Source organism: Triticum urartu, chromosome 5 (genome assembly GCF_003073215.2).
Source record: "Triticum urartu cultivar G1812 chromosome 5, Tu2.1, whole genome shotgun sequence".
Classification (NCBI taxonomy): Eukaryota; Viridiplantae; Streptophyta; class Magnoliopsida; order Poales; family Poaceae; genus Triticum; species Triticum urartu.
In genome coordinates, this window is record NC_053026.1 from 602187240 (window position 1) to 602259328 (window position 72089).

The 72089-nt window shown below is 42.2% G+C and overlaps 3 protein-coding genes across 4 annotated transcripts; all 3 read right to left on the reverse strand.

Moving 5' to 3' along the window:
- Window positions 1-39417: 39417 nt before the first annotated feature.
- On the reverse strand, window positions 39418-43501 carry LOC125511126 (transcription elongation factor TFIIS). The gene is made up of 2 exons (XM_048676413.1): window positions 43192-43501; window positions 39418-40654 (listed from the first exon to the last, which is right to left on the reverse strand). Exons 1-2 carry the CDS (start codon window positions 43357-43359, stop codon window positions 39674-39676), a joined length of 1149 nt encoding a protein of 382 aa, XP_048532370.1. The 5' UTR covers window positions 43360-43501; the 3' UTR covers window positions 39418-39673.
- A 1912-nt stretch (window positions 43502-45413) lies between these two features.
- Window positions 45414-48831, reverse strand: LOC125511128 (U-box domain-containing protein 62-like). Of its 2 annotated transcripts, XM_048676416.1 has the most exons (9): window positions 48466-48831; window positions 47974-48226; window positions 47464-47545; window positions 46541-46598; window positions 46291-46373; window positions 46096-46191; window positions 45924-45994; window positions 45711-45854; window positions 45414-45638 (listed from the first exon to the last, which is right to left on the reverse strand). In XM_048676416.1, exons 1-8 carry the CDS (start codon window positions 48725-48727, stop codon window positions 45719-45721), a joined length of 1041 nt encoding a protein of 346 aa, XP_048532373.1. In that variant the 5' UTR covers window positions 48728-48831; the 3' UTR covers window positions 45414-45638; window positions 45711-45718. The 2 variants fall into 2 exon arrangements, with proteins under 2 accessions (XP_048532373.1, XP_048532372.1); XM_048676415.1 differs by having other exon boundaries at window positions 45414-45854; window positions 48466-48830.
- Window positions 48832-49329: 498 nt separating this feature from the next.
- LOC125511127 (serine/threonine/tyrosine-protein kinase HT1) lies at window positions 49330-53494 on the reverse strand. The gene is made up of 6 exons (XM_048676414.1): window positions 52708-53494; window positions 51842-51974; window positions 51522-51717; window positions 50887-51011; window positions 50486-50644; window positions 49330-49918 (listed from the first exon to the last, which is right to left on the reverse strand). Exons 1-6 carry the CDS (start codon window positions 53034-53036, stop codon window positions 49604-49606), a joined length of 1257 nt encoding a protein of 418 aa, XP_048532371.1. The 5' UTR covers window positions 53037-53494; the 3' UTR covers window positions 49330-49603.
- Window positions 53495-72089: the final 18595 nt, after the last annotated feature.

The window sequence follows — 72089 nt, forward strand, 5'->3', positions numbered from 1 at the left end:
TCATGTCTAGATAGTTCTCGAACCCGTAGGGTCCGCACGCTTAAAGTTTCAATGACGGTTGTATTATGAGTTTTTGTGTTTTGATGTACCGAAGGTAGTTCGGAGTCCCGGATATGATCACGGACATGACGAGGAGTCTCGAAATGGTCGAGATGTAAAGATCGATATATTGGACGACTATATTCCGACACCGGAAATGTTCCGGGTGGTTTCGGAGAAAACCGGAGTGCCGAAGGGTTACTGGAACCCCCCCCCCCCGGGGGGGAAATAGTGGGCCTTATGGGCTTTAGTGGAGAGAGAGAGGGTTGACCTAGGGCAGGCCGCTTGCCCCTCCCCCTCTAGTCTGAATTGGAATAGGAGAGGGGGCGGCACCCCCCTTTCCTTCTCCCTCTCCCCCTTCCTTTCCCCCTCTTAGTAGGAGTAGGAAAGAGGGGAGTCCTGCTCCTACTAGGAGGAGGAGGACTCCTCCTGGCGCGCCTACAGGGGCCGGCCGGCCTCCTCCCCTTGCTCCTTTATATACGGGGGCAGGGGGCACCTCTAGACACACAAGTTGATCATTGATCCCTTAGCCGTGTGCGGTGCCCCCCTCCACCATAATCCACCTCGATCATATCGTAGCGGTGCTTAGGTGAAGCCCTCCGTCGGTAGCAACATCATCACTGTTATCACGCCGTCGTGCTGACGGAACTCTCCCGTGAAGCTATGCTGGATCAGAGTTCGTGGGATGTCATCGAGCTGAACGTGTGCTGAACTCGGAGGTGCCGTACGTTTGGTACTTGGATCAGTTGGATCGTGAAGACGTTCGACTACATCAACTGCGTTCTCATAACACTTCTGCTTACGGTCTACGAGGGTAGTGGACGATACTCTTCCCTCTCATTGTTATGCATCACCATGATCTTGCGTGTGCGTAGGATTTTTTTTGAAATTACTATGTTCCCCAACAATGGCATCTGAGCCAGGTTTATGCGTAAATGTTATATGCATGAGTATAACACAAAGGAGTTGTGGGCGTGGGTATATACATATTGCTTGCCGTCACTAGTTGATTCTTGATTCAGCGGCATTGTTGGATCAAGCGGCTCAGACTGACATTACGCGTACGCTTATGCGATACTGGTTCTACCGACGTGCTTCACACACAGGTGGCTGGTGGGTGTCAGTTTCTCCAACTTTAGTTGAATCGTATTCAATGAACAGGGTTCTTTCTGAAGATCAAAAAGCAATCACTATACCGCGTTCTTGCTCAGCCCGTAGCAGCCATGTAAAATTTGCAACAACAAAGTAGAGGACGTCTACTTTTTTTTGCAGGGCATGTTGTGATGTGATATGTTCAAGACATGATGCTAAGTTTTATTGTATGAGATGATCATGTTTTCTAACTAAGTTATCGGCAACTGGCAGAAGCCTTATGGTTTTCTCTTTATTGCATAAGATGCAAGCGCCATACAATTGCTTTACTTTATGCTATGCGATAACAATAGTTGCAAAAGCAATAGTTTGCGAGATGACCATGTGACGACATGTTGATAGAGATCAAGATGATGGAGATCATGGTGTCATGCCGGTGACGATGGAGATCATGACGGTACTTTGGAGATGGAGATCAAAGGCACAAGATGATGATGGCCATATCATGTCACATATTTTGATTGCATGTGATGTTTATCCTTTATGCATCTTATTTTGCTTAGATCGACGGTAGCATTATAAAATGATCTCTCACTAAATTTCAAGGTATAAGTGTTCTCCCTGAGTATGCACCGTTGCTATAGTTCATCATGCCGAGACACCACGTGATGATCGGGTGTGATAAGCTCTACATTCACATACAACATGTGCAAGCCAGTTTTGCACACGCGGAATACTCGGGTTAAACTTGACAAGCCTAGCATATGCAGATATGGCATCGGAACACTGAGACTGAAAGGTCGAGCGTGAATCATATAGTAGATATGATCAACATAGTGATGTTCACCATTGAAAACTACTCCATCTCACGTGATGATCAGACATGGTTTAGTTGATGTGGATCACGTGATCACTTAGATGATTAGAGGGATGTCTGTCTAAGAGGGAGTTCTTAAGTAATATGATTAATTGAACTTAAATTTATCATGAACTTAGTCTTGATAGTATTTGCATATCTATGTTGTAGATTGATGACCCACAAGTATAGGGGATCTATCGTAGTCCTTTCGATAAGTAAGAGTGTCGAACCCAACGAGGAGCAAAAGGAAATGATAAGCGGTTTCCAGCAAGGTATTCTCTGCTAGTACTGAAATAAGTGGTAACAGATAGTTTTGTAATAGGATAATTTCTAACGAGCAACAAGTAACAAAAGTAAATAAAGTGCATCAAGGTGGCCCAATCCTTTTTGTAGCAAACGACAAGCCTGGGCAAACTCTTATATAGAGAAAAGCGCTCCTGAGGACACATGGGAATATCGTCAAGCTAGTTTGCATCACGTTCATATGATTCGCGTTCGGTACTTTGATAATTTGGTATGTGGGTGGACCGGTGCTTGGGTACTGTCCTTACTTGGACAAGCATCCCACTTATGATTAACCTCTATTGCAAGCATCCGCAACTACAACAAAAGTATTAAGGTAAACCTAACCATAGCATGAAACATATGGATCCAAATCAGCCCCTTACGAAGCAACGCATAAACTAGGGTTTAAACTTCTGCCACTCTAGCAACCCATCATCTACTTATTACTTCCCAATACCTTCCTCTATGCTCAAATAATGGTGAAGTGTTATGTAGTCGAAGTTCACATAACACCACTAGAGGAGAGACAACATACATCTCATCAAAATATCGAACGAATACCAAATTCACATGACTACTAATAGCAAGACTTCTCCCATGTCCTCAGGAACAAACGTAACTACTCACAAAGAAAATTCATGTTCATAACCATAGAGGTATTAATATGCATATAGGATCTGAACATATGATCTTCCACCAAATAAACCAACTAGCATCAACTACAAGGAGTAATTAACACTACTAGCAACCTACTAGTACCAATCCCAGACTTGGATACAAGAATTGGATACAAGAGATGAACTAGGGTTTTGACAGGAGATGGTGCTGGTGAATATGTTGATGGAGATTGCCCTCTCCCGATGAGAGGAGCGTTGGTGATGACGATGGCGATGATTTCCCCCTCCCGGAGGGAAGTTTCCCCGGCAGAACAGCTCTGCCGAGCCCTAGATTGGATCCACCAAGGTTCCGCCTCGTGGCGGCGGAGTTTCGTCCGAGGAGATGGCTTATGATTTTTTTTCCTCATCGAAAGACTCCATATAGCAGAAGATGGACATCGGAGGGCCACCAGGGGGCCCACGAGGTAGGGGGCGCGCCCCCCACCCTCGTGGGTAGGGTGTGGCCCCCCTGGTGAACTTCTTGCACTTAGTATTTTTTATATATTCTGAAAACGTCTTCCGTGAAGTTTCAGGACTTTTGGAGCTGTGCAGAATAGGTCTCTAATATTTGCTCCTTTTCCAGCCCAGAATCCCAGCTGCCGGCATTCTCCCTCTTTATGTAAACCTTGTAAAATAAGAGAGCATAGGCATAAGTATTGTGACATAATGTGTAATAAAAGCCCATAATGCAATAAATATCGATATAAAAGCATGATGCAAAATGGATGTTTCATAGATCAATAGCTCGCACATAGCTTCCCCGTTTATTTTCAATAGGTTCCTAGAGAAAAATAAATTGAAAGATGTTAGTAGCAATGATGCAGATTGGATCCGTGATCTAAGGATTATCCTCATTACTGCACAAAAGAATTATGTCTTTGATGCACAGATATGTGACGAACCTATTGCAGGAGCATATGCAGACGTTATGAACGTTTGGCAAAGCTCGGTATGATGACTACTGATACGTCTCCAACGTATCTATAATTTTTGATTGCTCCATGCTATATTATCTACTATTTTGGACTATATTGGGCTTTATTTTCCACTTTTATATTATTTGTGGGACTAACCTATTAACCGGGGGCCCAGCCCAGAATTGCTGTTTTTTTGCCTATTTCAGTGTTTCAGATAAACGGAATATCAAACGGAGTCCAAACGGAATAAAATCTTCGGGAACGTGATTTTCTCACCGAACATGATCCAGGAGACTTGGACCCTACTGCAAGGAAGCAAAGAGGTCTTCACGAGGGTGGGGGCGCGCCCCCTGCCTCGTGGGCCCCTCGGTGCTCCGCCGACGTACTCCTTCCTCCTATATATACACACGTACCCCCAAACGATCAGAACAGGAGCCAAAACCTAATTCCACCGCCGCAACTTTCTGTATCCACGAGATCCCATCTTGGGGCCTGTTCCGGAGCTCCGCCGGAAGAGGGCCGTCATCACGGAGGGCTTCTACATCATCATAGCCTCTCCGATGAAGTGTGAGTAGTTTACCTCAGACCTTCAGGTCCATAGTTAGTAGCTAGATGGCTTCTTCTCTCTCTTTGAATCTAAATACAAAGTTCTCCCCCTCTCTCGTGGAGATCTATTCGATGTAATCTTCTTTTTGCGGTGTGTTTGTTGAGACCGATGAATTGTGGGTTTATGATCAAGTCTATCTATGAATAATATTTGAATCTTCTCTGAATTCTTTTATGCATGATTGGTTATCTTTGCAAGTCTCTTCGAATTATCCGTTTGGTTTGGCCAACTAGATTGGTAGTTATTGCCATGGGAGAAGTGCTTAGCTTTGGGTTCGATCTTGCGGTGTCCTTACCCAGTGACAGAAGGGGCAGCAAGGCACGTATTGTATCGTTGCCATCGAGGATAACAAGATGGGGTTTATTTCATATTGCATGAATTTATCTCTCTACATCATGTCATCTTGCTTAAGGTGTTACTCTATTTTTAACTTAATACTCTAGATGCATGCTGGATAGCAGTCGATGAGTGGAGTAATAGTAGTAGATGCAGAATCGTTTCGATCTACTTGTCACGGACGTGATGCCTATATACATGATCATGCCTAGATATTCTCATAATTATGCTCAATTCTATCAATTGCTCAACAGTAATGTGTTCACCCACCGTAGAATACTTATGCTCTTGAGAGAAGCCACTAATGAAACCTATGGCCCCCGAGTCTATTCTCATCATATCAATCTCCATCACTTTTATATTGTTTTGCTATTTACTTTGCTTTTACTTTTTACTTTGCATATTTATATCAAAAATACCAAAAATATTCTATCTATCAGATCTCACTCTCGTAAGTGACTGTGAAGGGCTTGACAACCCCTAATCGCGTTGGTTACGAGTAGCTATCGCTTTGTGCAGGTACGAGGGACTTGAGCGTGGGCTCCTACTAGATTGATACCTTGGTTCTCAAAAACTGAGGGAAATACTTACGCTACTCTGCTACATCACCCCTTCCTCTTCGGGGAAAACCAACGCAAGCTCAAGACATAGCAAGAAGGATTTCTGGCGCCGTTGCCGGGGAGTCTACGCAAAAAGTCAATATACCAAGTACCCATCACAATCTCTATCTCTCGCATTACATTATTTTCCATTTTCCTCTCATCTTCCTCTCCCCCCAATTCACCTTTGCCGTTTTATTCGCCCTCTCTCTCCCTATCCTCCCTCTCTATTTGCCTCTCTTCGCCCGTTTGATTTTTGTTTGCTCGTGTGTTAGATTGCTTGCTTGTTGCGATGGCTCAAGATACTACTAAATTGTGTGACTTCACCAATACCAATAATAATGATTTCCTTAGCACTCCGATTGCTCCTCTTACCGATGCTGAATCTTGTGAAATTAATACTGCTTTGTTGAATCTTGTTATGAAAGATCAATTCGCCGGCCTTCCTAGTGAAGATGCCGCTACTCATCTGAATAGCTTCGTTGATTTATGTGATATGCAAAAGAAAAAAGATGTCAATAATGATGTCTTTAAATTGAAGCTATTTCCTTTTTCGCTTAGAGATCGTGCTAAAGCTTGGTTTTCGTCTTTGCCTAAGAATAGTATTGATTCATGGAACAAATGCAAAGATGCTTTTATCTCTAAATATTTTCCTCCCGCTAAGATCATCTCTCTTAGAAACGATATAATGAACTTTAAACAACTTGATCATGAACATGTTGCACAAGCTTGGGAGAGAATGAAATTAATGATAAGTAATTGCCCTACTCATGGTTTGAATTTGTGGATGATTATACAGAAATTTTATGCCGGATTGAATTTTGCTTCTAGAAATCTTTTAGATTCGGCCGTGGGAGGCACTTTTATGGAAATCACTTTAGGAGATGCTACTAAACTCCTAGATAATATTATGGTTAATTATTCTCAATGGCACACTGAAAGAACTTCTAATAAAAAAAGTGCATGCGATAGAAGAAATTAATGTGTTGAGTGGGAAGATGGATGAACTTATGAAATTATTTGCTACTAAGAGTGATTTTTCTGATCCTAATGATATGCCTTTGTCTACTTTGATTGAGAATAGTAATGAATCTATGGATGTGGATTTTGTTGGTAGGAATAATTTTGGTAACAACGCTTATAGAGGAATTTTAATCCTAGGCCATATCCTAGTAATCCTTCTAATAATTATGGGAATTCCTACAACAACTCTTATAGAAATTATAATAAGATGCCCTCTGATTTTGAATCTAATATTAAAGAATTTATTTCTTCGCAAAAGAATTTTAATGCTATGATTGAAGAAAAATTGCTTAAGATTGATGATTTGGCTAGGAACGTTGATAGAATTGCTCTTGATGTTGATGCTTCGAAACTTAGATCTATTCCACCTAAGCATGATATTAATGAGTCTCTAAAATCCATGAGAATTTCAATTGATGAGTGTAAGGAAAGAATCGCTAGGATGCGTGCTTCCAAAGATGCCTTTATTAAAGCGTGTTCTTCCAATTCCTATGAAAATCAAGATGAAGATCTAAAATTTATTGATGTGTCTCCAATTAAATCTTTATTTTGCAATATGAATCTTGATGAAACTGAATATGATATTCCTTTACCTAGAAGGCGTTTTACAAATTCGGAGTGTTTAGATCTTAATGATGAAATTGATGAAAGTGGGATAGAAAGAAATAAAAATCTAAATGTTGCTAAACCCACTATATTGGATTTCAAGGAATTTAATTATGAAAGTTTCTATTTGATTGATTGTATTTCCTTGTTGCAATCCGTGCTAAATTCTCCACATGCTTATAGTCGAAATAAAGCCTTCACCGAACATATTGTTGATGCCTTGATGCAATCTTATGAAGAAAAACTTGAGTTGAAAGTTTCTATCCCTAGAAAACTCTATGATGATTGGGAACCAACTATTAAAATTAAAATTAAAGATCATGAGTTTTATGCTTTGTGATATTTGGGTGCTAGTGTCTCTACTATTCCCAAGACTTTGTGCGATTTACTAGATTTCCGTAATTTTGATGATTGCTCTCTAAACTTGCATCTTGCGGATTCCACTATTAAGAAACCTATGGGAAGAATTAATGATGTTATTATTGTTGCAAATAGGAATTATGTGCCCGTAGATTTCATTGTTCTTGATATAGATTGCAATCCTTCTTGCCCTATTATTCTTGGTAGACCTTTCCTTACAACGGTTGGTGCGATTATTGATATGAAGGAATGGAATATTAGATTTCAATTTCCATTAAAAAGGGCATGGAACACTTTCCAAGAAAGAAAATAAAATTACCATATGAAACTATCGTGAGAGCCACTTATGGATTGCCTACCAAAGATGGCAATACCTAGATCTATTCTTGCTTGTTATGCCTAGCTAGGGGCGTTAAACGATAACGCTTGTTGGGAGGCAACCCAATTTTATTTTTATTCCTTGCTTTTTGATCCTGTTTAGTAATAAATAAATTATTTAGACTCTGTTTTGGTTGTGTTTTTTTGTGTTTAATTAGTGTTTGTGCCAAGTAGAACCGTTGGGAAGACTTGGGGAAAGTCTTGTTGAACTTGGTGTAAAAAACAGAAACTTTAGCGATCACGATAACTGCTGTCATTTTTATTTGAAGAGTGCTGTTTAGTTAATTATTTTTGCAGATGATTAATAGATAAATTCCTCACGTCCAGAAATTTATTTTAGAATTTTTGGGGTTCCAGATCTTGCGCTAGCTACAGATTACTACAGACTGTTCTGTTTTTGACAGATTCTGTTTTTCGTGTGTTGTTTGCTTATTTTTATGAATCTATGGCTAGTAAAATAGTTTATAATCCATATAGAAGTTGTAATACAGTAGGTTTAACACCAATATAAATAAATAATGAGTTCATTACAGTACCTTGAAGTGGTCTTTTGTTTTCTTTCGCTAACGGAGCTCACGAGTTTTCTATTTTGAGTTCTGTGTTGTGAAGTTTTCAAGTTTTGGGTGAATTCTTTTGATGGATCATGGAACAAGGAGTGGCAAGAGCCTAATCTTGGTGATTCCCATGGAACCCCCAATATAATCCAAGGACACTAAAAATTCAAAGCTTGGGGATGCCCCGGAAGGCATCCCCTCTTTCGTCCACTTCCATCGGTAATTTACTTGGAGCTATATTTTTATTCACCAACATGATATGTGTTTTGCTTGGAGCGTCTTGTATTATTTGTGTCTTTTTTGTTAGTGTGCCACAATCATCCTTGCTGTACACACCTTTTGAGAGAGCCATACATGAATTAAAATTTGATAGAATACTCTATGTGCTTCACTTATATCTTTTGAGCTAGATAATTTTGCTCTATGTGCTTCACTTGTATCTTTTGAGCTAAGTAGTTTTGCTCTGTGTGCTTCACTTATATCTTTCGAGCTAGATAATTTTGCTCTATGTGCTTCACTTATATCTTTTTAGCTAGATAATTTTGCTCTATGTGCTTCACTTAGATCTTTTAGAGCACGGTGGTGGATATGTTTTAAAGAAACTATTGATCTCTCATGCTTCACTTAAATTAATTTGAGAGTCTCTTAATAGCATGGTAATTTTCCTAATAATAATATGCTTGGTATTCAAGATTTGTGAAACTTTCTTTTGAGTGTGTTGAATACTAAGAAAAGATTGAAGCGTGATAATTGTTTTGAGATACGGAGGTGATAATATTAAAGTCATGCTAGTTGAGTAGTTGTGAATTTAAAGAATACTTGTGTTAAAGTTTGTGATTCCCGTAGCATGCACGTATGGTGAACCGTTATGTGATGAAGTCGGAGCATGATTTATTTCTTGATTGTCTTCCTTATGAGTGGCGGTCGGGGACGAGCGATGGTCTTTTCCTACCAATCTATCCCCCTAGGAGCATGCGCGTAATACTTTGCTTTGATAACTTCTAAATTTTTGCAATAAGTATATGAGTTCTTTATGACTAATGTTGAGTCCATGGATTATACGCACTCTCACCCTTCCACCCTTGCTAGCCTCTCTAATACCGCGCAACTTTCGCCGGTATCATACACCTACTATATACCTTCCACAAAACAGCCACCATACCTACCTATTATGGCATTTCCATAGCCATTCCGAGATATATTGCCATGCAACTTTCCACCGTTCTGTTCATGACACATTCATCATTGTCATATTGCATATCCCGGTACACCGCCGGATGCATTCACATAGAGTCATATTTTGTTCTAAGTATCGAGTTGTAATTGTTGAGTTATAAGAAAAATAAAAGTGTGATGATCATCATTATTAGAGCATTGTCCTAGTGAGGAAAGAATGATGGATACTATGATTCCCCTATAAGTCGGGATGAGACTCCGGACAAAAAAAGAAAAAAAAAAGAGGCCAAAGAAGCCCAAATAAAAAAAGGGGAGGCCATAAAAAAATAAGAAAAGGCCCAAATAAAAAATGAGAGAAAAAGAGAGAAGGTACAATGCTACTATCCTTTTACCACACTTGTGCTTCAAAGTAGCACCATGATCTTCATAGTATAGAGTCTCTCATGTTATCACTTTCATATACTAGTGGGAATTTTACATTATAGAACTTGGCTTGTATATTCCAATGATGGGCTTCCTCAAATTGCCCTAGGTCTTCATGAGCAAGCAAGTTGGATGCACACCCACTTAGTTTCTTTTTGAGCTTTCATATACTTATAGCTCTAGTGCATCTGTTGCATGGCAATCCCTACTCACTCACATTGATATCTATTGACAGGCATCTCCATAGCCCGTTGATATGCCTAGTCGATGCGATACTATCTTCTCCTTTTTGTCTTCTCCACAACCACCATTCTATTCCACCTATAGTGCTATATCCATGGCTCACGCTCATGTATTGCGTGAAGATTGAAAAAGTTTTGAAAAAGTTACAGTATGAAACAATTGATTGGCTTGTCATCGGGGTTGTGCATGATTTAAATACTTTGTGTGGGGAAGATGGAGCATAGCCAGACTATATGATTTTGTAGGGATAACTTTCTTTGGCCATGTTATTTTGAGAAGATATAATTGCTTTGTTAGTATGCTTGAAGTATTATTATTTTCTATGTCAATATAAGCTTTTATCTTGAATCTTTCTAATCTGAATATTCATACCATAATTAAGAAGATTTGCATTGAAATTATGCCAAGTAGCACTCCGCATCAAAAATTCTCTTTTTATCATTTACCTACTCGAGGACGAGCAGGAATTAAGCTTCGGGATGCCTGATACGTCTCCAATGTATCTATAATTTTGTATTGCTCCATGCTATATTATCTACTGTTTTGGACTATATTGGGCTTTATTTTACACTTTTATATTATTTTTGGGACTAGCCTATTAACCGGAGGCCCAGCCCAGAATTGCTGTTTTTTTGCCTATTTCAGTGTTTCAGATAAACGGAATATCAAACGGAGTCCAGACGGAATAAAATCTTCGGGAACGTGATTTTCTCACCGAACGTGATCCAGGAGACTTGGACCCTACTGCAAGGAAGCAAAGAGGTGTTCGCGAGAGTGGGGGGCGCCCCCCCCTAGGGCACGCCCCCCTGCCTCGTGGGCCCCTCGGTGCTCCACCGACGTACTCCTTCCTCCTATATATACACACGTACCCCCGAACGATCAGAACAGGAGCCAAAAACCTAATTCCACCGCCGCAACTTTCTGTATCCACGAGATCCCATCTTGGGGCCTGTTCCGGAGCTCCGCCAGAAGAGGGCCGTCATCACGGAGGGCTTCTACATCATCATAGCCTCTCCGATGAAGTGTGAGTAGTTTACCTCAGACCTTCGGGTCCATAGTTAGTAGCTAGATGGCTTCTTCTCTCTCTTTGAATCTCAATACAAAGTTCTCCCCCTCTCTCGTGGAGATCTATTCGATGTAATCTTCTTTTTGTGGTGTGTTTGTTGAGACCGATGAATTGTGGGTTTATGATCAAGTCTATCTATGAATAATATTTGAATCTTCTCTGAATTCTTTTATGCATGATTGGTTATCTTTGCAAGTCTCTTCGAATTATCCATTTGGTTTGGCCAACTAGATTGGTAGTTCTTGCCATGGGAGAAGTGCTTAGCTTTGGGTTCGATCTTGCGGTGTCCTTACCCAGTGACAGAAGGGGCAGCAAGGCATGTATTGTATCGTTGCCATCGAGGATAACAAGATGGGGTTTATTTCATATTGCATGAATTTATCTCTCTACATCATGTCATCTTGCTTAAGGCGTTACTCTGTTTTTAACTTAATACTCTAGATGCATGCTGGATAGCGGTCGATGAGTGGAGTAATAGTAGTAGATGCAGAATCGTTTCGATCTACTTGTCACGGACGTGATGCCTATATACATGATCATGCCTAGATATTCTCATAATTATGCTCAATTCTATCAATTGCTCAACAGTAATTTGTTCACCCACCGTAGAATACTTATGCTATTGAGAGAAGCCACTAGTGAAACCTATGGCCCCCGAGTCTATTCTCATCATATCAATCTCCATCACTTTTATATTGTTTTTCTATTTACTTTGCTTTTACTTTTTACTTTGCATCTTTATATCAAAAATACCAAAAATATTCTATCTATCAGATCTCACTCTCGTAAGTGACCGTGAAGGGCTTGACAACCCCTAATCGCGTTGGTTGTGAGTAGCTATCTCTTTGTGCAGGTATGAGGGACTTGAGCGTGGGCTCCTACTGGATTGATACCTTGGTTCTCAAAAACTGAGGGAAATACTTACGCTACTCTGCTGCATCATCCCTTCCTCTTCGGGGAAAACCAACGCAAGCTCAAGACGTAGCAACTACTTGATAGTTCAGTGCACCATGCTTTATGGCTTAGAACTGGGACTTCAAAAATGTTTTGAACGCCACGGAACATATAAGATGTTCCAAGAGTTGAAATTAGTATTTCATACTCATGCCCGTGTCGAGAGGTAGGAGACCTCTGACAGTACTTTGTCTACAAAGATGGGGTAGAATAGCTCAACTAGTGAGCATGTGCTCAGATTGTCTGGGTACTGCAATTGCTTGAATCAAATGGGAGTTAATCTTCCAGATAAGACAGTAATTGACAAAGTTCTCTAGTCACTATCACTAAGTTACTAGAACTTAGTGATGAACTATAATATGCAAGGGATAACGGAAATGGTTCCCAAGTTCTTCGTGATGCAGAAATCGACGAAGGTAGAAATCGATAAAAGCATCAAGTCTTGATGGTTGACAAGACCACTAGTTTCAAGAAAAGAGAAAAGGGAAGAAGGGAACTTCAAGAAGAACAGCAAGCAAGTTGCTGCTCAAGTGAAGAAGCCCAAGTCTAGACCTAAGCCTGAGACTAAGTGCTTCTACTGCAAAGGGACTGGTCACTGGAAGCAGAACTGCCCCAAGTATTTGGCGGATAAGAAGGATGGCAAAGTGAACAAAGGTATATTTGATATACATGTTATTGATGTGTACTTTACTAGTGTTTATAGCAACCCCTTAGTATTTGATACTAGTTCAGTTGGTAAGATTAGTAACTCGGAACGGGAGTTGCAGAATGAACAGAGACTAGTTAAGGGTGAAGTGACACTGTGCGTTGGAAGTGGTTCCAAAATTGATATGATCATCATCGCACACTCCCTATACTTTCGGGATTAGTGTTGAACCTAAATAAATGTTATTTGGTGTTTGCGTTAAGCATGAATATGATTTGATCATGTTTATTGCAATACGGTTATTCATTTAAAGTTAGAGAATAATTGTTGTTCTATCTGCATGAATAAAACCTTCAATGGTCATACACCCAAGGTGAATGGTTTATTGAATATCGATCATAGTGATACACATATTCATAATATTGAAACCAAAAGATGCAAAGTTAATAATGATAGTGCAACTTATTTGTGGCACTGCCGTTTAGGTCATATTGGTGTAAAGCGCATGAAGAAACTCCATGCTGATGGGCTTTTGGAATCACTTGATTATGAATCACTTGATTCTTGCGAGCCATGCCTCATGGGCAAGATGACTAAGACTCTGTTCTCCAGAACAATGGAGAGAGCAACTGACTTATTGGAAATAATACATACTGATGTATGCGATCTGATAAGTGTTGAGGCTCGCGGCGGGTATCATTATTTTCTGACCTTCAACGATGATTTGAGCAGATATGGGTATATCTACTTAATGAAACATAATTCTGAAACATTTGAAAAGTTCAAAGAATTTCAGAGTGAAGTGGAAAATCATCATAACAAGAAAATAAAGTTTCTATGATCTGATTGTTGCGACCTGACCCGAATGGATCAAGTCTCTGTGCTTAAGTGTCATCCCTGGATCGGTATGCTGACACACACAGTACTCGAGGATTTATAGCAGAGGTAAATCACATGTAAAAGTAACGTAAATACTATTACCTCAAATCCAAAATAGCGGAAGCAACAAGGTTGTGGATTCCCATCAACACCAACGGCAAAGCTGAGTGTAGAATTGTAACCCTAACGTATCACTTACTCGTTGTAAGAAACCTGCAACATGAGACATTGCAGCCCGAAATGGGTCAGTACATTGAATGTACTGGCAAATTCACACCATAGAGAAAATGATGAACAAAGGCTATCACTACATGCATATATGGCTGGTGGAAAAGCTCTATGGTTATAATGTTTTTGCGAAAAGCCAATTTTTCCCTACTGCAAAGGAATAAATTTTATTTAACTATCATGGTGGTTGTTAAACATTGAGAATGGTTGACAGCATTCTCAATCCCAATTAAAAGTAATCATTAACAAAACCCAACAAATTATTTAAGTAACATGATGAGATCAACAGGATAATCCAAGAACTAGATACTCAAGATGTCCATAACCGGGGACACGCCTAATCATGATTAGTTTATACACTCTGCAGAGGTTTGCGCACTTTTCCCCACAAGACTCGATCGCCTCCGTTGGATTTCTCGCACTACATGGTGTTTGAGAAACGGATGACCGAGACACAGTCTTTCAGAAGCGCTAGCACCTTACGATGGATAGACCGGTACACCTACTTTCCCCTACATCTGCTAGTCTACCCTGTAAGAGTTCACACGACTTACTCAACTATGCCAGAGCCCATAATGGCTTGTGGCTGCACAAGGAAGTTTCTAGTTTGAAAAATCTCATGATCCCTTTGAGCCTGGGTGGCGGTCCAAAAGAAAACAGGCAAGTCCTGGATTACCCAGGTGCCTAGACAGGCAATCCTAGAATAACCAGGTGCCTCAATCCACCCAGATGTGTGTTTAAGTTGCCACCTTAAGTAAACCATTAATTAACAATCTCACATCTGTCATGGATTTCACTCACCCAATCCACGTCTACTAGCATAGCATGGCATAATAGGCAAACGTAGAAGTAACTCCCAAAGGTTTGATATTAAACAGGTAATAGGTACTACCTCAACTACTTCCCATCCCACAATTTAATTAGATCCTAGTCATGCAATGTGTGAGGATTGATCTAATGCAATAAAACTGGGTTGTAGAAAAGATATGATCAAAGTGTGAACTTTCCTGCAATGTTGATGAAGATGATTCGCACTCAAAACTCTTGATAGTTCTACTCGTCACACTCCGCTCAATCTATCGTAAGCAAACAATAGTAACCACACATAAGCAATCACTCAAAAGATCAGAAAGAACGAAGAAGACGATTCGGAAAACTTCAAAACCAAGCAAATAACTCTTGCAACATAAAACAATTTCTAACAGTACCAAAATTATGTGAATTTGGCCTTATTAGAATTTTTAGGTCAAGAGCTTCGATTTGCAAAAAGAATCTACTCAAACGGAGCTACGAAACTCAAGTTATGATCAAACGGAGTTTGAATTCAAATCTGATCTAATTCAAATTTTAAACTTTTCAAAAACATGTTTGAGATGTTTTACTGGATAGAGGAGATCGTAACGAAGACGTGAGCGTTGGTTTCGTTGGATTTGGATAAACGGGTAAAAAGTAATGATAGATTGAAGTACAGGGACTAATCTGTGACGAAAGTTATCACGAATAGGTCCCTGGCCGAAATTAAAACAGAAAAAGGAAATACTAAACAGTGAACGTTCACTACTGAACCCTAACGAACGAAAACCGTTCGCTAAAGAGATCTAAACAGAGAACGCCCGTTAAATACTAAAAAACGGTTTATATAAAAAAAACCACTTTGAATCGGACCGGTCGGCGGCGGTTTTTACCACGGTTCTCGGCGGTTTGATGGTCTTCGCAAGAAAACCGGCGGCGGCGAGATGAACTCCGGCCATGGCAGCAGCGACGCGAAGCAGCTCCGGCGAGGAGCGGGCGGGGGGGGGGGGCTGGGCGGCGTCGGCGGCACTGGGCCGCGCAAGGCAGCAGCGCGCGGGCGGCGGCGGCAAGCGGCTCGGCGGTGCGAGTGCGGCGGCAGGCGGCGGCGATCTGCGAGAGGGGCGGCGCGGCGTGGCAGAGAGAGAGAGAGGCGGGGCCCGGGGCGGCGGCTTTATGAGGAGGGCGAGGAGGTGGCGTGGAGGAGGGGCAAGGAGAGGCGGCGGCGCAGTCGTGCGAGATCCGGCCTCTAGCGCGAGGTCGGGGAAGGCTCGGCTGGGCTGGGCTTGGCCTGGTTGGCTGGGCCGGCCCAGTCGGCGGAATTTTTTTAAAAAAAACATTTCCAGACAAATAAAATGATAATAATAAAAAAATATTATATAGGCATATAATATATCAAAATTTTCAGAAAAAGATTTTCTACGACATGAACATTTTTCTAGCATTAAATAAAATTCACACAAATTCAGATAAAACAAAAAGTGCTACTGGTCTATTAAAATCCAACAACAATCATTTTAAAAATACCAAAATGATTTCAAATTAATTTTTCTCCAATTTTCTAATGGAGGGAATCATGTTACCCTATTTTCCATATATTTTATTTTTTGGAGAAAAATAATTTGAATAAAACTCAACCAATTCCAAAATGAAAATAATTTCAAAAGGACTTTGAATTTGATCCTTGAAACTCCCAACTCATATTTCATAATTTGAAGAAGTCATTTTATCTCCTCTCATGAAAATCATTGAGTTGCTTAAAGTTTCTGAATTGAAATATTTCCAAAAGAAATGCAATTATTTTCAAATACCCTTTCATTTAATTTTAAATGGAAGAAGTCATATCATCTTCGCTCAAGGGTTTTGTATTTGAAAAGAATTTGAATTCATGGAGATCAGAAAGCAAATATGAAAGTTTGGGAAAGTCCTTTTATTCCCTCTCATTTAACTTTCAAAAAGTTTCGAATTCACTCACTTTCAGACAATCAATCAAACAATCAGTCAAATCTATCTATTTATTATAACATTCCAAAATTTAGAATTTGGGGATGTTACACTGATCGCGAAGGCGAATATTTGAATTACAAGTTTGGTCTTCATTTGAAACAATGAGGAATAGTTTCGCAACTCACGCCACCTGGAACACCACAGCATAATGGTGTGTCCGAACATTGTAATCATACTTTATTGGATATGGTGCGATCTATGATGTCTCTTACCGATTTACCACTATCGTTTTGGGGTTATGCATTAGAGACAGTTGCATTCACGTTAAATAGGGCACCATCTAAATCCGTTGAGATGACACCGTATGAACTACGGTTTGGCAAGAAACCAAAGCTGTCATTTCTTAAAGTTTGGGGCTACGATGCTTATGTGAAAAAGCTTCAACCTGATAAGATCGAACCCAAATCGGAGAAATGTGTCTTCATAGGATACCCAAAGTAGACTGTTGGGTACACCTTCTATCACAGATCCGAAGGCAAGATATTCGTTGCTAAGAATGGATCCTTTCTAGAGGAGTTTATCTCGAAAGAAGTGAGTGGGAGGAATGTAGAACTTGATGAGGTAATTGTACCTTCTCCCGAATTGGAAAGTAGTTCATCACAAAAATCAGTTCTAGTGATTCCTACACCAATTAGTGAGGAAGTTAATGATGATGATCATGAAACTTCAGATCAAGTTACTACCGAACCTCTTAGGTCAACCAGAATACGTTCTGCACCAGAGTGGTATGGTAATCCTATTCTGGTGGTCATGTTACTTGACCATGATGAACCTACGAACTATGAGGAAGCGATGATGAGCCAAGATTCCGCGAAATGGCTTGTAGCCATGAAATCTAAGATGAGATCCATGTATTAGAACAAAGTATGGACTTTGATTGACTTTCCCGTTGATCGGTGAGCCATTAAGAATAAATGGATTTTCAAGAGGAGGACGGACACTGATAGTAGTGTTACTATCTACAAAGCTCGAATTGTCACAAAAAGGTTTTCGACAAGTTCAAGATGTTGACTATGATGAGATTTTCTCACTCGTAGCGATGCTTAAGTCTGTCCGAATCATGTTAGCAATTGCCACATTTTTTGAAATCTGGCAAATGGATGTCAAAACTACATTCCTTAATGTATTTCTTAAAGAAGAGTTGCATATGATGCAACAAGAAGGTTTTGTCAATCCTAAAAGTGCTAACAAAGTGTGCAAGCTCCAGCGATCCATCTATGGACTGGTGCAAGCATCTCGGAGTTGGAATATATACTTTGATAAAGTGATCAAAGCATATGGTTTTATACAGACTTGCGGTGAAGCCTGTATTTACAAGAAAGTGAGTGGGAGCACTACAGCATTTCTGATAAGTATATGTGAATGACATATTGTTGATCGGAAATAATGTAGAATTTTCTGGAAAGCATAAAGGAGTGTTTGAAAGGAGATTTTCAAAGAAAGACCTCGATGAAGCTACTTACATATTGAGCATCAAGATCTATAGAGATAGATCAAGACGCTTGATATATTTTCAATGAGTACATACCTTGACAATATTTTGAAGTAGTTCAAAATGGAACAGTCAAAGAAGGAGTTCTTGCCTATGTTGCAAGGTGTGAAGTTGAGTAAAGACACAAAACTCGACCACGGCAGAAAATAAAAAGAGAATGAAAAGTCATTCCCTATGCCTCAGTCATAGGTTCTATAAAGTATGCTATGTTGTGTACCAGTCCTATTGTATACCTTACCATGATTCTGGCAAGGGAGTACAATAGTGATCTAGGAGTAGCACTGGACAGCGGTCAAAATTATCCTTAGAGGACTAAGGAAATATTTCTCGGTTATGGAGGTAATAAAAGAGTTTGTCGTAAAGAGTTACGTCGATTTAAGCTTTTTACATCAATCTAGATGACTCTAAGTCTTGATCTAGATACATATTGAAAGTGTGAGCATTTGGCTAGAGTAGCTCCGTGCAAAGCATTGTAGACATAGAAAAATTTGCAAAATACATACGGCTTTGAATGTGACAGACCCGTTGACTAAATTTCTCTCACAAGCAAAACATGATCACTCTTTGGGTGTTAATCACATAGAGATGTGAACTAGATTATCGACTCTAGTAAACCCTTTGGGTGTTAGTCACATGGAGATGTGAACTAATCACATAGAGATGTGAACTATTGGTGTTAAATCACATAACAATGTGAACTAAATTATTGACTCTAGTGCAAGTGGGAGACTGAAGGAAATATGCCCTAGAGGCAATAATAAAGTTGTTGTTTATATTTCCTTGTATCATGATAAATGTTTATTATTCATGCTAGAATTGTATTAACCGGAAACTTAGTACATGTGTGAATACATAGACAAACAAAGTGTCACTAGTATGCCTCTACCTGACTAGCTCACTGAATCAAAGATGGTTAAGTTTCCTGGCCATAGACATGAGTTGTCATTTGATTAACGGGATCACATCATTAGGAGAATGATGTGATTGACTTGACCCATTCCGTTATCTTAGCACTTGATCGTTTAGTTTACTGCTATTGCTTTCTTCATGACTTATACATGTTCCTATGACTATGAGATTATGAAACTCCCAATTACCGAAGGAACACTTTGTGTGCTACCAAACGTCACAACGTAACTGGGTGATTATAAAGATGATCTACAGGTGTCTCCGATGGTACTTTTTGAGTTGGCATAGATCGAGATTAGGATTTGTCACTCCGATTGTCGGAGAGGTATCTCTGGGCCCTCTCGGTAATGCACATCACTAGAAACCTTGCAAGCAATGCAACTAATGAGTTAGTTGCGGGATGATGCATTACGGAACGAGTAAAGAGAATTGCCGGTAACGAGATTGAGCTAGGTATTGAGATACCGACGATCGAATCTCGGGCAAGTAACATACCGATGACAAAGGGAACAACGTATGTTGTTATGCGGTTTGACCGATAAAGATCTTCGTAGAATATGTAGGAGCCAATATGAGCATCCAGGTTCCGCTATTGGTTATTGACCAGAGATGTGTCTCGGTCATGTCTACATAGTTCTAGAACTCGTAGGGTCCGCACGCTTAAAGTTCGGTGACGATCGGTATTATGAGTTTTTGTGTTTTGATGTACCGAAGGTAGTTCGGAGTCCCGGATATGATCACGGACATGACAAGGAGTATCGAAATGGTCGAGAAGTAAAGATCGATATATTGGGCGACTATATTCGGACACCAGAAATGTTCTGGGTGGTTTCGGAGAAAACCGGAGTGCCGGAGGGTTACCGGACCCCCCCCCCCCGGAGAAATAGTGGGCCTTATGGGCTTTAGTGGAGAGAGAGAGGTCTGGCCTAGGGCAGGCCGCGCGCCCATCCCCCTCTGGTCCGAATTGGACTAGGACAGGGGGGCGGCGCCCCCCTTTCCTTCTCCCTCTCCCCCTTCCTTTCCCCCTCCTAGTAGGAGTAGGAAATAGGGGAGTCCTACTCCTACTAGGAGGAGGACTCCTCCTGGCGCGCCTACAGGGGCCGGCCGGCCTCCTTCCCTTCCTCCTTTATATACGGGGGCAGGGGGCACCTCTAGACACACAAGTTGATCATTGATCCCTTAGCCGTGTGCGGTGCCCCCCTCCACCATAATCCACCTCGATCATATCGTAGCGGTGCTTAGGTGAAGCCCTGCGTCGGTAGCAACATCATCACCGTCATCACACCGTCGTGCTGACGGAACTCTCCCGTGAAGCTCTGCTGGATCGGAGTTCGTGGGACGTCATCGAGCTGAACGTGTGCTGAACTCGGAGGTGCCATACGTTCGGTACTTGGATCGGTCGGATCGTGAAGACATTCGACTACATCAACTACGTTCTCATAACGCTTCCGCTTATGGTCTACGAGGGTACGTGGATGATACTCTTCCCTCTCGTTGCTATGTGTCAACATGATCTTGCATGTGTATAGGATTTTTTTTGAAATTACTACGTTCCCCAACATGTGTATGGTACCGGCGAAGGTTGCGCGGCACTAGAGAGGCTAGCGATGGTGGAAGAGTGAGAGTGCGTATAATCCATGGACTCAACATTAGTCGTAAAGAACTCACATACTTATTGCAAAAATCTATTAGTTATCGAAATGAAGTACTACGCGCATGCTCCTAGGGGGATAGATTGGTAGGAAAGACCATCGCTCGTCCCCGACTGCCACTCATAAGGAAGACAATCAATCAATAAACCATGCTCCGACTTCATCACATAACGGTTCACTATACGTTCATGCTACGGGAATCACAAACTTTAACACAAGTATTTCTACAGTCCACAATTACTCACTAGCATGACTCTAATATCACCATCTTTATATCTCAAAACAATCATAAGGAATCAAACTTCTCATAGTATTCAATGCACTCTATATGAAAGTTTTTATTATATCCCTCTTGGATGCCCATCATATTAGTACTAAATTCATAAGCAAATTACCATGTTGTTTAAAGACTCTCAAAATAATATAAGTGAAGCACTAGAGCAAATGACAAACTACTCCAAAAGATATAAGTGAAGATCAATGAGTAGTCGAGTAATTATGTAACTATGTGAAGACTCTCTCAGATTTAAGAATTTCAGATCTTGGAATATTATTCAAACAACAAGCAAAACAAAATAAAATGACATTGCAAGGATAGCACATATCATGTGAAGAAGGAAAAACTTAGGCTCAACCAAAACTGACCGACAATTGCTGAAGAAGAAAGGTGGGATGCCTACCGGGGCATCCCCAAGCTTAGATGCTTGAGACTTCTTGAAATATTAACTAGGGATGCCATGGGCATCCCCAAGCTTGAGCTTTTGTGTCTCCTTAATTCCTCTCATATCAAGATTTCCCTAATTCTTAAAAACTTCATCCACACAAAACTCAACAAGAACTCGTGAGATAAGTTAGTATAAATCCATGCTATACCTTATCATTAACTACTGTAGAAAATCATTAAAATTATAATTTGAAATTTCATACTAAATGCCTCTGCATATTTAACACTCCCATCCTCAAATAGAATCATTAAACAAGCAAACATATGCAAACAATGCAATCATAACAGCAATCTGTCTAAACAGGATAGTCTGTAAAGAATGCAAGAGGAATCATACTTCTTTAACTCCAAAAATTCTGAAAAGTTACCACACTGTAGATAATTTGTTGTTACTCATTGTGTAAAATTTTCAAGATTTTATCATGTTTTGACTATTCAAAAATATTCAAAACATAGCAGCAAACTTTCTGTTTTTAAAATAGCAACATATGGACTTGCAAAATAAGCATGGTAAAGGCTACACTTGACTTTTTTATTGAAATAAAAGATGCAAAACATTACTCTAAATAACAGCAAGTAAATCCTAATAAAATAAAATGACGCTCCAAGCAAAACACATATCATGTGGTGAATAAAAATATAGCCTCAAGTAAATTTACCGATGAACAAAGACGAAAGAGAAGATGACATCCGGGGCATCCCCAAGCTTAGGATCTTGGGTATTCCTTGAATATTACCTTTGGGTGACTTGGGCATCCCCAAGATTAGGCTCTTTCCACTCCTTATTCTGTAGTCCATCGAATCTTAACCCAAAACTTCACAACACAAAACTTAACAGAAAACTCGTAAGCTCCGTTAGTATAATAAAGTAAATCACCACTTAGGTACTGTCAAGACAATATTCATAATTTTTCTCACATGATGCCTACTGTACCCTACCATTTCTACAATTTATTTTAAGCAATATAAGCCATAGAAAGTAGAAAACAAGCAAACTATGCATCGAAAACATAATCTGTCAAAAACAGAACAGTTTGTAGTAATCTGTAACTATCGAATACTTATGTAACTCCAAAAATTCTGAAAAAATAGGACAACCTGGGAAATTTGTTTATTAATATTATTCAAAAATAATCAGTATTTTATCACGCTTTTGTTAAAAATGAGAATTGTTTTCCTTAGTGCAAAAGTTTCTGTTTTTCAGCAAGATCAAGTCAACTATCACCGTAATCCACCCAAAGGCTTTGCTTGGCACTTAATTGAAACAAAAGCTATAAAACATGATTACTACAGTAGCATAATCATGTGAACACACAAAAATAGTAGGTATAAATGTTGGGTTGTCTCCCAACAAGCACTTTTCTTTAATGCCTTTCTAGCTAGGCATGATGATTTCAATGATGCTCACATAAAAGATAAGAATTGAAACATAAGGGGAGCATCATGAAGCATATGACTAGCACATCTAAGTCTAACCCACTTCCTATGAATAGGGATTTTGTGAGCAAAAAACTTATGGGAACAAGAATCAACTTGCATAGGAAGGTAAAACAAGCATAACTTCAAGATTTTCAACACATAGAGAGGAAACTTGCCATTATTGCAACTCCTACAAGCATATATTCCTCCCTCATAATAATTTTCAGTAGCATCATGAATGAATTCAACAATATAATTGTCACATAAATTATTCTTTTCATGATCTACAAGCATCGAAATTTTGTTACTCTCCACGTAAGCAAAATTCTTCTTATTCATAATAGTAGGAGCAAATTCAACAAAATAACTATCATGGGAGGCATGATCCAATTGAAAACTAAAATCATGATGACAAGTTTCATGGTTATAATTATTCTTTATAGCATACATTTCATCACAATAATCATCATAGATAGCAACTTTGTTCTCATAATCAATTGGAACCTCTTCCGAAATAGTGGATTCATCACTAAATAAAGTCATGACCTATCCAAATTCACTTTTATCAATATTGTGAAAAGATTCAACACCCTCCAAAATAGTGGGATCATTAACTAGAGTTGACACTCTTCCAAACCCACTTTCATCAACATAGTCATCATAAATAGCAGGCATGCTATCATCATAATAAATATTCTCATCAAAACTTGTGGGATTAAAAATATTATATTCATCAAACATAGCATCCCCAAGCTTGTGGCTTTGCATATCATTAGCATCATGGATATTCAAAGAATTCATACTAACAACATTTCAATCATGCTCATCGTTCAAAGATTTAGTGCCAAACATTTTAATGCATTCTTCTTCTAACACTTTGGCACAATTATCGGAATCCTTATTTTCACGAAAGACATTAAAAATATGAAGCAAATGAGGCAACCTAAATTCCATTTTTTGTAGTTTTATTTTATAGACTAAACTAGTGATAAAACAAGAAACTAAAAGATTCAATTGCAAGATTTAAAGATATACCTTCAAGCACTCACCTCCCTGGCAGCGGCGCCATAAAAGAGCTTCATTGACGGGATGCGAGTGCAACTTACCTAGCCTCCCTGGCAACGGCGCCAGAAAAGATCTTGATGTCTACTACGCAACCTTCTTCTTGTAGACTTGTGTTGGGCCTCCAAGTGCAGAGTTTTGTAGGACAGTAGCAAATTTCCCTCAAGTGGATGACCTAAGGTTTATCAATCTGTGGGAGGCGTAGGATGAAGATGGTCTCTCTCAAACAACCCTGCAACCAAATAACAAAGAGTCTCTTGTGTCCTCCAACACACCCAATACGATGTTAAATTGTATAGGTGCACTAGTTCGGCGAAGAGATGGTGATACAAGTGCAATATGAATGGTAGATATAGGTTTTTGTAATCTGAAAATATAAAAACAGCAAGGTAGCAAGTAACAAAAGTGAGCGAAAACAGTATTGCAATGCTTGGAAACAAGGCCTAGGGTTCATACTTTCACTAGTGCAAGTTCTCTCAACAATGATAACATAATTAGATCATATAACAATCCCTCAACATGCAACAAAGAGTCACTCCAAAGTCACTAATAGTGGAGAATAAACAAAGAGATTATTGTAGGGTACGCAACCACCTCAAAGTTATTCTTTCTGATCGATCTATTGGGCTATTCCTATAAGTGTCACAAATAGCCCTAGAGTTCGTACTAAAATAACACCTTAAGACACACACCAACCAAAACCCTAATGTCACCTAGATACTCCAATGTCACCACAAGTATCCGCGGGTTTGATTATACGATATGCATCACACTATCTAAGATTCATCTATTCAAACCAACACAAAGAACTTTAAAGAGTGCCCCAAAGTTTCTACCGGAGAGTCAAGACGAAAACGTGTGCCAGCCCCTATGCATAAGTTCACAAGGTCACAGAACCCGCAAGTTCGTCACCAAAACATACATCAAGTAGATCACATGAATATCCCATTGTCACCACAGATAAGCACATGCAAGACATACATCAAGTGTTCTCAAATCCTTAAAGACTCAATCCGATAAGATAACTTCAAAGAGAAAACTCAATCCATTACAAGAAGGTAGAGGAGGAGAAACATCATAAGATCCAACTATAATAGCAAAGCTCGCGGTGCATCAGGATCGTGCCAAATCAAGAACACGAGAGAGAGAGAGAGATCAAACACATAGCTATTAGTACATACCCTCGGCCCCGAGGGTGAACTACTCCCTCCTTGTCATGGAGAGCACCGGGATGATGAAGATGGACATCGGTGATGGTTTCCCCCTCCAGCAGGGTGCTGGAACGGGCTCTCAATTGGTTTTTTGTGGCTACAGAGGCTTGCGGCGGCAGAACTCCCGATCTAGGTTTATTTCTGGGGGTTTCAATATTTATAGAAATTTTTGGCGTCGAGAACAAGTCAGGGGGTCCACGAGGCGACGACAAGGACGGAGGGTGCACCCTCCACTCTCGTGGAGGCCTCGTGGTTCTTCTGGCCAAACTCTTTTGCTTCGCGGGCTTCTTCTGGTCCATAAAAAATCACCGTAAAATTTCAGATCATTTGGACTCCGTTTGATATTCCTTTTCTGCGAAACTCAAAAATGAGGAAAAAACAGAAACTGGCACTGGGCTCTAGGTTAATAGGTTAGTCCCCAAAATCATATAAAATAGCATATAAAACATCCAAGATAGATAATATAATAGCATGGAACAATCAAAAATTATAGATACATTGGAGACGTAACACGGCATCAGCCGCGCGATGTCATGGTAGAGATATGTTTGCCTCTGGTTGATTTCCTTCTCCGGTTCCAGTCTGGCGATGACTGCAGTCGAGTGCTCATTAAGCACTCTTGTAAGTTGCGGTGAGACCACCCATCTGAGGCGTTGGCGGCACGGGATGGGTAGCGAGGCATTGTCCTTGGAGTTTCTGATAAGGATGAACTTTGATGGGCTTCCACGAGAGGCATGGGAGCTAGAGTTCACCGTGAAGCTTGCTAACCATCTCGGCGTCGATCTTGTGAAGATGGTGAAGCCTACTTATCGTTACTTCGATGGAAGTGTGGATGATAAATCCCAACAAATCGCCTAAATTGTACGAGGTGGAGCTCCCAGAACCTGACACACCGCATGACTATCTATCCTCAGATTCTGACGGACCAAATTGCAAATTCGCGCCTATCCTTGCCTAATAATTGAGAAGTGGATAGTGGTTCATCATGTGAAGCCCATGTGCTAAAGGTTATTAATCGCAGTCCAATCATAACCGATTTTCCGCGTATGTACAATTACGATGAGCATTCCAACACTACTCGTTGTCACACATTCACCTACTATCCTGGTACAATTGATGGTATAAAAGGAGCTATGTTGGTGGTGGCCGTGGTTCTGTGGGGCCAGGCTCCGAGGAACATGCAGGTGGACTATCTAAGATGTGAAAACATACTTATTGTGTAGTTTGAATTAATTTTGAATGGTGGGAATGTAACAAACATGTGTTAGGTTTATGAATGTAGACTGAATTTATGAAATTTGTATTGGGTTTATATGCAGTTTGTTATGAACCTATGTGCTGTCAACTATTGTATCTAAATTTGGCACTGCGATGTCAATTATGTATCTGAATTATCTACTCCCTTCAATCCATATTAATTGTCGTTGATTTAGTACGACATTGTACTAAATCAGCGACAATTAATATGGATGTGAGGGAGTATCTAAATTTGTTGTTGTGATGTATCGACATGAGATGATCATGATCAGCATATATATATATATATATATATAACAGTTATATATAACAGTTTGGTTTTGCATATAACAACATATAGAGTCTATCCGACATATATATGATACTTATGATCATGATGTTGTAGTTTGGTCAATTGAGATGATGTTGTGGTCAGTACACACTCTGTATAACAACACATATGCAACAGTTTGGTCAATTCTGATTGCAGAAACATCATATATAACAACACACTGGATAGCACCATATAACAACACATATATAACAGTTTTGGTGCATGTTCTACATTGGTCTTATACACAAAACATTACATCCTCTAAGTTTTAGGATGCACACATGATCTACCAAAAGAGATGTACTGCCAAACTAACATTGCATTGCATGGATACTATAGTACACTATGGGGTTTTAGTCTTGTGGTGCATTTTGTGTGTTGTTAACCTCATCTTCATCCATGCTTGTCCATGTTGCAGATCTTACTCCTCTCCTAGTACTTGTTGCAGCTCTAGCTCCTCTCCTAGTACCAAACGGAAGATATTCAAACCCTATAGAACCTGCATTTTTCCTCCTCTTACCATGTTGTTGTTGCCAAAAGTACCTGCATTTCCTCCTCCCCTGTTATTGTTGTCACTGCCAGTAGTACTTACATTTCCTCTTCCCATGTTGTTGCTACCGACCTCTTTCCATGTTACTTGCATTTTTTGCAGCTCTGGCCACTCTCCTTCCAGACCGATTCCTATCTATACCTCTTAAACCTTATTTGGTTAATGTTGTAGTCATTGGGCTGGAGTATTTGTTCTGTGGCAGCAACAAATGCTGACTCGAAAGGAAATGGCTGAAGGTCTTCGAAGACAATATTTGGAGCTTCCATTTTATAGAATTCAAAATTACTACCAGGAACTAATGCATAATTGCAAAAACAAAATAGTGAATCTCATGGGCTAGGTGAGATACCATACATACTTTGACACTGGAAGGATCTCTTCATGTTATCTAGTTCAGCATAATCCATGTATTGGTGAAAAGAAAATAATTTGAATTAGTAATGCAGTGCTTCTGAAAAAGCTAAAAATTGTAGTGGAGATCTCATTGTAGTTCATATTACATGTAGTATCTAAAGGATATATCCGTCACCATTTTCATCAGTCATTGTTGGCCCTATGTGGATGTTTGGCATGCTAACTTAGTCTTGCACGATTCTTCTTTTCTTCCTTCTTGGTCTTTCTGGATGTTGTGCTTCTGCCTAATAGTCTACACTTCCTTGAGCAGGTTGAGCTACTTGAGTTGTTGCTTCTACTCTAGCCATCTCCTTGAATCTTGGACATCCTTTCTTGTTATGACACGCTACTTGAGCTGTTGCTTCTACTCTAGCCATCTCCTTGAATCTTGGACATCCTTTCTTGTTATGACACATTCTCCACAGCGAATTATGACCCCATCTTTGCTCAATTTGGTCCCATCCTTTTTTTGAGATTTTCTTATTTTTTGCTTGTGGGCCTGCCAGCAACCTTCTCACAGTATAGATGTTTCACTATATGGGCATTAACACGGGAATTCAAGGGAGAAAGAGCCGGCAAGATGGAAAGAGGAGAGGAACATCAATACTACCATGCGGCCACTGGGACGGTTGGATCTGGAGCCCAGCCAGCTAGATTCGTGTAGGATTAGAGGGAGGAAGAGCCGGAGATGCTGGATCTGGAGCCCAACCAGCCGGATCTGCGCAGGAAGTCGAGGGAGGAAGAGCCAGAGATGTTGGATCTGGAACCCAGCTAGTCGGATCCGCGCAGGAAGTCAAGGGAGGAGAGCCGGAGACTGAAAGAGGAAAGGGACGTCGCCGCCACCATGTAGCCGTTGGCCGTCGGGATGGTCAGATCTGGATCCCAGCCAGCCAGATCCACATAGGAAGTCGAGGGAGGAAAATTCAGAGACAAAAAGAGGAAAGGAACATCATCACCACCATGCAGCCACTGGTGCGGTCGGATCTGCAGCCCAGCCAAGCAGATCCACGTAAGAAGTTGAGGGAGGAAGAGCCAAAGGCGTACAAAGGAGTGGAACATCACCGTCGCCACGGAACCGCCGACAGTTGGGATGGCCAGATCTAGAGCCCAGCCAACAGGATCCGCGCAGGAAGTCAAGGGAGGAACATCCGAACGTAGAAAGAGGAGAGAAAGATCACCACCGCCACGCAGTTGATGGCCATCGGGACGACTGGATCTAGAGCCTAGCCAGCCGAATCTGCGTAGGAATTCGAGGGAGGAAGAGTCGAACACGGAAATAGGAAAGGAACATCACCACGGCCATGCAACCACCGCCCGACCACACCTGCAGCGCTACTGCACGACGCCCATCCATCACGCCCTATGCCAAAGCGAGGCGTCCTTGCCAACATGCCACACCTGCACCGCAGCAAACCAGGTGAGGAGGAAAAGGATCCCCGCCACCGTTGATGCCGGTCGAGCTTTGTCCAACGGCGCTCTAGTGGCGGCTAGGGGGGAGGGAGGGGCGGGGTGGCGGCGTGTAGGGTTTCGTCATGTCTCTCGCGGGAGAGGCGCCAACCAAATGACTCTCACGAATTCAAGTCCTAGACTTGGCATTGGTGATCGTATTTTCCTGTATTTATTTTAGTTTTTCCAGCGATGTGAGTCAGTGGGAGGAGACGTGTCCGTCGACTATGAAGGTGTCTGTGGCGACTTTGTCAATTTTAAGATGATATCTCAGATCAGTTTGTCAGAGGTGCTCATAGGAGTAGGGTGTGGATACGTGTGCTCATATAGTCATATGGATGAGTGTATATGCGTATGTATAAGCATCTGCGTTTATACTGTGTTAAAAAAACTTCTTGGGCCTGTGGTGGAGCGGATAGGAAAGAAAGAGGAGCGTGCGCGAGGCGCGAGGCTGTCGCGCGAGAAAAATAGCATCCTTCTTTCTTTACGATGAAGAAAGATATCGCCCCACGGTTGTTGATGGAGGCGTGTAGGGTCCATACTCCATAGCAACAACCAAATCAATTTTGTGTTAAAAAAAAACCAAATCAATTTTGTGGTTGGGTGCCCGATTATGAGTCAAATCGTTGATATAGACGTGTAGGGTCCATACCGGAAATTGTGATAGAGAACGGCCTCCTTTTCCAGACCAGAACGAGGAGAATGTATTGGTGCCGCTGGTGAACTAGCACCAAATCGATCGATCTATCGCTCGCTGGGACAACAGACCAACAACATCCTAGCTTAAAATAAGTGTTTTGATCTTAGTATAACTTTATACTAAAATCTTTTATAACTTTACTAGTAATTTGTACGTGCTTTGCACGTTAGATTATTATGAGTAATCACAATACTAAATCATTTAAACTAAAACTAAATCATATATGTCATGATAAAATATCATGCAATTTTCAAAAGTGCATTTGTGTTTTCGAGTGGAAACTCGTGGAAACTTCTTTTTTTTGCTCTTCACATCAAACAACGGTAGCACAGCGAATTCCTATACGGAGAATGCTTTAGAAAAAGCATAAATTTGTTCTAAGAGAAATGTTATTGTTATTGACATGTTTGTGAGATCTTTTATTTTTAAAATTCAAATATGAAATATAGAGTAAATTAGTTTGATGCGGTAATTTTCACACCCTTAAGTCAGAGGTTATTTATAAAATCTATTTCATTTGTGTATCGTCGACCTCACAGCGTGTTAAATAACTGAACATCCCGTTAAGAAAAATAAAGTAAAATATAAATCAAAATTTTCTACTGGGTTTTTTGAATATTTCTCTCGGCGACCAGCAATATTGCCATGTGTACACTCCTTTCTTCAGCTGCAAACAAAAATGTGTACAGCCTTTTCTACAGCACACTACTTCTTTTGACGTGCTCGCCTAGCGCTCTCGCCTACCGCCGGTGGCCACTCCGGCCCCGGCGTCCACGCTCCTCCGCGGGGGCTTGCTCCGGCCCCGGCGTCCACGACCTCTGTGCTCGCTCTCCTCTGCGTCTCCACCTTCTCCTCCTTTTGAGGGTGCTTTTCCCTCAGGGAGTCATCATGTCTCTGGCGGATCTGCGATTTGAAAGAGGCCATGCTTTTGAGGATCGGATCAGGAACCGGCTGAATAGGCCAATTAACTTCTCTGAAGGATCTGGCCTAAGAGAATTCTTTCTAGTCGCAGAATTCACACGATCAAAGATCAGGCTTTCTGAAGATGAGGTAGGCACAATTCTTCTTTCTTGTTTTGGAGGCAGAGCATCTCTCTTTAAGGTCTATAAGCTTCAGGATCATCTGTTCAAGTTCTCTGTTTCCTCGTTGGACGTTGGATTTGCGATTTACAATGGTGGGAATATCTCTACTCCGGAGTTCAATTTGGGATTTCTTCTTCGGGGGCGTTCTGGCCCAAAGTCAAGGCATATATCTGATCCTGAGATGGAAGAAGGTTGGACTGTGGTTTCACGTTCCAGAGATAGATCTACCTCATATGCAGATGCTGTCCGTGCTCCACGATACTTTGATCGATCTCAAGCTCGCCCGATGAACAATCTCTTGATTGCAAACGCTAGATCATCGGTACCAGTTTCCACAGTCTTCAGCAGGCTTCAATTCCCAATCAATGCAGAGGTTAATGCAGGAGTCAATGCAGCGGGAAATTTGGCCATTCAAAATACTATGGGCTCGTCCAGAGGTGCGCGTAGCTCTAATGGGCCAGCTGCTCCTGCGGTAGGCTCAGCCCGGCTGTTCTGTGTTCGTTGTCTGCTCATGGGCCATGAAAGGCCGGCCTGTACGAATCGAATTCGCTGTAGGAAATGCAAGGAGTGGGGTCACATTGCCAGATACTGTCGTTCGGCATTCCAGCCTCTAGTCCGGTCAAATCAACTTCTTTCTGCTGCGCCTGCAACTCCCCCAGTAATTGGAGTGACTGTCGCTCCTTCCCCGAGAGAAGAGATTGCCCCAAATCAAGGAGTGCCAATTACTTCCTTACCTAATCAGGTTGCTTCAGCACTGGTGATCCCCCCCCCCTGCATTGCCTTCTCCATCTGTGCCTCCCATCCAGACGAACCCTCCAACCTACTCTGCTCGAGATGAAGCTAGTCAGGCCATGGCGAACTTTCCATTCGACCCGACTCCTTTTCTGCCTCCGCATCATCAAGCCATCACCGTTGAGGGCCGTCCTGCTCGCGTTCGTGTCATTTCGGCGCCCTCAGCTCCAGTTCATGAAGAATGGGCGATTGCCACGCTGGTGCCGATGCCCAATCTTCAGGTGATGTTCCCCACTGTCAGGCAGCTTCTTGAAGAGTTTATTACTGAGGTCAAACATTTAGGGTTTTCAGAAATCTGCCCCTGTCCGTTCGGTCAAGCTTATGTTCGATTCAACTCACCTTTTGACCGGGATTCCTTGGTGCTTCAAAGTCCTCATGTGTTTGGAGATATTCATGTCATCTTCCAGAGGCATAATCAGGGGCAGAATTGGAGAAATCTTGCACTGGATAGGGACATCTGGGCTTTACTTGTTGGTTTTCCTTTTGACAAGAGAAATATTCATGAAATAGCTAACTCGATTAGAAGCTTTGGTAAGATGCTCCTTTGGGACAGGGAAAGAAGTACAAAAGCTGCGTTAATGGTCAAGATTAGAGTGGACGCTCTGAGAGATGTTCCTATTAGCATTGTGGTAGGTGAATCTGAAGAGGTGCACTCTGAATCTTGGTCTGTTCCAGTTGTTATTGTCCAACAGGAGCTCATTGGAGGGGGCCCTCCTAATGAAGATCCCATTCCTGTCGATGGCAATCCTCATCCCCAGCCTGTCAACCAGAATTTTCATCCTAATCAACTGAATCACTTTGTGGGCCTTGTTATGGAGCACCAAGCTCAGGATCACTTTCAGCATAACCAGCAAGGTGTGCAGCAGCATGATTTGCCAGAAGAGGAAGATGAGGAAGATGTTAATCTTCCTGGATGGGGTCACTGGGCCATGCCTGCTGATAACAATGCTTTTGTGGATCAAGAGATTGAGGATGGAGAATTTATGGAATTGGCAGATTTAATGCAACCCTTGGAGGATAATCTAGCAGAGCCTGAACCTCCCATTATGGACAATAATAGTGCAATCACAGATTCTGTAGGTTCTAATACCAATGGGATAGGTTGGGAAGCTCTCAATGATCAGCATGAGGAGGGAAACATGGATTTGAATTTGTTGGCCCAGGACATCTGGCTCCCTGGGCCACCTAACCTAGATTTGGCTTTGGGCCCTGTCTTACCTATGGGCCAGCTTCAGGAAGGTCAGCCCATTGGAATTGGTGAAACTCCTGCGTTTGCTTTGGGCCTGGATCTAAATCTTGCCCCTCCTACTGTGGATATTCATTTAGAAGTCAACCCACTGTATGACTTTGAAGAGGATAATGATTTCTTTCAGCTCAACCTAGCAGCTGGCAATGATCCTGTCATAAGACTTGCAACCCAGGCAGAGTATCAGCAAGCTATCAACTCTGCTTTGGACTCTGATAGCTTATCAGTAGATGAAGAGATTGAAATCATTGAACCTGGTAATGCAGTCACTTCACTGCTTAAAGATGTTGCAAACAGTATGAATCCCCCTCTTTACTCCTCATCAGATTCTTTAGGTCCACCCCCTGGCTTTGATGTGAAAGGAAAGTATCTGTCTTCTAATGTTATTTCTGGTGATTCTCAATATTTCTCAGAAATAGGCCAGAAGAGCTTGAATGCCTGGAAGAGCTATTTTGCTTTGGGTTCTGAGGAGCAGGAGGCAGTCAAGGTACCTCCTATTTGGGTTAACTTTATTTGTGCTACTCTTATGAATCCTAAGAAGTTTGGGTGGGCAAAAATGTTCTTGCTCTCACCTATGTGGCAAATAATGTGTGAAGGAGTAGATCCTAAGACTGCTTTTAATTTCTTCATTCCTGACAACTGCCCGGTTTCTGGAATTCCTCAATGTCTCCAGGCCTCTGACTCTGAAGATGGCAATAGCATCAGTACTCCCCAGCAGGAGCCCAATGTGGAAAAACTTCTCTCAGCTAAGAGGAAAGATAGAGGCCCAGTTATTGAATCTGAGGTAAGAAGAAGTACTAGATTGCAACAATTGAATAAAGGATATAAGCACAAAACCTGTCAGAATGTAAATTGTATGGCCTGCCAAGCTAAGCCTCCAGTCTGCTCTTCTAAAGTGATTACAAAATCTAAACACTTCTTATTGCAAGGTTGACCCCAAGGCTGATGCCATCATTCAGAAGAAGCTCAAGAAGGGAGGGAAGCAGCCTCTCTGGAGGGATTAGAAGATCTGTCTCCTACTTGGATTTTCTTTTGTTCTCTAGCTGAGTTTCAAAGAACCTTTATTCTAATAGTTAAGATGAGATATCTTTTGAAATGCTGGTCCCTGAGGATCTGTATGACTTATATGTATCACAACTTTAATGTGTGGATGGATAGCTATGCTTGGGTTCTGTGCTTTTACTGGTTTGAGTTGAGGTACTGGGTTCTGGTCCGGAGATACATGGTCTCTTTACTCTCATGCACTCTTCCTGGAAAATTCTAAACTGGAATGTGAGAGGTATTAATTCAAGTAATAAATGGCTGGCTATCTCCAATAAGATAGAGGAATCTGGTTGTGCTATTATTAGCCTACAAGAGACAAAAAGAGAGAGTTTTGATGCTGCTTATATCAGGAAGTTTTGCCCTAGAAGATTCAATAATTTTGAATTTTCCCCCTCTGTAGGAGCCTCAGGGGGTCTATTAATTGCCTGGAATGAAAACCTTTTCAGGGGAGAGTGCTTGTTCAAGAATTCCTTCTCAATCTCAGTGAGATTCCATTCAAAACAATCTGGAGACTGTTAGATTCTAACCAACATCTATGGCCCTTGTGATTCTGAGGGAAGACAAAATTTTCTACACTGGCTTGCAAACATTCAAATGCCTGACAGCACTGACTGGATTTTGGCTGGGGATTTCAACTACATCAGGCACCCCTCTAATAGGAATGATGGGCAGGGGGACTTTAACCACATGTTACAATTTAATGACACTATTAGCACTCTGGGGCTGGTGGAGATCCCTTTGAAAGGAAGAAAGTTTACTTGGAGTAACATGCAGCAAGCTCCTCTGCTGGAGAAAATTGATTGGGTCTTCACTTCTGAATGTTGGACACTCAAATATCCAAACACTTTAGTTCTTCCTCTAGCAAAGCCCATTTCAGATCACATCCCTTTTGTTATTAATATTGGCACTTGCATCCCAAAATCTACAGTCTTTAGATTTGAAAATTTCTGGCTTCATCATCACAACTTTAAATACACTGTGGCTGCTAATTGGAATCAGCCTCTAGATGAGAAAAATAGTGCAAAGTTGATCACTGCCAAATTTAAGAGGCTAAGGAAAGGTCTTAAGCTTTGGAGTAAAAGTCTGTCCAATCTAGCTGCTCTAATTAAAGCCACAAACAACACCATTTTTATGTGGGATGTATTCGAGGAATTCAGACCATTATCTGCTGCAGAAAGTACTACAAGAGAAATTTTGAAAGAGCACTTTTTCAAGCTGCTATCCTACCAGAGAATTTATTGGAGACAGAGGGCCACAATCAGAATAGTTAAATTTGGAGATGAAAATTCAAATTTTTTTCAAGCCAAAGCCTCCATCAAATTCAGAAACAATTATATCCACACTCTACAGGATGAACAGGGACTGGAACATTCTGAGCACCATGCAAAGGCAGCTGTTATCTGGAATTCCTTTAGGAAAAGGCTGGGGGAAACTACAAACACTATAGACCCCTTAAATCTAGTTAACCTCATTCAAAGAGTAGAAGGCTTAGAGGAGCTAGAAAGGCCTTTCACCAAAGAGGAAATTGATGAGGTAGTTAAGAATTTGCCCTCAGACAAGGCTCCTGGGCCAGATGGATTTAATGGGGATTTCAAAGGAGCATGTTGGGATATTTTGGCCAAGGATTTTTATAATTTAATTCAAGATTTTTATGAAGGAAAAATCTCCTTGCAGAGCATCAATGCTTCTTTCATAACCCTTGTCCCAAAGAAAGATTCTCCTTTGAACACTAATGATTACAGGCCCATCTCCCTGCTCAACTGCACCATCAAGATTATTACAAAGCTTCTGGCAAATAGGCTCCAAACAGTGATTTTGAAATTGGTGCATACAAACCAGTATGGTTTCTTAAACAAAGGACTATCCAGGACTGCCTGGGATGGGCATTTGAATACCTCCATCAATGCCAGCAGTCAAAGAAACCCACTATTGTCCTCAAATTAGACTTTGAGAAGGCTTTTGACCTAATTGAGCATGGAACAATAATTGATATCCTTAAAGCAAGAGGTTTTGGGGATAGGTGGATACACTGGATGGACATGATCTTCTCCTCTGGCAGTTCATCTGTCCTTCTCAATGGTGTGCCAGGGAAAGTTCTCTTTGCAAGAAAGGTGTAAGATAAGGAGATCATCTATCCCTTCCCATGCTACTAGCAGCTCGGCGAGTCGAGCACAAACTTCCCGTGGTCATTGCAGTTCACGCACGTCTGTCTTTCACTGGCTGCATGTAGGGTGTGTGTCGTTGGTTGCCACACCTAGTCGGAATGGTTCGACCGATATTTCGGTTTTTTCCTTTATGTGTTTTTTGTGCTTTTCACTAGTTGTTTTTCTTTTGGGTTTCTTCCTTATATTTTCATTTCTCCTTTTCATGTTTGTACACTCTTTCTTTCTTTTATAACATTTCAATTCATGAGCATTTATTTAAAAACATGAATATTTTAAAATCCAAGGAATATTTCACATTCATAAACATTTCTAAAGTTCAAGAACATTTCTATAGTCTATGAAATATATTAAATTTGCAAACATTGTTTGAAAGTCATGAATATTTAAAATTTCCTGAACATTTTTCTAAAATTCATTGTTTCATTAGTTCACAACATTTTCTAAAATCCAAGATTTCTTAAGATTCATGAACATCTTTTTACCTAACGAACTTTTTTCTAGAAATACAGTAGCCATTTTTTTGCCTGAACTAGCAGTGATGTAGATGAAAAAAAAGTTAAACGAAGGAGCTGAGCTCCCAAGGGATCACACAACCACCGCCCCTTGATAGTGAACTAAGCATAGCTTAGATGGTTAGGTCCCTTGTGGTGGAATCAACCCATCAGGGTTCAAGTCCTAGACTCGGTGATCGCATTTTTTCTGAATTTATTTTGGGCCTACTGGTGATGTGCGTTTAGTGTGAGGCGACGTCCTCGTCGACAAGTCATCTGTGGCGACTTCGTTAATATCAAGATGATGGGACGGCTCAGTCTTAAAATAAGATTATGCCAATATTCAGATAGGACAGGCGACTCAGTTTTGAAGTTACTTATAAAATAAATATATTTTTACGAACTTCACAACATAATAAGTTTCCTCTACGATCATGATTTTCTTTAATGTTAATAGCATAATAAGGCCTTGTTTGTTTCAACTTTGATGAGATTTGAATTACTTGTGGATTTGCTTTAGTGGCAAAGCTAATTCATAGTGATATAAGACCATGGTCGTTTCAGTCTTGATTGGATTCGAATCACCTGCAGATTTGCTTCAGTGGCAAAGCTGATTCACAGAATCAGGTTCACCACCGAAATACACTTTGAGATGCTTCAGCAAATTGCATTGAAAATGGCCAGAATCTAGATTGAGCTTCACTGGCAAAGCTGATTCGAAATAGTTGTTTGTTTCAGATTCCAAATTTACTTTCACTGGCAAAGTTGGCTTCACTCACAAAGTTGATTCGGAATGATTATTTGTTTTGGATTCAAGATTCAGCTTCACTTGCGCTAAATCTGCTTGCTAAAACTCAAACAAACAGGGCCTAAGTAGTCCATATTTTTGATTTTCTTTAACTTTCACAAAACAATAAGTTAACCGTACGATTCTGACTAGTGCCTTTGATATAAAATTATGTAGTGTGTAAGACCTTGTGCTTGTGCACACCTTTTGTCAGACGCCTTCCGCACTTTGCGATAGAGTAAATATGTAGGCTAAACCAAGTCGATGAGCTTTGAAGGGTCCAAAATTTGGTATCAAGGTTGTTGGCACATGGACAAAACCAAGATACTAATGGTGCATTTTCTACTACATCTGGTGGCCCTGAGCCCAACCAAACAACAGCTCTATTCTCAGTTCTAGCAAAGTTTACCAAGAAATCACCAACAACATTTTGGCTACGCTTAATTTGAGTAATACAAGTTTTATGAAGGGAAAACAGATATTTAATCTCTGCCGCCAAAGAAGCAAGCAGTGATCTGTCAACAACTTCATCCTCGAGAATGCTCACCACTGGGACAAAATCCACCTCTAGCAGAATAGGTAGAACTGATCGTTGCAAAGATAAAGATAGACCCTCCATACAAGCAGAGCTCGGCTTCCATTGCATCTCTACAGGGAAAATAAGTTCCTTGCATGAGGAGAAAATTATATTGCTTGTGTTGTCTCGGGGAATCATTCGAGCTACAGCCCTTCCATCTGACGACCAAGAACCATCCATGTTTAATTTAGCCCAGCCTCCTGGAGGAACCACCCACAAATGAAGATGATCAGCCAGTTTGAGTGTCTTCTTTGCCTCAGTATTCATCTTTAAATCATCTTGGATAACAATGGTACTTATCCTCCACTTGCGTCTTCTCACCTTGATAAGATATATCCTCTTTCTTCTCTTAACTTCGCGTCCTCTTTCTCATTTGATCAGGTCCTTCCAATCTTCATCACCATCATACATGAACGCTAAAAATTCACCAATATGATGTTGATTGCTAGGGGTGTGTGCATTGTCGGACACCGAGGCCAGGGGGACTCCTTTTGAAAAAAAAAAGATGTTTTTTGTTGAATTGTTTGGATTGCTTACAACATATATCACGTGGTAAAAAAAACTGACTTGATTGCTCACCTCTATGGAGTAGTCTACTTCTTCGATTTCTTCTAGAGCAACACCAGGATAGATGACCGCTCTCCATCAAGTTTCTTCGTATAAAACATACTACTAACTTTCATTTTCCTTTTTTTCTGGTTAAGTTTATTAACATTAATCCCATACTACCAGATCCGACGTTATGCATAAGCTGTTGTTAGTAGCATCGCTCACCTCCCGGATCATATGACTAAGCAGATAATAATCTTCATAAGCCAGGACTTGGATATGATGCAATCCCTGTGTGCAAGAATATAAAAAAAATACGTAAGAAGTGGCACAAGTTGAAGTGGCAACCTAGCATAAAAAATGAAATGAAGCATCCAGCCAATAGGGAGGCATTGGAAAGGCTTTGGTAGAAGAGAACATATGGAGGCATGGGAAGGCTTTGACGGAACAGAACATATCCTGATACTGCAAGACGAAAGGAACTTCAGACTTGTACATATGGTTTCAGACTTTCAGTCCATGTGGCAAAAAAGAAAGGTCATCCCCGGCCGGACGTCGAGAAGAAGGTGCATTAGGTAGAAGAAGATATGAATAGGAGAAATAAGGCTCGAGAAGAGATCCATCCCTTGCACCCACTTCTTCCAAAGGCACCAGAATAACTCCTTAGGTTCTTCACTATGCGATCAACCAGCATCACAGCGGAGCAGGCCTGTATGTATAATCTAACAACTCAACATCACTGGACTCCGATGGCCTCATGTCTCCATCTGCACGAGAGAAGCACCGTCTGTTCCTAAATAATCATTACTATCACAGTACCACTATGTGAGTGTATATACATAACTAACACTGAACATTCTCTTCATAAAAGTTACATCAGGCAACATGAATTCATCCAACAACATTTATGCGGTCAACTAGTACACAATCTGAATAAATCAGGGTTCCCAAACACAGAAAAAACAACAGACGAAAACAGTATCCTCCTAAGCATACGAAAAACAGGACCAACCCAACCTACCTGTCAAGACTGAGACGGCATCACTAACAGGAAAAACGCGCTAGCGGTCCGACAAGTCCGCAGCAGCGCTCAGCAGAACTTCCAGTGGTTGTTGCAGTTGACGCACGTCACAAACGTCGTCATGGGCTCGTCGGCACTCCGCGTCTGCAGCTGGTAGTAGGTCGTCTTGCGCTGCCCACACCGCCCGCACTTGAACTGGTCCGTCGACGCCTTGGGCGCCGACGCGCGCTCGCAGTCAAACAGGGCCTTCTCCTTGATCTGCTGGTTCTCCAGCTTCCGAGCGTCGCTCGCCATCTCGTCCGCTGGCATATCCACCAGGCTCCCGGGCCTCACCTCGCCCAGCAGCACCCTCCGCCGGAAGTCAGGGTTGTTGTCCGCCTTTAGGTTGAACAGTATCGACCTGTATTTCACCTTGTGGGTCCCAGTGGAACGCCCGATCCTCTCAAACAAGGCCGACTCCACTGTCACAGCAACTCTATATGGGTCGCATGCATTTACTTGGTCCAGTAGATCTCTTATTTCCTCTCTGTCATCCTCGCTAGTTTCCTTGGAAACCTTGACGAACGCGTCAACAAGAAGCTCCCTGTATTTATCTCGAGCAGCATCGTTGCATCTGACGAGGGATGTCAGCTTTGGGGGACCATTTGGAACAGAAGATGGTTTCTTTGTTTCAGATGTTCTGCTAACTTCCTTTGAAACCTTCTCAACCTTAACTTGGACTTTGGAATCATTGTTCGCAGTCTTCTCAATCTTCACACTTGCCGACATAGAATTCTTTTCAGTCTTCACAGTTGCATTCTTTTCAGACTTCACAGTTGTCGACATAGAGTTCTTCTCAACCTTCACGTGCGCTGACTTCTTTTCAACCTTCATGGGCTGAGGTTTCTCAGCCTTAGCTGCAGAGTTATCTGATTTTCCATTCGCTGGTGTGCCGTTTTTCTTTCCTGTCTCTTCAATAACAACCTTCTTCCAGTACCCAAAAAGGTCTGCAGCCACCGCCTGTATGTCTGAGTTAGGGTGCTTCGTCAGGTACCGAAGACGTTTGCCAACCTGACAAAACAAAACACAATATGTAAGTTGCAAGTTCCCAAAGCCCTATGAAAACAACTACATGGGGGAAGTAGCTGAATGAAATAAGCAATAAACATTTAGGAGGGAAAGCAGATGTTAACTTGACTAACTAAGCTTCAGTAAAAAGACAATATTTTACTTAGCAATGCAGTTAACAAAAGATGTTTCACAAACACCAACCCGGCGCAACTAATAGATGCAGACCCACGAAACCAGAATCACTCTGCTCATGAATATTGAGTGTTTGCCACTCATGCTCAAAACACGTCTGCACCATACGGAATTAGATATGCTTTTGCTAGATAGGTTAGCAAACTTAAAGCTTTCTAAATTGAAACCCAGTCACTGAAATGCAACTCAGACATGAAAGAAATTGTCACCAACCCAGCGCAACTAATAGATGCAGATCCTCGAAACCAGAATCACTCTGCTCATGAATATTGTGTGCTGCCACTACTGCTCAAAACACATCTGCACCTTATGGAATTAGATATGCGGATAGGTTAGCAAACTTAAAGCTTTCTAAATTGAAACCCAGTCGCTGAAAGACAACTCAGACATGAAAGAAATTGTCACCAACCCAGCGCAACTAATAGATGCAGACCCTCAAAACCAGAATCACTCTGCTCATGAATATTGAGTGCTTGCCACTCATGCTCAAAACACATCTACACCTTACGGAACTAGATATGCTTTTGCAAGATAGGTTAGCAAACTTGAAGCTTTCTAAATTGAAACCCAGTCACTGAAAGACAACTCAGACATGAAAGAAATTGTCACTGCAGCCCCTTTAGGAGGCCTAGACTCCTAGAAACTGTTTCAGAATTATTGTTTGTTACGCTCAATGCCCCATGGCACTTATGTCTGTGTCCACGAAGGAAACAACTCATATCCCAATTACAGAGGACCTTACCTAGTTTTATAAATCATTAAGGTGTTAAAACTAAAAGTAAACATAAAGACTACGAAGCTGTTTGGTTTGATGACAAAAATTGACTTGCCAATATGCAGGCAAGCCAAAAAAACGGCTTTATCGACTTCTGGAGTTGCCATTTGGCAGGCCCTATGATGAAAGTCTGGTGTAAGTGGCCGGCTCGAAGACAGGCCGGCTCGAAGACATACTAATTGTCGGGTAGTGTGCACCATAATGATCGAGAAACCGTTACAGCTTCAGATCAGATATGCACAAAATGGCAAAACAGGAGCACAATATGACATACTAATTGTCGGGAAGTGTGCACCTTAACGGTTGAGAAAACGTTACAGCTTCAGATCAGATATACACAAAATGGCAAAACGGGAGCACAATATGGCATACTAATTGTCGGTAAGTGTGCACCTTAACAGTCGCGAAACCGTTACAGCTTCAGATCAGATATACACAAAATGGCAAAACAGAGCACAATAAATATTGGTTCAGTAACTCAGGAAGCTAGCTTTTATGGCAAGACATGTCGAATACGACAACTTGAAGATCATGCAAGTTATAAATTGCCCAAATTATATAGAATATTTCTTTCATCTAAACTGCTCACGTTCTGCACGCTTCACTTACCAAATCAACTTTTTCACATAAACACATGAACCAAAGATCGGCAGATTTTTTTAGGGAACTGGCAGAAATAGAGTCCATTCATCAAGGCAAAGTTATGACTTGCTAGCAGAAGATGGGTAGAATGCCGAAAATCCATGAAATCCAGAGGAAGAGCCATTGATTACATGCTGGTGCAAGACCAGTCAACCGCAAATTCATTGTCTTTGTTCCTATTTTGTGAAATTCAAAACATAGGTTTCATGTTATAGATAAATTAGTTATCACATGTTCTCCAGCCAAATTGTAAAACTGTCCATCATAGGCGGATCAGAACACTCTCAATCAGTACCAGTCCATGAATTTACAGTGTTTATTATCATTGGAAGACATTATACATTGTGGAGAGCCAAAGAAAGATGATGGTTGGGAGACCACTTTATGGGGAATCCCAATTGACATGAAACTAGTAGGATCAATCTGACCCACAGCAAAGACCAAACCGTCACCAAGACATATTAATCCTGACCGCAAAAGCATGAAAAACACAAATCCCAGCCTTTGTCCTGAATGGAAACTGTGGACAATCTGCATTCGACAAATCCCAGCCGCCTACCCACCGTCTCTGTGAGACATCCAGGCACCGGGCGCGCCCGCCCTTATTACCCACAAACCTACCAATCCGAGGTGCAAAAAGAGGAAAAAGGTACAACCTGCCCCCCTCCCGCAAGATCTAATTCCCAATCCGCTTTTCGCAGCACCGTCGCCCTTTAAAAAAGGGGGGAAGAACGGCATGTCTCGCAAAAGCACACGGCAATTCCTCGCGAACCGGCCAGGAAAAAAGAAGGCCCAAATTGGACGCAACGAGGCGCATTGCACCCGCGCGCAATTCCTCCTCGATTTCACCGCACCAACGCAACGAGAGGCCGCGAATGGCCTAATTTCTGGACCGGGGACGAGCGGGGAGGGAGGGGGGGCGGCTGACCTGCGTGGAGACGAGGACGTCGGTGTTGACGCGGAACTCGCGGAGGCGGCGCAGGGCGTCGAGGCAGCGCTCGGCCTCGGGGGAGGAGCCGTCGGCCTCCTCGGCGGCCGCGTCGGCGGCCTTCTTGGCGGCCTCGAAGGTCTCCATGAGCTCCCGCTCCATGGCCATCCGGCTGGCGGCGGCGGCGGCGGGGGGGATCGAATCAAAACCCTAGGCGCGAGCAGGAGGCCTCGCCGCCGCGGTCTACCCTCTCTGTCTGGCTCTGGGGCGCGGAGGCGAGACGGGCGGAGGGGAGGAAAAAAGGGTTGGATTCGGGGGCAGCGCCGGGATTTATACGGCGCGGGGCCGCCGCCGCCGTTGATTCGGAGGCGGGTGAGAGATCCTTCTGGAGCCGCGCGGATCGGACGGTGGATTCCGCGCCACGTGGCGCGCGCCCGGGAGTTCGGTTGCTGTTGGGTTAGGATCCGTCCCGTCCTGTGTGTCTGTCTGTCTCCAGACGGCGTGTCATTTCCTTTCTCTCGCAAGGACAGAAGCTTCTGCAGCGGTGACTCATTGGGCTTTATTTACGAGAACCGTCTGACCCTGCCGTTTCGTGCACAGATTACATTGTCGGTGACCATCAAACCTTCACCAACGTTGCCCTTGAATTGGAAGAGGGTCATCCTGACTCCGGGCCCAGCGGCAGTGGATTAGGGTTGGTGTGTGCATTTTGGGGGCAAGGGTTTTGCGTCGACTCTAGATTGTGGCGGGAGCGGCGATCCACAATGTGGTGAAATGGCGTCTAGACGATGATAGCATCGTCGGGGGGGGGGGGGGGGGGGGGGGGGGGGGGGGGGGGGGGGGGGGGGGGGGGGGGGGGGGGGGGGGGGGCGGTGACCGACAACGAAGAAGACGGGGAGAAGGCGCTCGGCATGATCAAAAGAGGCGGGTCACGCGGGAGTACACATGTGCGCTCGAAAACTAAGCATGTCTAGACATACATGTGCGCTCAAAGTACATATGGGACTACCGCAAAAAAAGAGGCACACCGACAAGATTAAAAGAGGCATGCCACGCAGAACTATCGTGTGTGCCCTAAAACAACGTTGTGTCTTACCTACTTAAGAAAAAAGAACCATTTTATCATTAATGCTTGTTTAACCAAACTCCCGTGTATTTGGTGTGCCATCTTCTTGCACCATGCTTACTTCCCCCTTTGATGTTGTGTTTTCTTATCCACGGCCCTTTTGTGGCACCGGGAATTAGCGGTGTGTTGAACCGTGGCTAGTGAAGCTACGGTAGACCGGAACCAAACAAGGCATGGGTGACAAGCGAGGCATATAGGACCACCAAGAAAGAAAGAAAAAAGGAGGGGAAGACCTGCGGTGAAGAAGCCCAGGAGAAGGCACGCCGACAAGATCAAAAGAGGCCGGCCGCGTGGGAGTACCCACCCATGTGCGCCCTAAAGCAGTGAAGCATGTCTTAACAACATATGCGACAATTTTGTTGTTTTTCGGTAAATGGCGCTTTTATTAAGACGATATTGTTCTTATACTTAAAAATGAACCATTTTGTACTGAATGCTTGTTTCACCAAACTCCTCTGTCGTTGGTTGCCCTTTGGTGGCACCTTGATTGCTTCCCCATTTGGAACCCAAGTGTAAATGACGCTTTTATTGAGACGGTGTCGTTCTTAGAAAAGAACCATTCATGTTGAATGCTTGCTTCACCAAAACTCCTATGTATTGGTTGTGCCCTTCGATTTCGCCATGCTTGCTTCCTCCTTTGATGTTGTATTTCCTTATCTAGGCCCTTGCGGTGGCACCGAGAGCTAGCTAATTGTGCAGCGAATCACGGCCCAAAACTACGGTAGAAGGAATCGAACGAAGCATGGGTGACAAGCGAGGCATATAGGACCACCGCAAAAAAAAAAGCGAGGGGAGGACCGGCGGTGAAGAAGTCGGGGAGAAGGCACGCCGACAAGATCAAAAGAGGCACGCCGGGCGGGAGTACCCACCCACGTGTGCCCTAAAACAAAGCATACACGACAATGTTGTTGTTTCCCAATAAATGGTGCTTTTATCAAGACAATGTTGTTCTTACTTTTAAAAAGAAGAACCATTTATCCTGAATGCTTGTTTCACCAAACTTCTGGGATGGTGGTTGCCCTTTGGTGGCACCATGATTGCTTCCCTCCTGTGATGTTGTGTTTCCTGATTTATCACAGCAGCCTGGATAAGGGTGTACTGGAATGGTAGTATTCTACAAAGCCTCACATCACAAGGACACTGACTGACACCACATGGTACCTAGTTGCTGCCACAGAAAGAAAAAGGAAAGGGAGAGGAGCACCATAAAGATTGACACTGTGATTGGCTACCAAAAAAGGATAATGTTCCTCACTCTACTGTTTGCCTCCTCCTGGAAACAGCAAAAGATGGGGGCCTGGAGATCTGATTCTGCTCTGATCTAAAACACCATGATGCAGCTTCTCAGTACATATCAGCAACTGCTTGTACTCAGCATGATCTGCTTTTGTACCTTCCAAGTCACAACCAGCTTGCGTTCTGGGAACTGTTGGAGGCCACCGCAGGAGGCTCACCGCCGCCGCCGTCGACGAACTTCGCCAGCGAACGGTACTGCAGCTTCACGCTCTCCGCATTGTCCAAAGTCTTCACCACATACCTGCTCGACAACGGTACGTGTCACGCTTAGTTTCGAAAGATGATTGGGTGAACGAATAAAAGCTACTACCATCCATTCAAGCACTGTGCTGTCACCACCGCGACGCGCCCCACGAACCGCTCCGGGGTCCTCTTGTTTCCCTGATGGAAGTTTGTTCTGGTCATCATCGCGAATAGGAAAAGACTGGAGAAGAACAAAAGCGTATATGCTTGGCAGAGTAAAGAGAGATAGAGATACCTACCTTGATTATCACCCGGTCGAAGACAGCGAAAGGATACTGGACACCTTTGCCTCTTGAAAGCTCGGCTGGATTCGGGTCATCGTTGCCACATTTGTCCTCATTTCACAGAGAGAACAGATTTAAGAACACCATGTAACACACGCACATGTCCAAGTTCGGAACTGGAATAATATAAGCTGAAAAAAAAGTGCATACCTGTTCAATGCGATCTCTTCTTCTTTTCAGTGTTTTTGCCGACTCTTCCTCGCGTCTAAATGCCTGGACTGCAAGGCCAAGAGCTGAAAACATGGCCAGCAAAAAGGGAACCCTTAGAGATCTTGGTGAAAACAGGACAAGAAGGAAGCAAAGAAATCCGGTATATATGACATGCACCGATTTCTGTGAGATAGCTGAAAGTAAACTTCAAAAATCATGGCGAAATAGCCTGGCAATTTTAAGTCCATACCCAGGTTTGGCCGAATGGAGTCCTCGGTAATTGGCTGACCACATTTACCACAAGCTTTCTGCATAGCAGGACAAAAACAATTCTCTGTTACTTTCACATGCACTTGAAGCTTCATAAAATCCTTCTGTTAGTAGGGTTGCAATATCACGTTCACCACCTTCCAGGATTGTCTCAAATTAATGTTCTACCTAGAAAATCAAAGCTTGCCTAATGTGGTTACCCATGCTGACAGAGCAAATGGATAACTATGAAATACCTCTAGTTTCTGTTTGGACAACACAATCTATAAATGGAAAAAATAAATGCAGTTGGAGAACTTTATTTATGATAACTAAGAAATACCTCTAGTTTTATTATATTGAGTGCACATCTGTATATCTTTTCACCTAAAAGTAGTTGGGGAATGCGGAGGCCCTGACAGTAGAGTGCACTCCATTTATTCTAGAGCAGTAGGACATGTGTAATCGATGCTTTACCTTGAAAGCAAAGTATGCCTAATGTGGTTACCCAAGCTGAGAGCAAATGGATAACCACGAAACACTTCTAGTTTCACTTGGGACAACACAATACATAAATGGAAAAGATGCAGTTGGAGAGTTTCATTCTATTGAATACACATCCGCATATGTTTTCACCAAAAAATTGTTCGTGGATGAGGAGGCCCCGACAGTAGAGTGCAGTCCTATTATTTCAAGAACAGTAAGACATGTGTAAAGGAAAACACTGTGCTTCAAAAGCACATCAAGTCACTATGATTAGTATTTCAAAAAGAAGGAGCTATGATTAAAGGCAATCCTAACGCTAAAATGAAGAGATGTAGCAACAAGCAGGAGGATACAGGATATTTAACTGCAAACTACACTGTAACAAACTAAAGACAAAAGTTTGAAAAACTATCACATAGCAAGGATGCTTGGACAAACCATTCTGTAGATATGCTGCATCCCACTACTTCCATAAGAATGCCCACATGACAGAATCATCGCGTCGTCCATGAGAATACCTCTACAAATTCAGACACAGGAATATAAATGGATGAGATACTAGATTTTTTTCCCCAGATATCACGTTCATTATTACCGCTACCGGACATGAGAATACCTCTACAAATTCAGACACAGGAATATAAATGGATGAGATACTAGATTTTTTTTCCCCAGATATCATGTTCATTATTACCGCTATCGGACATGATATTTGGGTACGACGAATTCAGTGACATTTTGCATTTACATGAATTAGTGGGATAGTGCCAAAAGCCTACAAAGTGGGTAAAGCCGTAAAGGAACGCTTGAAAGCATGTACACTATCAATATTGGAAGCTTATATGCACTTATACAGTCAACAAAGAAGGCGAAATAGCTAACTAAATACTTCGGAAAACAAAATCTAAATTCTCAAGAGAATAACAGTCATTGGCATAAGCTACTCACGTCAACGGGTCGGACAGGTGCGCTCTGAGAAGGTCCCAGTAGCTAGACGCAGGGCCTCCCTCTCTTCTCCCAATCACCCCATACCCATCCTCCACCCTCATCTCCCTGGGAACAGAACCAGGCTCTTCGTCCCCTCGAGACGAAGCGCGGCCGGGCTGCTCGGTTCCACAGCTGTACAGCTGCCATTGCTGCCCTTCCTGGATTTGTCTCGCTCCATTCTCTCCATTCACCACAGGCCGCTGCCCGACTCCAGCTGTGTGAGCCAGCCAGCAAGCAACAGCGTCAGTGATCCCCTTCATTCAGATAAATCAGATGATACACACGCAAAAATCCTAAATGGAGATATTTCGCCGCTGGGAGGGAGATCATGTTGATATGGAGATATATCTTAGCTTCAGATTTCTCAAAAATTCAGCTCACCTCGTACTACCAGAAGCTGCATAGTAGTACTAGCGATTTACAGGAGCAAACCCTTGGGTTGGGTTGACTCACCTGGAGAGGAGTCGCGTCGCTGCAGCGAGCTGCGGGCCGCCAGCTCGGCATCCTGATCCTCCTCCTCATCGTCGTCGTCGTCGTCGTCATCTTCGTCGAACTCGTCCATGGAGGCGCCGCCGTCGGAGTCGCCGCCGGGAGGGTGGTGGTGCCGGAGGAAAGGGACGGCGTCGCGGGCCGCGCCGGGGAAGGGCGAGAGCGGCCCCCTCGACGAGGAGGAGAGCGCGCGGTTGGCAGACCCCGGGCCCGGAGGAGACGCCATGGCGGCCGCGGAGCGCTCGGCGGGGTGGGGAGGGGTGCGGCCGTGCGGGGGAAGGTTTGCTGACCGGGACTGCAGTGCGCTGTGTGCTGGTAGAGTGGTAGCATCACCTCACCTGTGCTAGTTTCGTTTTCAAAAATGCTGAAATAATTTCACACAGAATTTGTAAAAGACACTAGTGATTTGAAATAACTTGAGTTTGTACATCTTTGTATTGTATAAGGTTCAAAAATGCTTCAATTTTTTTTGAGAGTTTTTAACTAAATTTTGAGAGTTAGTGTCAAAAACGCTCTTATACTATGGTACGGAGGGAGTATTTCTTAGTCCACTGGGATTGACAATTCATGGACATATATTCGTTTATATCCAACAAATATCAACTACTGCAAAAATTACAGATTCTGAGTAACTTTCTGTTCAGGGAAGAAATTGTGAGTAACTTGGTCAACCTACAAATTGGTATATTTTTTGTCAAGTTTGAAAATCCCAACAATGTAATCATTAAAATGTTAGCTCAAGAGTCAGTGATCAGTAACCATCTCCGAGATCCATTGATCAATCCCTATCAAGTCTGTTTGGATCACAGGATTGGCAAAGGGCAAAACTGAAAACAAGAGGGGATTGGATTGAGCTCAATGGCAGCATACAAAAGTTTATGGTAGAGCAGCCGCCAGCTATACATCACATAGCTTGCACAAGTTGCATTTCATCCTTTTTCGTCCGTATCATCAAAACACAAAACAAGCAAACTAAACCCTAGGCTAAACAAGATCCCTCTTCTTGTATCATCATCCCCACCACTGTATCATCATTAACCTAGGCTAACACCTTTACAGCACCAAGGAAAAACGTCTCAGGGGCATGATCGGCGGGCGCGGATCATGCCTTCCCATTGCTGCCGCCCTTCTTCGAGGCAAACAGATGGCGGACGACCGAGAGCTTGCTTGTCGCGCGGGAAACGATGGAGGAGACCGAGGAGCTCTTGCTGCTCAGCGATGACGTTGTGTCTTCCGACTCCGTCGTGTCCTCGTCTTGCTCCGAAGGGGGTGGTGGAGGGATCATCGTGAGGAAAGCGTCCAGCATGCGGATGATCTGGCTGAAGCTGGGCCGCATCGCGGGGTCCTCGACCCAGCATGACTGCACAATGGACACGAGCTCCTGGGGGGTGTCCTCAGTGAAAGCTGGGCGTACTTGCTGCCATTGTGGACAAGAGAAAATATGGGTAAGATTAGAGGATTCCAATGAAAATAGTGTCAAAAAATGGGGTCATCAAAAAAAAAGTTTATGCTCAAACATCCCTTGAAAAGGTAAAATAAACTATGACCAGTTCGTTTGTTGGTGTTAACAAGCGTTTCTTAGAAATTAACAGTGTCAAAAGTTACAGTGGTGTGTTCATAGAGTTGAAACCATGCATATGCAATGGAGCAGGTACCTATACGCTCCCATGAAAGCATAATATACAGAACAAAGCCTTTTATTCGCACAAATGCATGGCCATTTTGTCTCAAAATTTTGTTATCATTGACTCTTCAGGTAGTCAAGCGATTTCTTTAGCCAAGACTTCAAAACATCGACAGTACTGTTACTTTAGCAGTAGTAACAGTCTTGTCCAGTAAAGAGACATTACTAATGGCCTGCCAGTATAGACATGTGAAACAGGAGAGCTGTAACTCATTGAGAATCACGGGATTTTATAATTGCTAGACAACATTCTAGCAAGTGGTATCATTCTGTAACAAAATGATAGTCTCATATACTTACTTTAAAAGCAGCAGCATATGCAGCTTGTAGATTCGACATGCCTTCGAATGGCATTTTATTGGTCAGCAACTCCCAGAGGACGATGCCAAAGCTGTACACATCCACTTTATTTGTGTAGTGCTTTTTTTCACCACGTTGAAGTGTGACAGTGCTGTATAACTGCAAAAGCATAAGACAACGAGTCAGGTTTTGGAATCACAGAGATCGGTGCTAGAGCATCTGATTTCTCTTTGTATAGAAGGTTCCGAAATCAGTGAACTCTAGAAAATACAGCCAGGAAATTATCAAGTGGGCATACAAAGAGAAGTATAATTTCAAGCATCAACTCTAGATTTTCTTCTGGCTTCAGTTCATAATTTATTAATGTTGACTAGCTAGTGCAGAAAAGAGTGATTTACAACCTCTGGGGCCATCCATCGGTATGTCCCAGTTTCAGCTGTCATCATTTCAGTCACAGTTTCCTCTCGTGCAAGTCCAAAATCAGTAAGCTTCAGCTTCTTACGGTTTGCAGTAAGCAACAGATTATCTGCGCACACAGAACATTTATTAGGACACTGTAAAAGCATTAACAGGGTGACAGAACAGCTTTGACAGAAAGGAACAAAACAACTACTGGAAGAACCTAGAAGGTAAAGCAAGTAAAAAAGAAGGGTAAGACTGAGAGGGCGAAAGAAACATATTGTGGCAGAAACATGAACGGGAATAAAGTGGATACCATGGATATGGAGACAGGAAAATTCAAGAATCAGATGCAGAAACATCTTACTGAAAATTTTAAATGATTAACTGGCCAAGATGCTTTTCTTTCAATGCACATGCTCTTGCCTTTGACACAGAAATATATGCCTGATACAATTTCTTAGCTTTGAACATTAAAGCATATATTGTGTACCCATGTTTTGGCATCTTCCAAAAAATCTTGGTAAATATGCCACCCGGTATTGGCTACACCAACATACAAGCAACTTACTGTGTACAATAAAGGAAAAAAAATGGAGATGCAACAGGAAAAGTAAAACAGTCCAAGCACACATACCAGGTTTCAGGTCTCTGTGTATTATTCCATTGGCATGTAAACATTCCATTGCACGAGCTATGTTGAGTGCATAGCCTAATGCAGTATGCATATCTAGTTGGCTGGGCCGGATGCTGTTCAAGTAATTTTTCAGCGACATCCCTGGTAGCAGCTCACTCACAATCACCATCAATGGTTCCTTGCAGGCTCCAATGAACTACAGAAGTGCAGAATTTTTTTGTGAGAAAAAGGTCACAAGAAAACTGATGGTTTCAGTTAGTTATATGGCTATGCAAAAATCGGATTAGGCACAGTAATGTGCCATTCAGGCAAGGATGTACCTTGACAAGATTATCATGTTTCACTTTACACATCATATTTACTTCTCGGATGAAACGATCTTCAAGTGTTACTTTTTCTTCGGGGGTACTGCCACTGTTGAGAACTTTTATGGCTACAATCTGATCACCATACCTATTTGAAAACAGACATACAAACTAGTTAATTACTGATGCAAGCCAGCAAGAGTAAGAGTATCCACATGGACAAAGCAAAACCACAACATATAGAATATAATTAAACAGCATAGGTTTCTCCTTGGGGGGACAAGAATGTCAGGCTGACAGCTCAACTTGTGAGAACATCAACAATTAACAGCAGAATGAAAATGGTTTTATTTGTTAATATACACCCGTGTTGTACACTGAAACATAAACAAATTTGAGAATGGACTCTTTGCAAGTACTAGAACAAGACGCAAACTAAAACAAATTTCAGAATCCTTGACCATAGCAGGAATAGCAGATATCTGCAACATGCTGGCATGGCTAAATTAAGCACAAAATATATCAGATTATTGGAGGTACTACTGCCGTCGGTTAAATGGGAAACCCTAAAGCGGCTCTCAAGCAAATTATGCAACTTTGCTGATTGCTGTGTAGGTATGTACACCTTGTACATTCAGGCACAGTTGGGGGTGAACAAATTAAAATCATACCAACTCTTACCCCCTACTCCGTTGATACATAACTCCTGGACTTTTTGCAATAGCACCCATTAGTTTGGATTGGACAGCTGCTAGTACTAAAGCTGAGGAACATAAATTCAAATCTGGCTGGGGCAGTTGATGCAAGTACTGCCGACCTTCGGCTGAAACATGTATGAAGCACTATGCACGGGTTATTGTCATAAAGGTTCATCCACTTACTTGCCCTTGTAGACCTTGCCGTGGGCGCCCTCCCCAATCTTGGATCCGACGAACAGCATCTTGGGATCGACCAGCAGCTTCCTGTCAATCCAGGACCCCGGCGGCGACGTGGCGTCGGAGCACCGCGCGGGCTCCACCGAGTCGTCGGCCGCGACCTTGCTCGGCCGCGACCGCCCGAACCCCTCGCTGCCGCCGCCGCTGCCGCCGTCCCTGCACCCGTCGCTGCCGCAGCTCATGGTGTCCGGCCGCACGCGATGCGACGCCGCCGCCGCGGAGGGGACGACCGTGTCGGGGTCGGCGAACTTGCAGCCGCAGGTCAGCCGATGCATTAACACGAGCACCCCGCGCGCGCGCCCCGACGACCGGGGCCCCGGCAGCTCGCGCGGCCCACGCTCATGGAAAAATCGGCGAGGCCTTCAGCCGCAACCCGAACCCGCGGCGGACAAGAGACCGCTCCAGAGCACCAATCGCCTCGGGAAGCCCCCGCTCGCGCCCCGAAAAATCAGGGGAAAACCTTGGATAACCGGAGGAAATCAATGGCCGATTCGTGCCCGAGAATCGAGCGGAAAAGCCGCAATTTTGAGCTCGAAAAGGGGGGAGGAATCCGCGGGGCTGCGGCGTGCCGCGTGGAGATGGCTATGGGCGGAGAGGAGGCGGAAACCCTAGGGCTGGAGAGACGCGGTCCGGGCGGAGGGGGTCGCTTCGGCGTGCGGCTGGGGGGTCGCCGTCGCGGCGGTGGTGGAGGGGGGAGGGAGGAAGGAAGGGGAGGGGAAGGTATCGTCGGGGTGAGCAGAGCCGCAGTGGGCAGAAACTTTATAGGCGCGGGGTATAAAGCAGCGAGGAAGTTGGTGGGCGAAATGCCATGCGTCCCCCCGTGTGTGTACCACGGGATGCGCCCGCCCCCATGCCCCCCAAAAATATCTCTCCCCTCTCTCACAAGGCCTCCACCATGGTCCTCCTATAGGCTCTCGTGCAGCCCCCACCATTGATCAAAAGATCTTCTTTTCCCCCGGGAATTGAGATCCAAATCTTCTTAGAATTGGTTTTGTTGTGTTGATTCTTGTGTGATGTGTTTGTCGAGTAATGGCGATGCATTTGTGTGTAGATCGGTCGGGATTCGCCGTTTGAGGTGTGTGATATGCTCGTTGAGTAATGGCGGTGCGGTTTATGCGTTTGCTTGTGTGATATGTATACGTTGAGTAACGGCGATGCATTTGTGCGTAGATCGGTCGAGTATTTGCTTACGCGATATGTATCTGTCGAGTAACTACGATGCATTTACACATAGACCAGTCGAAATCCACCATTTCACATGTGTGAGATATTCGTGAAGTAGTGGTGATTTATTTTACACATCTACTTATGTGATATGTGTTAGTTGAGTAATGGCGATGTAATTATATGCAGATCAATCCAAATCCACCTCCCGACGTGTGTGGTCTGTTCTTTGAATGCTGATGTATTTTATGTATTTGCTTATGTGATGTATTCTGTCGAGTAGCGATGATGCATTTACGTCATGATTGATCAAAGTTCACTACTTAACTTATGTGATATATTCGCCAATTAGTGGCGATGTATTTATATCTTGCTTTGTGTGATTTGTGTTTGCCCAGTAATAGCGATGCAATTCTATGTAGATCGATCAAAATTCACCACTTGATGTATGTGATATATTTTGCCGGGTAATGGCGGTGTGTGTATATCTTTTGCTTATGTGATACATATCCGTCGAGTAACTGCAATTTATTTATATATAGATCGATGAGAAATCGCCACTGCCCGAGGATATTAGTATGTGTGTCATTAATTGGTGCTAGCGCTATGTGTGTCTCCTCTTGGGGTCGGATACTGACGATGGATCTGTGGCTTGTGGCATGTGGTCATGTGGACACGACGAGACAACTATTATGGAAGCACTGTGTATTTTTCTGCAATGGTGATGACATCGGGTATGTTGTGTTTGTCAAGGGCTCGATAGTCGGCTACTACGTGTGTACTAGCCCCCCCCCCCCTCTTTCAGTACCGCACGACATGTAGCGGTTGTAGCGTGGCTGACCGGATGGAGACAATGATCGGTGGTGGGCAGCCCAGCTGCGTTCGACATGTTTGAAGGACACCTTGTATACTTCTCTACTCTCCGGCAAAGCTCGTCGTAGAAAATCATCGGTGTAGGGGGGCGTGTGGCCGTCTGATTAGGCCCTCTTTGGATTGCAACAAATTGTAGGTTTTCGATCCTTTAAAAAAATCTAAGGATAGCCTTTGGATCAAAGGAATGACGTCACGCAAATTCATATGAATTGGAATCCTATGCATCAACTCATGTAGGAATTTGAACATCCACTCAACCCTCCTTTCTAGACTCAATGGCGTAGGATTGAGGCCCTTCTTCGGTGTTTCATCTAAATGATTGTTCTTGCAGTTTTCATGTGCCTTGTAATCTTGTGTTATGCAGCGTCAACCCACCCTATGTCATGTGTGTTTTCTATTCTTGTGTTTGACAACCCCGGAATCAAAGAGGCATCTAGACGTTGGGCCGGCTTAGGGGGTGTTTGGTTGCAAGGGATTAGACTTTTTTTTAGTCTGAGAGACTAAAGAAAAAAGTCCCTCCAATAAAGTCTTTTTCTAGTCCCCTGTTTGATTACATAGAAACTAAAATGGACTTTTTTCAGTCTAGTCCATGTAAACAAACAGGGCCTTAGTATCTCGGAGACACTCATAGAGATAGGACGTGTGTATATGCATTCATAAGGGTGGGTCGTGTGTTTATGAGCATTTCTGATTGTACTCCTATTTATAATAATAAAAAAAATGATGCCGCGAGGGTTTTTATCGGGCGGTCGTCTCCGGTGGTGGTGAAGTGAAGGTGGAGTGTTGAGTAGTAGTAGGAGCGGGCGGGGGACACTTGGACGGTGGACGATTAGCCAAATCCGCTGGGCAGCAAATAAACTACTCAAAGTTTTTTATTTTATTTTTGCTGTGATTATCTACGGGGTGAGTGGGCGCATTTGACTGGACTGGATTGGGTGGTGGAGGGGAAGGCCCGGGGCGGGCCCAGGAGGACGTGGGGGCCGCGACTCGATCCATTTCGGTTCGTTTCAGCCTCGTGCTCCCCTGTGCGCCGGGCCCCGCGCTTCGCCCTCTCTCTCTCCTCTCCCGTGGCAGTTGGCGGACGAGCGAAAGAATATGCAGCGGCAGCGCGCTCACGCGGCGGCATCTATCCGCTCCACGGCATCGATCGCCTTCTTTATTCCTCCCCCGCCACCGCCCCGGCGCGTGTCGCTCGCGGCCGCGTCGCACGGCCTCACCTCCAAGCGCTGTCCCCTTCCTTCCGCCGCCGTCGTCGTCGCCGTGCGCGCCGGCCCGGCGAGTCCGTCCGAGCGTGGCCAGGCCGCCTCACTTGACCGCCCTGAAACCGTAGAGGGAGGACCCTCCCGCCCCCCTGGGGCCGGTGGCACCATGCTTCCTTCTCCATCGCCATCACCGGCCACGCCGGCCACCACAGCCTGTACTACTATGTACCGAGGTCCCGGAGGGAAATTCGCCGTACCGATGGATGCTGCGCAGACTCTACTATATCTTCTTCGCCGCCGACGAGGAACACGTGCCGCCGTGCGGGGGGGCATTGTAAAGATGTACGCGAGCAGGCAGTTGATGGCGTCGGTCGTCGCGCGCCGAGGTCGCCGGGAGAAGAAGAAAAAGGGAGCCTCCGGTGCGTGCCTCGCACGGCCAGCAGGGGGCGTCAGTTTTCGCGCCGGAGGGAGACGCGAGACGTTGACCCCTCGGCCCTTCTCTTTCTTCTCGTGCAAGGTCACGTCGCCGATGGTTAACTAGCCAACAACTCTGCTGCCTTGTCGATAGGCTCTACGGTGTCCCGGCGGTGAGGATTCAAGGAGTTTCCTTTTCTATAAACGTCGAGTAGAATATTAACATGGAGCCTTGTGTTGACAAAGTAAACACGCACATGGACTTCGACGTGCACATCCCTTCCCACTTGAAGAGTGAAAATGTAAACCTGCCCAAGGTCTGCTACTGATGCCTATGACATGTGGACCCAACAGATGGCTTATAATTTTACATATGCTTGCATGAATTTATCATCACATGAGTAGCGGAAATTCAATGAAATTCGTACTCTCTCAAATGGATGTATCTAGCACTAATTTGATACTAGATAGATCCATTTGAGGGACAGGCTTGGACAAGATTTTTCAGACGGAGGGAGTACGTAATAACTTGATGCACACAAGTTTTGGAGTAATTTTACCACGAGAGCATGGATCACATGAAATAATTTCCATGTATGTGCTGCTATTTCAATTTCTTTTTACATTCAATCAATACAGCAGAATCCCCCTTCCGTCTGAGAATCATCATGCCCGCAATCCTATTAAATCCTATCCTTAGATAACCTGAATGAATATACACATGTTAACAGGCCAATGGAGGGGCATGCACTGCAAGCGTCCTTGAAACATCTAGGAGGTGTAAACTTGAGAAAGATCAAATGAAGCACCGAACTAACGGTCCAACCGGTGAAATCTTGAACTGGTAGGGTCTCCGATTCGATCACCGTCAGTTTTTACGAAACTATGATCGGATGCCGAGTCTACAACCTCATATAAGATGAAAAAAGTTTGCTCCTGTAGAAATTAGTTTTAAGATTGAAAAGCACATAAAAGCACCTTGAGGTTTCTTGCTTTTATCCAAATCCTGGCATGTTCCTGGCAAAACGGAGGAGAGTCCACTTGAAGCGCCCATGAAATGTTTAGAGGGTGCAAACTTGGAAAAGATAAAGAAATTAATCAATAAGAAATCACATTTTCAAAACAAATTCTAAAAAATAAGTTCCTGCGGAAAGTGGTGAATGGTGGACATACTTCTCTCTTCAGGATCATGTCACATTCTTGCGAAGCATCTACGGTGTGGTATTACCTCTTTCCTACTTCTCCATGTTTTACATGAATTCTTTTCTTTCTTGAGAAACTCTTGCTCCTACATGCAACTTTGATTAACAATATTCTCAAAATGCATGAATGAAAAAAAAATGTAGAACGAGAGTGTTATGTCATCTTGAATCCCACATAAATAAAAAAGTACATGAATTTGGATGAAGGAGTGTTTGATAGAACATAAAAAACAAAAGAATTCTACGAAGAGGTTTGAGTGGATGGGAATTTTCCTTCAAATAGAGTGCAATTAACCCTATGGAAAAATATTTAAGGATTCCAATCATGTGAATCAAACTACCCACGTTGATTCTAAGGATCCAAAATCATCAAAAATCGTGTGAAATTCCTTTGAATCAAAGGAACCCTAAAAAAATTCTGAGGATTTTTTCCATTTTTCTAGAAACTTCCATTTCTATTTTCAATAGGGCGTAATCCCCCTTTTGACCGAGAATTAACATGCCCACTATCCTATTTAATCCCATCATTAGATAAACCAAATGAATAAAGATATGTTGTAAGGCTAATGGATGTGCATGCACTTGAAGCATCCTCGAAATGTTTTGGAGGTGTAAACTTGAGAAAGATCAAGTGAAATAGTGAACTAACGGTCCAACTGGTGAAAACTTGAACCAATAGGGTCACCGATTTGATCGCCGGTCTGTTTTTCAAGATTATGCTCGAATGCCGAGTCTACAGCCTAATAGAAGGTGAAAAATCCGCTCTTACAGAAATTAATTTTAAGATCGAAAAGCGCATAAAAGCCGCTCAAGGTTTCTTGCTTTATCCAAGTTAAGGTCTTTTTCTGGCAAATGAAGGAGCATGCACTGAAGCATCCATGAAACATTTAGGGGGTGCAAACTTGGAAAGATAAAAAATTCCATCAAAAGGAAATCAAAATTTCAAAAAATATCTGAAAAATAAGTTCATACAAAAAGTGGCGAATGGTGCACATAGCTTCTCCATATTCTTGTGAAGCATCCGCAGTGTGGTATTATCTTTTTCCTACGTCTCCATGTTTTTTACAGGAATCCTTTTCTTTCTCGAGAAACTCTTGCTCTACAGGCCTCTTTGATTCACATTAGTAAAAATGCAGAATTAGAGTGCTATGTCATCTTGAAACCCACAAGAATAAAAAAAACTACATGAATTTGGATGAAGGTGTGTTTGATAGCACACAAAAACAAAAGAATTATACAAAGAGGTTTGAGTGGATGGATTTTTTTTCCCTTCAAATAGAGTGCAAATTAATCCTATGAAAAAAACTACCCACGTACTTTAGACGGTAAGGATCCAAATTCTTCAAAAATCCTGTGAAATTCATTTGAATCAAAGGAACCCTCAATATTTTTCTGAGAATTTTTTTGCCTTTTTCTAGAAACTTCTGCTCCTACATGTGTACCACGTGGAAACTATTATGCCATCCCGAATCCTCGGTCCCACGCTTCAATTGTCGTCTAATCAGAACGTCACTTGCGTTGCCATGGAAAGTCAAAGGAGTAGTTAAATTAGTGTTTTGCAATGAGTGAAAGTCTAAGCTAAGCTAGCTTTACCTAACGCTTGCACAGCGACCACCGGTTCGATCCACACCCCCTACAAACCATAATAAACAAGCTAATGGCCTGTTCACGTGGATTGCCTTTAAAAGTCCAGTGTAGTAGCGTGTTTTAGCTAAAGTACGTCCAAATTATTGATGAAATCCAGCCACTCGGCCAGTGGGAATTTAGTTGGTTACAAGGATCCTTTTTGGGGATGCACCGTGGTACTAGTGTTGCTGATGAATGGCCACATGCATGCACACGTGATGCTAGTTAAGACTTAAGATAGGTAGGTAAACACAAATAATACGTCCTAATTAGAGCTTATTTAGGAGGTAATAATAGATCAAAACTACTTAAATTTGAACTAAAACCACGACAATTAATTTAAAACGGAGGGAGTATAAGAAATGATGACAGAGGGAATCACATCATCTAGCACACCTATCTATCAGCCACAATAGTGTCGTGACTTGTGAGTGAGTGACCCAAGATGGACCAAGAACCGTGAAGCAATGCATATGGGACCGAGCATGATCGCATCATCGCTCCCAATAATTGTGCTCCTCCTCCTGTCCCCTAAAAAAAGTTAGCTCGTTCTGTTGTGCTTTTTAATTTTTGTTCTTTAGGAACAAAACAACACTGTGGCGATTGCACTAGCTTTCATCATTCACAAAAAAAAGGAGGAGCAATAGCTAGAAGATCCATTGAATCGGACAAACCCCCCTGCCAAATGAATATGTGGAGGTCGCTTTTGATTGCTCTTGTCACCTTGTGTCTTTAGCTATAGCTTTCTGTCGTGCTCCTCTCATCACAATTTTAACATATTCATCACTCTCTTGCTATGTCATTCGTTTTGTATGTATCAAAACTTATCTCCCGTTCTTCTTAGGGCCTGTTTGGTTTCAAATAAGTCACCAATTTATAAGTCGAAAAGTGAAAAAATTGATTTATTTTGCCAAACAGACACAACTTATAAGTCACTCCAACTTATAAGTCATAAGTTGTTTCACCCCAACTTAAAACTTACAAGTCATCCCTTTTTGTGTGGGTCCCGCCATATTTACATAAAAAAACAAGATGGAAAGATGTGGTAAGGTGATTTATAAGTCAGATGACAATTAAATAGGCGTAACTTATAAGTCACTGGTTTTAAGTCACCTGACTTATAAGTTAGGTGACTTATTGGAACCAAACAGGTCCTTAATTCAGAGCTTGTTTGGAACCTGTGAGCTAGCTTCAGGAGAGATGTTTCAGTTCCCTGCATGACTGGAGGAATTTTTCGTATCTCGATGGCTTCTCATGGGTATGTATGTATGTATGTATGTTGTGTACGTGTATAGTGGACAGAAAGCTTGTGGGTTAAAGAAGCAAGCTGCGGTGTGGTAGCAGGTCGCTGTCCTTCACCGGTTCACTGGCGTATCTTTCACAGGGCGTATGCAGAGATCATGTGTGTCACGCACGCACCTCGCCTGTACTTTTCATTGCTTCCCGGTGTTGCGACTAGGTGAGGTGAGGTGGGAGTGCGGCGTCAACAACGACTTGTTGCGCCCTGCGCGCGTCACGCCGTGTGTGCCTCGCACTATTGCTATTGGGCTTCTTCTTCTTTTTTATCTCCTAGCTGAGAGCGAGCTGTTGCTTTGGTTGAGCACTTGAGCTCACTGGCGTCTGGTCTAGACGGGCAGTGCTTTGCCACTTGGGTTGATGTGTGGAGCATCATGATGGGTTGGGGCGCCACTTGTAATCCGCCGTCTCGATCATTTTGCGCGCTTTTTGTCCCGGCTTTCAAGTCCTTTTTTTGAGTGAATTGAATATACATCATACCAATTGCCAAGGAAATAAGTACGACAAACAAGATGCCGACAAATTTTGGTTTTGGACTAGAACACGATTTTGCCCGTAGGAAGACGCCGAGGCTGTCAGAAGGAAGAACAATTTAATTCATTTTTCTCTCTTTAGAGAAGTATCCTTTTACTGAAATGAAATCAGATGACACTAGGAGAAGAAGGGGAACGGATGGACCTTCCCACTGTAATTTCATCTGCCTATGAAGATGGAGTCCATAATTATTCGATGTTATTTTCAAGGCTGGAAATATAGCCACGCGGCGACTATATCTCGCTTCACACGAGAAGGAAAGATCACTCGCGTTAAGCGGCTACAGTAACGAGCCGACCCATTAGCGCATACTAAAATAGAAGATATAGGAAGAAAAAACGACCTCCCACGGAATCGATCCCAAGTCGACTGGGTAGTTGCGCAGAGGTCGGCCCGTGGTAACAGAGGAGGCGCAGCCAATTTGAGGAAAAATAACCTTTTTTCTCCCTTTTTTCTTATTTTTTGTTTCTTCTCTGGTTTTCTTACTTCTTCTTCAATTTTCTTTGGTTTTCTTTTCGTCGTTGTACTTTGATTTTTTTTGTTTCTCTTTTTTCTTTCATGTTTTTATCTGTTTTTGTTTTCTTTCTCATTTTCTTTGTCTTTTTTTATTTCTTAGTTTTCATTTTTTTTGTTTTTCTTTGTTTCTTAACCGGTTTTCATTTTTCCATTCTTTTTGCATTTGTTTCTTCATTTTTTTCCTTTGGTTTCTTTTTCGGTTTTCACCTGTTTTTTTGATTTTATTTCTTTTTCTTTTGATTACCATTCTAGATTTTTCATATACGTCAAGAATGTATTTAAATACACATTGAACATTTTTCAAAGACGAGTTTAAATTTTTTTTCTACACACATTTTTCAAACGCCTGGTCAACATTTTTTCTATACACACTTTTATACATTTTTAAAAAATCCTAATTAACATTTTTTTCAATTACAATATTAACATATTTTTTAACACATGGTCAACATTTTTTTCATGCACATTCGATAGTTTTTAAATGCTACCATGCGACATGCGTGGTAAAAGTAATCTGAAATTGATGATTTTTTAAATGCTTGATTAATTCTTTTCAAATGCAATACTAACATTTTTAATACATAGTCAACATTTTATATATATACATTTAAAATTTTCAAATGTTTGATTAACATTTTACAAATACAAATTTAACATTTTTAATACAATACAAGATTAATTTTTTAATCATTGTCAACATTTTTTCTATACGCTCGTCTCATATTGATGGATAAAGATGCAAACCCTTTGCCAAGGAATAAGAGTGGTCTTGGAAAAGGCGAGGACTGAAATGAGAAAGGAAGGAGTTCAGCAAGATGACTACGGTTCACACGTGAAAGTGCTTCGAAAGGTGTCAGCAGGTGCGCGGAGCCGGAGCCGAAAATGAGTGGAAGAGCTGCTCGGTCAAAGGCATTCTCTCAAATAGCAAAGGCAAGATGGAAAAGCATCCTTGTTTCGGTACTGGATTCAACTTGTCGAGACTTCTGCTCGTAACGTCACTCACTGGATCAAATCAAAGGACTCGGTTTCTGCTCCTCGGCAAAGGTGGGCGATTTTGACTCGCTTCTCGCGCTCGCCGTTTCAAGGTGAAGATCTTAACATTTTTCAAGTGCTTGATTAACATTTTAAAAATACTTGTAACATTTTTTCCAATGCTTGATTAATTTTTTTTAAATACACGGTCAACTTTTTTTGACACATGTTGTATTTTTAAGTATTTTTTGTATAAACACTTTCTTTATACACATTCAATATTTTTCAAATACTTGGTTGTTGTTTTTTCGTATTTTTAAGTATTTTTATAATATATTTAATTAGAATATTTGCAAGTATAAATGAAAGTAAAAAAATGAAAACGAAAGCAAAACACATGAAAAATAAATAAAGAAAAGAGGCCATGGCCTCCCATGCAGCTGGGTCGGCCCATCTAGGGCACACCCGACGCGGGGCTTCCCTCTGTGTCGTTAGAAGCGAGACATAAGGACGCCCATATAGCCACCGTAATTATCGTTGATGATGGGCTGAACATTGGAGGATATGCTAGGGTTTCCTTCGCCATGACCTTGCATGCCCCCCCCCCCCCCCCCCCCCCCCCCCCCCGCACAGACGCGAATGCGATATATCGCTTACAGCTAGAGTACTCTCCATCCTAAAGGGCTCACGCGTATAGGCCGACATGTTAGCTATGTCAGTCACTCACTAGTTCAGTCGCTTGCTCGCTCGTTTTACATATGGGTTCGTTTGTTTTTTATTTTCTTTTTTTCCTGTTTGATTTCTTTTTTTTCAACGGTTTTCTATTTTTTTTGTGTTTTCATCATTTTTATTTGTTTATTTCACAGTTTTTACTGGTTCTTTCTTTCTTCTTTCCTTTCTTATTCGGTTTGTACTAGTTTCCTTGCTTTTCTTTTGTGTTTCCTTGTTTTTTGGTGCTTCCCTTTTGTTTTTATAGACTTTTCTTTGTTCTTTTGTACATTTTTCGTATACAGCAGGAACAATATATTTTGAATATATCTCTCTCTCTCTCTGTGTGTGTGTGTGTGTGTGTGTGTGTGTGTTTAACCATTTTAAATACACAATTAATTGTTTTGACAACTTATATTTTTTTAATATAATTTTCCCATAAACATTGCACAATTTTTGTATAGACCATGAATGTTTTTATATACACATTTAACATTTTGAAAATATATGATTATCATGTTTTGAAACATATATTTCTTGATGTTTACTTTTTCTATAAATGTTGTACATTTTTTGTATACATCAGTAACATTTTATATTTACACATTTAACATTTTCCAAATTCATGGTTATTTTTTTCTATACAAAATTTATATTTTTAATGCATGATTAACATTTTTCAAAAAATTTATTTAAAGTGGGTTTTTATAATAAACATACTCAGAGTATTTTCAAATATAAGAAAAGTAAAAAAACAAAACAAAAAAAGAATAAAAAAGTAAAAAAAACTGAAGGCATGTGTCCTCGCTGGCCCTACCCAGCCGGGCGGCTGCCATTAGCGAGATGTCCTACTGTCTCGCTTGAAGAGAAAAATAGGCATGCCTTCCTTGAACTATTTTTTCCATGGTTTTGGGAAGATTCTAGAGCCTTCCTTGAACTATTTTTTCTTTCTGATTTCTTTTTCCCTTTCCTTCTTACTATGTTTTTCTTTCGGTTTTCTTCTTTCCTCTTTTCAATTAATACTATATCTCATGCCAATTGTTGAGGAAAGAAGTACAACAAACAAGATGCCGACAATCTTGATCTTCGCTAGAACACGATTTTGCCCATAAGGAGAGGCAGAGCCCAAGAATCACTATTGTTGTGCCGAGTAGTCTGTTAGAAGGAAGAAGTACAATTTAATTCATTCTCTCTCTCTCTCTCTCTCTCTCTCTCAGTATCCGTTTACTAGAATCAGATCACACTAGGAGAGGAAACGTGGAATGGATGAACCTTCCAGCTGCAATTTCATCTGATGATGGGCTGCAGATTGGAACGCAGAGGCGTGAATTCTATATCTCGCTTATAGCAAGACTGACATTCGTCTCGCCTGAAGGGCTCACGTGTATGGGCCGGCCTGTTAGCGATGTCGGTCGCTCTTTAGTTCAGTCACTCGCACGCGTGTTTTACATATGGTTTCGTCTGTTTTTTTCGTTTTCGTTTTCTTTCGGTTTCTTTTTTCTTCATCAGTTTTCTTTGGTTTTCTGTTTTGTTTTCATCTTTCTTCATTTCATTCACAGTTTGTGGTTTTTTAATTTATCTATTTCTTTATTTTTTCCTGTCTTATTCGGTTTTTAGTGGTTTCTTGCATTCTTTTGTGTATCCTTTGTTTTTGTGTGCTTCATGTTTGGTTTTTATAGGGTTTTTTGTTTTCTTTGTACATTACCTGTATACACCAGGAACAATTTTTATATACATATTTAATTTCTTCCAAATACGTGATTAGCATTTCTGATAACTAATATTTTTTTATGTTTACTTTTCCCATATAGATTGTACCTTTTTTGTATACACCACGAATAAGTTTTATCTACACGCTTAACTATTTCCAAATATGTGATTAATATTTTGACAACTTATATATTCATTTTTTAAGACAGTACAGACGTAAACACTCATATACGCGTAAACACTCATATACGCGCATATACTCACCTTTATGAACACACACACGTACAACCTATCTCATCAGCACCTCCCAGAGAGGGAACTGGCATATCATCATGAGATTTTACGAAGTCACTCTAGATGCCTCGTATTCGATGAGAACGTTTCCTCCTACTAAATAATTCTAAAATAAATCCAGACTAAATACGAGCACCGGGACTTGAACCCCGAAGGCTGAGGATATCACTGTCTTCCTAATCATCCACTAACAACATATATTCTTGATGTCTACTTTTTCCATACAGGTCGTACATTTTTTTGTATACACCACGAATATTTCTTATATACACGTTTGAAATGTGTGATTAACATTTCTTGAAACATATTTTTTGTCTACCTTTTCCATAAACGATGTACATTTTCTGTATACATCAAGAACATTTTATATATAGACATCTAACATTTGCTAGATTCATGATTAATATTTTTTAACAAGTTTTCTGTGTCTATTTTTTCATAGACATTCTTTATTTTTTGCATACATCAGGAATATTTTTTATATAAACATTTAAAATTGTCCAAATACATGATAAACATTTTTGGAAACTTATATCTTTCATGTCTACTTTTTCATACACATTGTACATTATTCGTATAAATCAAAAACATTTTTAATGCACATTTAACATTATTTACTGCATGATGAAGATTTTTCAAAAAATTGAAAACTTATATTTTTTATATCTACTTTTTTCTATATGCATTGTATATTTTTGTATACGCCGTAAACATTATTTCTCTACAAATTTTACATTTTTAATGCATGATCAACATTTTTTACATTTTGTATATAAAGTGAATTTTTGAAACAAACACGTGTAGAGTATTTCCAACTATAAGTAAAATTTAAACAATAAATCATAAAAGAATGCAAAAAAGTAAAAAAAAACACTAAAGGTATGTGTCCTCGCGAGTCGTCCTGCTGCCTCGCTTGAAGCGAGACATAGGCGAACCCCTGCACAGGTCAGAAGATAGCCCCCCCCCCCCACCCCCAACACACACATTTTCCTACGGTTTTGGGAAGATTCTAGAACCTTCCTTGAGCAATTTTTTTCTTTCGGTTTTCCTTTTTCCCTTCTTACTATGTTTTTTCTTTCAATTTTCTTATTTTCTCTTTTCATTTTTCTAATTTAGAACTTCATTAAAGTTTTTTAAAATTCTTGAACATTTTCGAAATTACAACATTTGTAATATTACAAACATATTTGAAAATCATGAAAAACTTAAATCATGATGTTCTTCTAAATTGTGAATATTTTTGAAATTTGTGAATAATTATCGGAATCATGATCCTTTTTCAAATTCATGAACATTTTTTGCAACTCACAAACATCCTTTTGTATTGGAGAACATTTTTTGTGTTTTGCGAATTTGTTTTCAAATTCGTGTACATTTTTTGAAATCCAAGATTATTTTTCTAATTCGTGAATGCTTTATGAAATCATACATTTTTTCAAAAAAAAATTATGAGAACATTTTTCAAATTTGTGAACATTGTTTGGAATTTAGAACACTTTTTGAAATTCTAGACATTTTAAAACCTCAAACATTTTTCAGAGAAGCAAAAATACATAGACAAGAAATAAAAAAGAAAAAAGAAAAGGAAAAATGCAAGGGAACATCTGGGCTGTCCCAAAGCTAGCATGGGGGGAAGATGGCATTGTGTGTTTTCTCACTATTCCCCGCGTAGGTGAGGGAATAGGAGGTTACCAAGTGAGCCCTATACCAAATAATTCTATGTTAATTTCCTACTGGATTTTTTTCACCCATGTGTTTCAGTTACCAAATGATTTAGTTTAATGGCTGATGAACCAATTTCAAAAAGGTTTTGAGATACTAAGATTCAAATATGGGTTACGGCAAAAACTGGATACACTTCGTGTACAAAACGACAGAAACTCGTGTGTTACAACGGGCATTTCAAATAAACTAGGAAAAGATTGAAAGTTGACATGGTATCATCATAATAGTTGTGAAGAGAAAATCTTCACTTTTTCTTCGGTTGTGTCCTTTGCTTATTGCGTCGTAACCATGGATAATCTTTATCGTTTATTAGGATGCTTGGGTCAGCCTTGACTTTGAAGGGAGGAATTTTAGGAAATTTTTTCATAATCTTCGGACATGTCTGTCTTGCCCTCCGCTCCCACGATGTCCCTTTTTCCTGAAACAACTATGTGGCGCTTTGGCTCATCGTATGATGTATTCGCTTCCTTATCTTTTCTTTTTCTCGGTTTGGTAGACATGTCCTTCACATAAATAATCTGTGCCACATCATTGGCTAGTACGAACGATTCATCAGTGTACCCAAGATTGTTCAGATCCACTGTTGTCATTCCGTACTGTGGGTCTACCTGTACCCCGCCTCCTGACAGATTGACCCATTTGCACTTAAACAAAGGGACCTTAAAATCATGTCCGTGGTCAAGTTCCCATATGTCCACTAGGTAGCCATAATATGTGTCCTTTTCCCTCTCGTTGCTGCATCAAAGCGGACACAGCTATTTTGGTTGGTGCTCTTTTGATCTTGGACGATCGTGTAAAATGTATTCCCATTTATCTCATATCCTTTGTAAGTCAATACAGTCGAAGATGGTCCCCTGGACAACTAGTACAGCTCATCACAAACAGTGTTGTCACCTCTGAGACGTGTTTCCAACCAACTGCTGAAAGTCCTGATGTGTTCGCATGTAATCCAGTCGTCACACTGCTCCGGGTGTTTGGAGCGCAGACTGTTCTTGTGTTCATCGACATACGGGGTCACCAAGGTAGAGTTCTGTAGGACTGCGTAGTGTGCTTGATACCAAGCGTGCCTTTTCCAGTCATTCTCCCCTCATACCGCGATTTAGGGAGACCTATATTCTTAAGGCTAGGAATGAAGTCAACACAAAACCCAATGACATCCTCTGTTTGATGGCCCATGGAGATGCTTCCTTCTGGCCTAGCGCGGTTACGGACATATTTCTTTAGGACTCCCATGAACCTCTCAAAGGGGAACATATTGTGTAGAAATACAGGCCCCAGAATGACAATCTCGACGACTAGATGAACTAGGACGTGCGTCATGATATTGAAGAAGGATGGTGGGAACACCGGCTCGAAACTGACAAGACATTGCGCCACATCACTCCTTAGCCTTGGTATGATTTCTGGATCGATCACCTTCTAAGAGAGTGCATTGAGGAATGCACATAGCTTCACAATGGCTAATCGGACGTTTTCCGGTAGAAGCCCCCTCAATGCAACCGGAAGCAGTTGTGTCATAATCACGTGGCAGTCATGAGACTTTAGGTTCTGGAACTTTTTCTCTGGCATATTTATTATTCCCTTTATATTTGACGAGAAGCCAGTCGAGACCTTCATACTGAGCAGGCATTCAAAGAAGATTTCCTTCTCTTCTTTGGTAAGAGCGTAGCTGGCAGGACCTTCATACTGCTTTGGAGGCATGCCGTCTTTTTCGTGCAAACGTTGCTGGTTCTCCCGTGCCTCAGGTGTATCTTTTGTCTTCCCATACACGCCCAAGAAGCCTAGCAGGTTCACGCAAAGGTTCTTCGTCACGTGCATCACGTCGATTGAAGAGCAGACCTCTAGAACTTTTCAGTAGGGTAGGTCCCAAAATATAGATTTCTTCTTCCACATGGGTGCGCGTCCCTCAGCGTCATTCGGAACAGCTAGTCCACCGGGACCCTTTTCAATGATTACGTGTAAATCATTGACCATAGCAAGTACGTGATCACCGGTACGCATGGCGGGCTTCTTCCGGTGATCTGCCTCGCCTTTGAAATGCTTGCCTTTCTTTCGACATTGATGGTTGGTTGAAAGAAATCGACGATGGCCCAGGTACACATTCTTCCTGCATTTGTCCAGGTATATACTTTCGGTGTCAGCTAAACAGTGCATGCATGCGTGATATCCCTTGTTTGTATGTCCTGAAAGGTTACTGAGAGTGGGCCAATTGTTGATGGTTACAAACAGCAACGCGTGCAGGTTAAATTCCTCATGTTTGTGCTCATCCCACACACGTACACCGTTTCCATTCCACAACTGTAAAAGTTCTTCAACTAATGGCCTTAGGTACACATTAATGTCGTTGCCTTGCTACCTCTTGAGCACTGCGTTGGTTTTCCCCGAGGAGGAAGGGATGATGCAGCAAAGTAGCGTAAAGTATTTCCCTCAGTTTTTGAGAACCAAGGTATCAATCCAGTAGGAGGCTACGCGCGAGTCCCTCGTACCTGCACAAAACAAATAAATCCTCGCAACCAACATGAATAGGGGTTGTCAATCCCTACACGGCCACTTACGAGAGTGAAATTTGATAGATATGATAAGATAATATTTTTGGTATTTTTGTGATAAAGATGCAAAGTAAAATAAAGGCAAAGTAAAAAGCAAAGGAAATAACTAAGTAGTAGGAGATTAATATGATGAAGATAGACCCGGGGGCCATAGGTTTCACTAGTGGCTTCTCTCGAGAGCATAAGTATTCTACGGTGGGTGAACAAATTACTGTTGAGCAATTGACAGAATTGAGCATAGTTATGAGAATATCTAGGTATGATCATGTATATAGGCATCACGTCCGAGACAAGTAAACCGACTCCTTCCTGCATCTACTACTATTACTCCACTCATCAACCGCTATCCAGCATGCATCTAGAGTATTAAGTTAAAAACAGAGTAACGCCTTAAGCAAGATGACATGATGTAGAGGGATAAACTCATGCAATATGATGAAAACCACATCTTGTTATCCTTGATGGCAACAATACAATACGTGCCTTGCTGCCCCTACTGTCACTGGGAAAGAACACCGCAAGATTGAACCCAAAGCTAAGCACTTCTCCCATTGCAAGAAAGATCAATCTAGTAGGCCAAACCAAACTGATAATTCAAAGAGACTTGCAAAGATAACCAATCATACATAAAAAGAATTCAGAGAAGATTCAAATATTGTTCATAGATAGACTTGATCATAAACCCACAATTCATCGGCCTCAACAAACACACCGCAAAAAGAAGATTACATCGAATAGTTCTCCACAATAGAGGGGGAGAACATTGTATTGAGATCCGGCGGAGCTCCGGAACAGGCCCCAAGATGGGATCTCGTGGATACAGAAAGTTACGGCGGTGGAATTAGGGGTTTTGCTCCGTATCTGATCGTTTGGGGGTACGTAGGTATATATAGGAGGAAGGAGTACGTCGGTGGAGCAACAGGGGGCCCACGAGGGTGGAGGGCGTGCCGGGGGGGGGGGGGGGGCGCGCCCCCTAAAAGGGGGGCCCCGGGGGGGGGGGGGGGGGGGGGGGGGGGGGGGGGAGGCGCGCCCCCTACCTCATGGCCTCCTCTTTTATGTCTTGACGTAGGGTCCAAGTCTGCTGGGTCTTGTTCGTTGAGAAAATCACGTTCCCGAAGGTTTCATTCCATTTGGACTCTATTTGGTATTCCTTTTCTTCGAAACCCTAAAACAGGCAAAAAACAACAATTCTGGGCTGGGCCTCCGGTTAATATGTTAGTCCCAAAAATAATATAAAAGTGGATAATAAAGCCCAATAATGTCCAAAATAGTAGATAATATAGCATGGAGCAATCAAAAATTATAGATACGTTGGAGACGTATCAGGTTGCTTAGGGCCTTGGATGAGAACTGGCATCATAATGGACTTCCACTTCATGCACATCCAAGGAGGAAGGTTATACATACATAGAGTCACGGGCCAGGTGCTGTGATTGTTGCTCTGCTCCCCGAAAGGATTAATGCCATCCGAGCTTAAACCAAACCATACGTTCCTTGGGTCAGCTGCAAACTCATCCCAGTACTTTCTATTGATTTTTCTCCACTGCGACCCGTCAGCGGGTGCTCTCAACTTCCCGTCTTTCTTACGTCCCTCTCTGCGCCATCGCATCAACTTGGCATGCTCTTTGTTTCTGAACAGACATTTCAACCGTGGTATTATAGGAGCATACCACATCACCTTCGCAGGAACCCTCTTCCTGGGGGGCTCGCCGTCAACATCACCAGGGTCATTGATACGTCTCCATCGTATCTATAATTTTTGTTTGTTCCATGCCAATATTATTCAACTTTCATATACTTTTTGCAACTTTTTATACTATTTTTGGGACTAACATATTGATCCAGTGCCCAATGCCAGTTCCTGTTTGTTGCATGTTTTTTGTTTCGCAAAATATCCATATCAAACGGAGTCCAAACGGGATAAAAACTGACGGAGATTTTTTTGGAATATATATGATTTTGGGGAAGAAAAATCCACGTGAGACGATGCTCGAGGGGCCCACGAGGTAGGGGCGCGCCCTAGGGGGGCAGGCGCGCCCCTGACCCTCGTGGCCACCTCATAAGGCGGTTGATGCCCTTATTTCACCGCAAGAAAGCTAATATCCGGATAGAGATCGTGTTAAAATTTCAGCCCAATCGGAGTTATGGATCTCCGGGAATATAAGAAATGGTGAAAGGGAAGAATCTGAGAACGCAGAAACAGAGAGAGACAGAGAGACAGATCCAATCTCGGAGGGGCTCTCGCCCCTCCCATGCCATGAAGGCCAAGGACCAGAGGGGAAACCCTTCTCCCATCTAGGGAGGAGGTCAAGAAAGAAGAAGAAGAAGAAGAAGAAGAAGAAGAAGAAGAAGGGGCCCCCTCTCCCCCTTGCTTCCGATGGCGCCGGAGTGCCACCGGGGGCCATCATCATCACCGTCATCTTCACTGCCTTCACCACCAACTCTTCCCCCCTCTATGCAGCGGTGTAACCTCTCTCTTACCCGCTGTAATCTCTACTTAAACATGGTGCTCGATGCTATATATTATTTCCCTATGATGTATG

Coding starts and splice junctions, on each gene's coding strand:
- LOC125511126 (XM_048676413.1), bottom strand. CDS start 43,359: ATGGCCATGGAGCGGGAGCTCATGGAGACCTTCGAGGCCGCCAAGAAG. Junction 40,655..43,191: donor ACGTCCTCGTCTCCACGCAG/GTCAGCCGCCCC, acceptor TTGTTTTGTCAG/GTTGGCAAACGTCTTCGGTA.
- LOC125511128 (XM_048676416.1), bottom strand. CDS start 48,727: ATGGCGTCTCCTCCGGGCCCGGGGTCTGCCAACCGCGCGCTCTCCTCC. Junction 46,192..46,290: donor GAAGAGATCGCATTGAACAG/GTATGCACTTTT, acceptor CTGTGAAATGAG/GACAAATGTGGCAACGATGA. Junction 45,855..45,923: donor GCACAGTGCTTGAATGGATG/GTAGTAGCTTTT, acceptor GTTGTCGAGCAG/GTATGTGGTGAAGACTTTGG.
- LOC125511127 (XM_048676414.1), bottom strand. CDS start 53,036: ATGCATCGGCTGACCTGCGGCTGCAAGTTCGCCGACCCCGACACGGTC. Junction 51,975..52,707: donor GGCAAGGTCTACAAGGGCAA/GTAAGTGGATGA, acceptor GTTTTCAAATAG/GTATGGTGATCAGATTGTAG. Junction 50,645..50,886: donor ACCGATGGATGGCCCCAGAG/GTTGTAAATCAC, acceptor ATGCTTTTGCAG/TTATACAGCACTGTCACACT.